The 72,089-nt window shown below is 37.1% G+C and overlaps 3 protein-coding genes across 3 annotated transcripts; 2 read left to right on the top strand and 1 right to left on the bottom strand.

Moving 5' to 3' along the window:
* Positions 1-24,243: 24,243 nt before the first annotated feature.
* On the bottom strand, positions 24,244-26,119 carry LOC138912372 (threonine-rich protein-like). The gene is made up of 5 exons (XM_070213093.1): positions 25,742-26,119; positions 25,585-25,659; positions 25,268-25,498; positions 24,732-24,780; positions 24,244-24,661 (listed from the first exon to the last, which is right to left on the bottom strand). Exons 2-4 carry the CDS (start codon positions 25,646-25,648, stop codon positions 24,773-24,775), a joined length of 303 nt encoding a protein of 100 aa, XP_070069194.1. The 5' UTR covers positions 25,649-25,659; positions 25,742-26,119; the 3' UTR covers positions 24,244-24,661; positions 24,732-24,772.
* Positions 26,120-37,253: 11,134 nt separating this feature from the next.
* On the top strand, positions 37,254-52,209 carry LOC138912079 (uncharacterized). Its single transcript, XM_070211936.1, has 4 exons — positions 37,254-37,317; positions 37,396-37,605; positions 49,852-50,331; positions 50,429-52,209. Exons 1-4 carry the CDS (start codon positions 37,254-37,256, stop codon positions 52,207-52,209), a joined length of 2,535 nt encoding a protein of 844 aa, XP_070068037.1.
* A 306-nt stretch (positions 52,210-52,515) lies between these two features.
* Positions 52,516-54,003, top strand: LOC138912078 (uncharacterized). Its single transcript, XM_070211935.1, has one exon. The coding sequence runs from the start codon at positions 52,516-52,518 to the stop codon at positions 54,001-54,003; it is 1,488 nt and encodes a 495-aa protein (XP_070068036.1).
* Positions 54,004-72,089: the final 18,086 nt, after the last annotated feature.

The following is a 72,089-nucleotide window of genomic DNA, read 5'->3' as shown; positions in this document are numbered from 1 at the left end:
ACATCATCAAGAAACATCTATATCATCAAGAAAGAACTACATCATCAAGAAACAACTATATCATCAAGATACAACGACATCATCAAGATACAGCAGTTAAACAACAAAACATCATGAATAACAACCACGTGTGTTTCCTCAAAGAAAATGGTGATTTCGTTTTTGAGGATCATCGGCAGTCCCTGGAGATGATTTTCTCCAAACTTCAAAGGATGGATCGAGTCGGTGATAGAGAAACTAGGTATGGTGTACATATGCTAACATGTCCCTGGGCCGACGATGACGTAAGATAGGGCCCGGATACTTGTCAATGTCACCAGCCACCATACATTAGAATTAATGCTATTAATTTAATAAAGAAATACAAAACTCGTAACCTTAAATTTACAAATAAAAAATAAATAAAACAATAAAAATATATTTGAAATTAAAATTAACATATTCTTTTGTTTAGTGGGGGGGGGGGGATGGGTGTTTGTTTTCAGATATTTTTTTCAGGTCAAAAAGTTAAAAAAATATAAATATACAAATTTTTTACTAACCCTCTGACCGTTTTTTATTTATATTCTGTTAACTACATCTTTATACTATTTTTATGAATAGATACATTTATAAGAAATTGTTCTTCTTATTTCCGACTGTGTCAAACTGTTGTTGACAATCTTGACATTGGGATTATTATACACTTGACCTCTTTGTTATTCTTAGACCTTGTAATGTTGTTAATAACTGTGGTTATGGGATACACGGCTAGCAAGTGGCGATAGTGAAAAATGTATGATGGAATCCGCGATACGAACCGAGATATATAGGAAGGAAGAATGAAAATAATAAATATCTAAAATAATAATAGCTGATATAATACACTTGTGGAATGAGATTATATGTTACTTTTTAATCTTGTTGGGAGATATTTGCAAATAATCGGAATGGAAAGATTTAATGGTATTTATGATAAAATTATAGGCGTGATATACTTAACTTTCTTGTTTTTGTTTCGTTACAACAATGTAATGAGTATTAAGTAGGTGTAGGTAAAATAGTATTTTATATTGATATTCTATCTATATTTTGCATCCATTATTTATTTATTAGTTTTCTATATTTAAGCAGGTTTGAATAATAAGAATAATATCTCAAATATTAGTATTATTCTGTGTGTTAAAAATTTTGATGTTAAGTTTTATGATAATTGTTAGCTAATCAATGACGAGAAAATGTGTTATGTTTAACAGGTCTAAGGAAACCGGTTTCCATATTGTGTACACATTTTAAGGGCGGTTTTTCTTCTCTTAGCATTGGTTTTTAAGTAATTAAATGTCAGGAAGTTAATGTTATATACATCATTATAAATTTGAGACCAGATATGATAAGAAATATAACTATGAAATTGATTAATATGTTCAAGAATTATTTTAACTGATGCCTTGTTACTATTAGCTGTTATTAGCTAGTTTTTAGTTCTTACTATCTGTTTTATTTGTTGTGAGATGCTAAAGATATTTTATAGAGAAAGAGAATAGAGAAAGAAGATTAGCTTCAATAAATTAATTAATAAGTAAAATAATTGAAATTAATAAACAATTAAATATTAATAAATTAATTAAAATTAAATAACAAAATTATCTAAAAAATACGACAAAATTTCTACAAGCTCTATGCGAGTCTTTTTTATGAAATCTTTATTAGCCATTTGTTGAAAGGAAATAACCTTAGAATCAATTTAACACGTTCTGGGGCGGAAAGAAAAATCTGTATTTGAAAATATTTTCCCACATCTGAGAATCATTAACTTGTGAGATTTGTTTCATTGGACGTTGTTTTAATTTCTTTACTAGCTTTACAATCATAGGATACATATTTCCCTAAAATGATCGGACATGTTTGTCTTAGTTAACAATCTTTAAATACTTTGGGTGTATGACCTTTCTCACGTACATAGGAATCACAGTTGAGTATTAATTGCTCATAATGAGGAATAAAGTCACGAGATCAATATTGTTGCATGGGGGATGTCGAGGATGGACGAAAGGTGAGCTACATTTTCTCACGTGGGTGTGCGACCTTTCTCACGTATGTACATAGAAAGTCCAGTTTAATATTAATTGCTCATAATGAGGAAAAGGTCACGTGATCAGCACAAAATGAATATAAATTGAAAGCCCCTTATCATTGTTATTGATCTTTAAAATCAAAACGAATCAATAAAAACTGTTTCTATTGATGTGAGAATTTCAACAGAACTGAGGATACCAAGTCATGAAAATACCCAAGCTTTTTGTCTCCTCATACATGATCGTTTAGAATAACCCTTTAAACGGACTTGCACAACGAGTTGTTTAACATTAGGATAATGATGAAAGATATTGTTTCAGTTGATGTACTAGGCTTCTTTGATAATATTACTAATTTCATTCTATAGGAAATAAGAATAGTATTTGAACAAGATCCTAACTTGAATAATAGTTTTGTAATGAAACAACCATAGGATTTCACTTTACTAAATACAAAATCTCGAAAGACTGCAATTTGGTTAAGCAATAAACATCGTCAACATCGTCAGCTCATTAATATTGAGGAAATTGATTGTCCGTCCCTATACAGGTTTAAGGGAAACCGGTTTCCATATTATGAAACACATATTAAGGGCGGGGTTTGTGCTCAAAACAATGCATACATTATTTTAAAATTTATTCAAGATTTTAAGGAGGACTTTCAATTCCTCTTAAACACAAAAACGATGTTTATGAATCAAGGTGGATATGATCTTAAAACTATGTAATATGGTGAACACTTTACATTCTGTAATCCCGAGTTGACACCAGCAACATGCGCCTGCCACTTCTATGCAAATCGTCGGGATGGAGCCAGAAAATGAATTTCAATATATAATGAAATATGTTTAGAATCCCAAAATAAATGAATAAATATATTATTGTGTTACAAATTAATCAAAGTCTTTTTGGAGAATGGAGAATGGACTAATTGCGGGATCGTGATCTCAACCCCTATTATGGCACGTGTTAGATGATCTTAATGATCTAATTAATGATCTTATCAATGAGCGCGCGCCTTGAGGCTTGTGTCTTTTATTGCGGTCGGGAACTGTAACAGGTGCGCAGGTTTGGGTACCCCTTGTGCGAGTCCCTTTTCTGACATCTTGTGATCAATATTGCTACATGGGGATGTGGTGGATGGGTGGAAGGTGAGCGACATTTTCTCACGTGGGTGTGTGGCCTGCATAGAAAGCCTAGCTGAATATTAATTACTCATAATGAGGAAAAAGTTTCTAGCAAATTTAGCATTTGTCTAAAACTTCTTAAAGGGGATGATTGCGAGGAAGGGATGGTCGTGGAATAGCATGATCCCCCATATGAAGGGGGGATTTCTGTGAGAAGTTGCTGTGAAGGAACTTTAGTTCGAACTGAAAGACCACTGGATCAGCAACATCATCAACAAACAAACATCAATAATCCACCAAACAACAAACAATAAAACAGCTATACAGTTAAACAACTAGAAACCAGCTAATAGCAACTAATCAGATAAACAACAAAAAACAGCTATACAACAACTAATCAGTTAAACAACAAGCAAAAAACAACACTTAAACAGCTAAACAACAAACACCTAATATCAACTAACCAGCTAAACAACAATCAGCTAATAACAAGTAATCAGTTAAACAACAAGGAACAAAAAACAGTTAAACATCAAGAAACATCAGTTAAACAGCAATAACAACATCAAGAAACAACTATATCATCAAGTAACAACTACATCATCAAGAAGCAGCTATATCATCAAGAAAGAACTACATCATCAAGAAACAACTATATCATCAAGAAACAACTACATCATCAAGATACAGCAGTTAAACAACAAAACATCATGAATAACAACCACGTGTGTTTCCTCAAAGAAAATGGTGATTTCGTTTTTGAGGATCATCGGCAGTCCCTGGAGATGATTTTCTCCAAACTTCAAAGGATGGATCGAGTCGGTGAGAGAGAAACTAGGTATGGTGTACATATGCTAACATGTCCCTGGGCCGACGATGACGTAAGATAGGGCCCGGATACTTGTCAATGTCACCAGCCACCATACATTAGAATTAAAGCTATTAATTTAATAAAGAAATACAAAACTCGTAACCTTAAATTTACAAATAAAAAATAAATAAAACAATAAAAATATATTTGAAATTAAAATTAACATATTCTTTTGTTTGGGAGGGGGGATGGGTGTTTGTTTTCAGATATTTTTTTCAGGTCAAAAAGTTAAAAAAATATAAATATACAAATTTTTTACTAACCCTCTGACCGTTTTTTATTTATATTCTGTTAACTACATCTTTATACTATTTTTATGAATAGATACATTCATAAGAAATTGTTCTTCTTATTTCCGACTGTGTCAAACTGTTGTTGACAATCTTGACATTGGGATTATTATACACTTGACCTCTTTGTTATTCTTAGACCTTGTAATGTTGTTAATAACTGTAGTTATGGGATACAAGGCTAGCAAAAGGCGATAGTGAAAAATGTATAATGGAATCCGCGATACGAACCGAGATATATAGGAAGGAAGAATGGAAATAATAAATATCTAAAATAATAATAGCTGAATGTGGAATGAGATTATATGTTACTTTTTAATCTTGTTGGGAGATATTTGCAAATAATCGGAATGGAAAGATTTAATGGTATTTATGATCAAATTATAGGCGTGATATACTTAACTTTCTTGTTTTTGTTTCGTTACAACAATGTAATGAGTATTGAGTAGGTGTAGGTAAAATAGTATTTTATATTGATATTCTATCTATATTTTGCATCCATTATTTATTTATTAGTTTTCTATGTTTAAGCAGGTTTGAATAATAAGAATAATATCTCAAATATTAGTATTATTCTGTGTGTTAAAAATTTTGATGTTAAGTTTTATGATAATTGTTAGCTAATCAATGACGAGAAAATGTGTTATGTTTAACAGGTCTAAGGAAACCGGTTTCCATATTGTGTACACATTTTAAGGGCGGTTTTTCTTCTCTAAGCATTGGTTTTTAAGTAATTAAATGTCAGGAAGTTAATGTTATATACATCATTATAAATTTGAGACCAGATATGATAAGAAATATAACTATGAAATTGATTAATATGTTCAAGAATTATTTTAACTGATGCCTTGTTACTATTAGCTGTTATTAGCTGGTTTTTAGTTCTTACTATCTGTTTTATTTGTTGTGAGATGCTAAAGATATTTTATAGAGAAAGAGAATAGAGAAAGAAGATTAGCTTTAATAAATTAATTAATAAGTAAAATAATTGAAATTAATAAACAATTAAATATTAATAAATTAATTAAAATTAAAAAACAAAATTATCTAAAAAATACGACAAAATTTCTACAAGCTCTATGCGAGTCTTTTTTATGAAATCTTTATTAGCCATTTGTTGAAAGGAAATAACCTTAGAATCAATTTAACACGTTCTGGGGCGGAAAGAAAAATCTGTATTTGAAAATATTTTCCCACATCTGAGAATCATTAACTTGTGAGATTTGTTTCATTGGACGTTGTTTTAATTTCTAAAAATGATGGACATGTTTGTCTTAGTTAACAATCTTTAAATACTTTGGGTGTATGACCTTTCTCACGTACATAGGAATCACAGTTGAGTATTAATTGCTTATAATGAGGAAAAAAGTCACGTGATCAATATTGTTGCATGGGGGATGTCGAGGATGGACGAAAGGTGAGCTACATTTTCTCACGTGGGTGTGCGACCTTTCTCACGTATGTACATAGAAAGCCCAGTTTAATATTAATTGCTCATAATGAGGAAAAGGTCACGTGAGTAGTATGAAAATGGGGATTCTGAATCGTACTTAATGCGGGTTCTGGATCTGAAGTGGAGGGGGAGGTAATTAATTATGCAAATTAGGGTAATAAATCAGGACAATGTGACAGGTGTGGGGGGTAATTAAAGTTAATGGGTGCGTGACGAGTGATCGTTAATTAGGGTCCACAATAGTTATATCCAGCTTTTGTATCTAGGATTTGTATTCAGGAATCAGGAATCCCGAAATTCGGTCCAGAAATCGGGGGAGATATTACTGGGGTGTGTCGGGTGATCGTAAATTAGGGTGATAAGTTGCTTATATCTAGGAATTGTATTCAGGAATTCGCTCCCCCGAATTTCGTTTAAGAAATCGGGACCCTAATTAAGCGGGTGAGAAGTTACTGGGGTGTGACGGGTGATCGTAAATTAGGGTGATAAGTTGCTTATATCTAGGATTTGTATTCAGGAATTCGCTCCCCGAATTTCGTTTAAGAAATCGGGACTCTTATTAAGCGGGAAGAAGTTACTGGGGTGTGACGGGTGATCGTAAATTAGGGTCCACAATAGTTATATCCAGCTTTTGTATCTAGGAAATGGGGTGAAAGAGGGGAGGCATTCTGCTTAAGTGGTTGACGAGTAGGTTGACGGGATCGAACGTGGGAGAAGTTAGAAAAATAGGGTGAAACGAGGGGAGGGAATCTAGTTAAGCGGGTGAGAAGTTACTGGGGTGTGTCAGGTGATCATAGCGATATATTTGGGTTATCCTAGTTAATGGGGGAGAAATTACTGGGGTGTGCCGGGTGTCCTTTGCTTAGATTAAGAAAGTGTGGGGCTCACACGGGTACGTGTTAGAATGTCACGGGCTGTTGTCACGTCCAAAAGAAACAGCTGAAAGCAACCACCCTTGAAAAGGGATCCCTTTGCTTGCCACTGAGAAACAAACTCCCAAAGAAACAGCTGAAAGCAAGCACCCTTGAAAAGGGATCCCTTTGCTTGCCACTGATAAACAAACTCCCACCCCAATGACAAAAAGAATATGTAAATTTTAAATTCAAGTATATTTATTTTTTTAACTTTTTGACCTGAAAGAAATAGCTGAAAAAAATCACCCATCCCCCAAACAAAAGAATATGTTAATTTGAATTCAAGTATGGGAGTATGGGAGTTTTTTAACTTTTTGACCTGAAAGAAATAGCTGAAAAAAATCACCCATCCCCCAAACAAAAGAATATGTTAATTTTTTGAGCTGAAAGAAATAGCTGAAAAATCACCCATCCCCCAAACAAAAGAATATGGTAATTTTAATTTCAAATATATTTTTATTGTTTTATTTATTTTTATACCCGTTACTCGTAGAGTAAAAGGGTATACTAGATTCGTGCAAAAGTATGTAACAGCTAGAAGGAAGCGTTTCCGACCCCATAAAGTATATATATTCTTGATCAGGGTCACTAGCCGAGTCGATCTAGCCATGTCCGTCTGTCCGTCTGTCTGTCTGTCTGTCTGTCTGTCTGTCTGTCTGTCTGTCTGTCCGTCTGTCCGTCCGTATGAACGCTGAGATCTCAGAAACTACAAAAGCTAGAAGGTTGAGATTTCCCACACATATTCTTTGGCTTCCTACGCAGCGCAAGTTTATTTTAGCCGAGCGCCACGCCCCCTCTAACGCCCACAATCGCCCACTAACGATTTTAAAATGGGTCCTGCGCCCATCTTTAAAGATTTCCGAGAAGTATAAATGCAATTTTGTTGTGTATATTTATACCTATCGAAATGTAGAAGACATTTTTCAAATCGGACCATTCATTAAAAAGTTATACGCAATCAAAAATTATATATCTATCTCCCTCGCACTCCCTTTAGCTGAGTTACGATTATTAGTCGGGACACCAACCCGACACAGCGTTCGCACTCCCTTTAGCTGAGTGACGGGTATTAGATAGTCGGGACAACAACCCGACTATAGCGTTCTCTCTTGTTTATTTGTAAATTTAAGGTTAAGATTTTTGTATTTGTTAATTAAAGCAATAGCTTTAATTCTAATGTATGGTGCCTGGTGACATTGACATGTATCCGGGCCCTCTCTTACGTCATCGTCGGCCCAGGGACATGTTAGCATATGTACACCATAACTAGATTCTCTCTCACCGACTCGATCCATCTGTTGAAGATTGGAGAAGTCCATCTCCAGGGACTCCCGATGATCCTCAAAAATGAAGTCACCAAATTCTTCGAGGAAATTGGTGATTTCATTACACACGTGGTTGTTATTCATTCTGCTGCTGTTTCTTGTTGTTTCTTGATGTTGTTGGCGCTGTTTCTTGTTGTTTCTTGATGTTGCTGGCGCTGTTTCTTGTTGTTTCTTGATGTTGTTGGCGCTGTTTGTCTGTTGATGATGTTGTTGTTTGTTGTTTTTTGGTTGTTGATTAGTTGTTTGTTGTATGGTTGATTTTTGGTTGTTGTATAGTTGTTTTTGTTGGTTTGGTTTGTTGATTTTTGGTTGTAGTTTTGTTGTTATTCCAAACTTATGTTGCTGCTGCTGATATTATTAATCCAGACTTGTAATTCGAACTGAAGGTTCTTCCCAGTAACTTCTTACTTTTATCCCCTCTTCATATGGGGAGCAAAAATTTTCCACCATCATCCCTTCCCTCGCGATCATCCCTTTGAGAAAATTAGTTAGATAAATGCAAATGTGACTAGAAACCGAGTAGTCAACAACCTGGTTGCTAGGACACGGTTCACTTTCACCCCTCCCTCGCCATCAAATATTCGATGGAATCAACCAATGAAAATAATGCAAGTCTAATTTCTTATATTAAATTTAAGGAAAATATTTTCAACAACCAATCAATTCGTTGCAATTCTAATTTCTTATATTAAATTTAAGGAAAATATTTTTATCAACCAATCAAAACATTGAATTTTTTAATTTTCAAACTAAAGTTTAAGTTCATACTAATAACACAGGCCGACAAAATGTGACATGGGTCGGTGTCCAGGCCTGCCACCATTTTATTTCGATAAATGAGGCTTTTCTAAGCATAAGTTGCCACTACGCCTATAGTCCATCAGCTCTGGTATTTGCGGTATCTTTTATTTAAGAAAATCACAAATTTTCTTCGGCTTTTGGGATATATCTTCAAGAGTGGTCAACCAATTTTGGTAATCTTTTCGGAATTAAATAGTTACATGTCTCTTTTATACGGTCGTTTTGGAAAATTCAATCTAACTCAACCACAAGAAGAGGTGGGCGCATTCAAAATTTTAAAGTCACAGCAAAGTTTAAAAATCTTCATTTGTGAACAGCGTTTAAGAACTAAATAAAAATATTTTCTTCTACAATGCATTTTTGATCCAAAGACAGCTTATGTTTTTACTGTTTAGGACACTCATCAGGTTTTTGTGAATTGTTTTGGAATTTTTAAAATTGTTTTTCTTACTTCCTTCACAGTGACGATTCACAAACAGTGCCCGAACCTGTCACTATTTTACGTAACGCATAACTATTTTTGAGCACAAGTGACCTTTGCTTTAATAATATTTATACATGGGCGTAAGTTAAAAGCTGGAGGGGGATTACACTTCAGGCATTTCAGCCCCCAAAGATTAGTAGGCTACGCTCATGTGCTTATATTCAAAGCAAAACTACTTAGATCGTTTAGAAATATGTGATTTAAAAATGTGACAGGTTTGGGCACTGTTTGTGAATCGTCACTGTGAAGGAAGTAAGAAAAACAATTTTAAAAATTCCAAAACAATTCACAAAAACCTGATGAGTGTCCTAAACAGTAAGGACATAAGGTGTCTTTGGTTCAAAAATGCATTGTTGAAGAAAATATTTTTATTTAATTTTTAAACGCTGTTCACAAATGATGATTTTTAAACTTTGCTGGGACTTTAAAATTTTGAATGCGCCCACATCCTCTTGTGGTTGAGTTAGATTGAATTTTCCAAAACGACCGTATAAAACAGACATGTAACTATTTAATTCCGAAAAGATTTCCAAAATTGGTTGACCACTCTTGAAGATATATCCCAAAAGACGAAGAAAATTTGTGATTTTCTTAAATTAAAGATACCGCAAATACCAGAGCTGATGGACTATAGGCGTAGTGGCAACTTATGCTTAGAAAAGCCTCATTTATCGAAATAAAATGGTGGCAGACCTGGACACCGACCCATGTCACATTTTGTCGGCCTGTGTAATCTATCCTCAAAGTTATATTTAAGCTAGAATTTAACTAAGTTCAGATCAGTGTTTTCAAATTTCTTGAAGTGACCTACTCTTTTTACTAGTTTCGAAAAACAGTAAAGTGATCTTATCAACGTGTGTACCTCAATTGAAAGTGGCTTTGTGAGAACAATTAAATTACAATTACAAATTAACTACATTACAAGTGACTTTGTGAAAAGAAAATAAAAATTTAAAACAATCTACAAATTAACTACATTACAAGTGACTTTGTGAAAAGAAAATAAAAATTTAAAACAATCTACAAATTAATTACAATTGTAATTCTTTCCAAAATAAAAAATTAAAATGAATAACCAAACCCAAAAATATTGTGAGTCATGCCGTCGTTTCATCCCGGTGGGAGTTCAATGGAATCACCATGCACGAACCGCGAACCACAAGATGAATGCTATGGTACCTTTGGATGGAAGAATCAAAAAGATTTCGGATGGATTCAAGGGTCGAATCCTTCATTATATGTTTGTTAATGAAGGAGAGGAATTAAGATACCCGGAAGAGTTCCTCTTCGAAGCAGGAGAGGCTTTAAAATCGCATATATTTAATGTGCTTCAAAGCTACATGTCCGGTAAAGTTAATTTTGAGCTTTTTGCGGAATATATGCTCGTGAAAGATGACGATTTAAAAACGGAGACTAAACAATTCCAAAGCAAAATGGAAGTTGTTACAAGCCACTCGGATTTAGAACGCATATTCACCAATCACTCAAACCATCTGAAAATAAAAATGGAAGAGTTTCAGGAAAGGGATAGCGGGTGGACCCTACTCCGCATAATTCGATTGGAAATGAATTTCAATCAATTTAAACCGCTTTCTGGTTCCTCATTTATCCCAACACCACCCAAGCTTTTTTCGAAAAAAGCAATAATTAATGTCCAAAATAAGAATGACTCATACTGTTTTAAATGGACTTTAATTTCGTCACTTACAAAGGTAGCAAGTAACCCTAGTATGTGCTACACATATAAAGTTGATATAAGGGCCGAAAGATTTGTTTTAACATCTGGAATAAATTTGGACTTCAGTGGGTTAACATTCCCGCTCAAAATAAAGGACATAGACATTTTCATTCAAAAAAACGTTACATTGAGTATTAACGTTTTTGGATATGATGAGGAAAGTGAAACTATAATTGGACCTCTTTATCAATCTGGAGTTAAAAAGCCGACGCACATAAATATACTTTTCCTGGAAGGAAACGGATTCGGTCACTACACATGGATAACAAATATTTCAAAGTATGAATTTTACTCGTTATAGACCTACTTTTACTTATTATGTTACATTACTTGTTTTATTTTTCTTTTATTTAACAGACTAATGTCTGCACAAAAAAGTCTACATAAGGAACGGACATGGTTTTGCAATACCTGCTTAAATTTTTCATCAACTGCAAGTCACGCACTTCGCCACAAGGAGCTTTGCAGTGGAAAGGTTGTCACTCTCCCAAACCCATATAATTCGACATTGAAGTATACGGCACATCGTCATCAACTAAAAGTTCCGTTCGCAGTGTATGCAGATTTCGAGTGTATACTTCGACGTAAAAATATTGATGTAAGTCCTAAACTGTTTAATGTAAATGAACATGTACCAATTTCATATGCTTACTTTATAAAGTGTGCATATGATTCTAGCTTAGATAAATTTGTAATGGAAACGGGAGGTAATTCAGCCATAAATTTTGTCAATTCCCTTGTAAATAACTTAAAAACTATTCATACAAATTATTTGAGTAAAATTGTTCCGATAATAATGAATCCAGAGGACGAATATGATTTTGAGTTTACCCTCAATTGTCATATTTGTTCGAGATCACTGTCATTATACAGGTAGATACAGGGGTGCAGCTCATTCGAAATGTAATTTAGATTTGAAAAGGTCTAATTTTATCCCAGTTTTCTTCCACAATTTCTCCAAGTATGATTTTCACTTGTTTATCAAAGAATTAACATTAATACCTGGAGAAATTAAAGTTATTCCCATAAACAAGGAGCACTTCATTTCAGTAATGAAAAAAATTGAAAATGAATGTGGAAACAGTTTTGAGATAAGGTTTCTAGACACATTTAGATTTATGTCATCTAGTCTAGATGCCTTAGCGTCCAATTCAGAAGATGATCAACTTAAATCAGTAAGATCACATTTTAATTGTGAAAATGAATTTAGGCTTATGCGGAAGAAGGGTGTATTCCCATATGAATATCTTGATTCAGAGCATAGACTAGAGGAAACTAGTTTACCATCAAGAGACCAATTTTATAATCAGTTTACTGAAAAGCATTGTTCTCAAGAGGAATATAGTCATACTGTTAAAGTTTGGACACAATTTTCCTGTAAATCTCTAAAGGACTATCTAGAGATTTATTTAAAAACTGATGTATTATTATTAACTGACGTTTTTGAAAATTTCCGTTTAATTTGCATGAAAATTTATTCTCTTGACCCAGCTCATTTTTATACAACACCAGGTTTATCTTGGCAGGCAATGCTGAAAACCACTCAAATTGAGTTACAGTTAATAACTGATATTGATATGTATAAATTTATACAAAGTGGAATTCGGGGTGGTTTGGTACAATGCTGTCACAGATATAGTAAAGCAAATAATAAATATTTAAGTAATTATGATGCTAGTAAAGAGTCATCATTTTTAATGTATTTAGATGCAAATAATTTGTATGGTTGGGCAATGTCTCAACCTTTACCTTACCAAGGGTTTAAGTGGTTGTCTCCCATAGACATAGAAAATAACAAACAGTGCCCAAACCTGTCACAATTTTAAATAACATATTTCTAAACGATCTAAGTAGTTTTGCTTTGAATAAAGCACATGAGCGTAGCCTACTAATCTTTGGTGGCTGAAATGACTGATGTGTAATCCCCCTCCAGCTTTTAAATTACGCCCATGTATAAATATTTTTAAAGCAAGGGTCACTTGTGCTCAAAAATAGTTATTCGTTACGTAAAATTATGACAGGTTTGGGCACTGTTTGTGAATCGTCACTGTGAAGGAAGTAAGAAAAACAATTTTAAAAATTCCAAAACAATTCACAAAAACCTGATGAGTGTCCTAATAATTAAGGACATAAGGTGTCATTGGATCAAAAATGCATTGTAGAAGAAATAATTTTTATTTAGTTCTTAAACGCTGTTCACAAATGAAGATTTTTAAACTTTGCTGGGACTTTAAAATTTTGAATGCGCCCACATCCTCTTGTGGTTGAGTTAGATTGAATTTTCCAAAACGACCGTATAAAACAGACATGTAACTATTTAATTCCGAAAAGATTTCCAAAATTGGTTGACCACTCTTGAAGATATATCCCAAAAGACGAAGAAAATTTGTGATTTTCTTAAATTAAAGATACCGCAAATACCAGAGCTGATGGACTATAGGCGTAGTGGCAACTTATGCTTAGAAAAGCCTCATTTATCGAAATAAAATGGTGGCAGACCTGGACACCGACCCATGTCACATTTTGTCGGCCTGTGTAATCTATCCTCAAAGTTATATTTAAGCTAGAATTTAACTAAGTTCAGATCAGTGTTTTCAAATTTCTTGAAGTGACCTACTCTTTTTACTAGTTTCGAAAAACAGTAAAGTGATCTTATCAACGTGTGTACCTCAATTGAAAGTGGCTTTGTGAGAACAATTAAATTACAATTACAAATTAACTACATTACAAGTGACTTTGTGAAAAGAAAATAAAAATTTAAAACAATCTACAAATTAACTACATTACAAGTGACTTTGTGAAAAGAAAATAAAAATTTAAAACAATCTACAAATTAATTACAATTGTAATTCTTTCCAAAATAAAAAATTAAAATGAATAACCAAACCCAAAAATATTGTGAGTCATGCCGTCGTTTCATCCCGGTGGGAGTTCAATGGAATCACCATGCACGAACCGCGAACCACAAGATGAATGCTATGGTACCTTTGGATGGAAGAATCAAAAAGATTTCGGATGGATTCAAGGGTCGAATCCTTCATTATATGTTTGTTAATGAAGGAGAGGAATTAAGATACCCGGAAGAGTTCCTCTTCGAAGCAGGAGAGGCTTTAAAATCGCATATATTTAATGTGCTTCAAAGCTACATGTCCGGTAAAGTTAATTTTGAGCTTTTTGCGGAATATATGCTCGTGAAAGATGACGATTTAAAAACGGAGACTAAACAATTCCAAAGCAAAATGGAAGTTGTTACAAGCCACTCGGATTTAGAACGCATATTCACCAATCACTCAAACCATCTGAAAATAAAAATGGAAGAGTTTCAGGAAAGGGATAGCGGGTGGACCCTACTCCGCATAATTCGATTGGAAATGAATTTCAATCAATTTAAACCGCTTTCTGGTTCCTCATTTATCCCAACACCACCCAAGCTTTTTTCGAAAAAAGCAATAATTAATGTCCAAAATAAGAATGACTCATACTGTTTTAAATGGACTTTAATTTCGTCACTTACAAAGGTAGCAAGTAACCCTAGTATGTGCTACACATATAAAGTTGATATAAGGGCCGAAAGATTTGTTTTAACATCTGGAATAAATTTGGACTTCAGTGGGTTAACATTCCCGCTCAAAATAAAGGACATAGACATTTTCATTCAAAAAAACGTTACATTGAGTATTAACGTTTTTGGATATGATGAGGAAAGTGAAACTATAATTGGACCTCTTTATCAATCTGGAGTTAAAAAGCCGACGCACATAAATATACTTTTCCTGGAAGGAAACGGATTCGGTCACTACACATGGATAACAAATATTTCAAAGTATGAATTTTACTCGTTATAGACCTACTTTTACTTATTATGTTACATTACTTGTTTTATTTTTCTTTTATTTAACAGACTAATGTCTGCACAAAAAAGTCTACATAAGGAACGGACATGGTTTTGCAATACCTGCTTAAATTTTTCATCAACTGCAAGTCACGCACTTCGCCACAAGGAGCTTTGCAGTGGAAAGGTTGTCACTCTCCCAAACCCATATAATTCGACATTGAAGTATACGGCACATCGTCATCAACTAAAAGTTCCGTTCGCAGTGTATGCAGATTTCGAGTGTATACTTCGACGTAAAAATATTGATGTAAGTCCTAAACTGTTTAATGTAAATGAACATGTACCAATTTCATATGCTTACTTTATAAAGTGTGCATATGATTCTAGCTTAGATAAATTTGTAATGGAAACGGGAGGTAATTCAGCCATAAATTTTGTCAATTCCCTTGTAAATAACTTTAAAACTATTCATACAAATTATTTGAGTAAAATTGTTCCGATAATAATGAATCCAGAGGACGAATATGATTTTGAGTTTACCCTCAATTGTCATATTTGTTCGAGATCACTGTCATTATACAGGTAGATACAGGGGTGCAGCTCATTCGAAATGTAATTTAGATTTGAAAAGGTCTAATTTTATCCCAGTTTTCTTCCACAATTTCTCCAAGTATGATTTTCACTTGTTTATCAAAGAATTAACATTAATACCTGGAGAAATTAAAGTTATTCCCATAAACAAGGAGCACTTCATTTCAGTAATGAAAAAAATTGAAAATGAATGTGGAAACAGTTTTGAGATAAGGTTTCTAGACACATTTAGATTTATGTCATCTAGTCTAGATGCCTTAGCGTCCAATTCAGAAGATGATCAACTTAAATCAGTAAGATCACATTTTAATTGTGAAAATGAATTTAGGCTTATGCGGAAGAAGGGTGTATTCCCATATGAATATCTTGATTCAGAGCATAGACTAGAGGAAACTAGTTTACCATCAAGAGACCAATTTTATAATCAGTTTACTGAAAAGCATTGTTCTCAAGAGGAATATAGTCATACTGTTAAAGTTTGGACACAATTTTCCTGTAAATCTCTAAAGGACTATCTAGAGATTTATTTAAAAACTGATGTATTATTATTAACTGACGTTTTTGAAAATTTCCGTTTAATTTGCATGAAAATTTATTCTCTTGACCCAGCTCATTTTTATACAACACCAGGTTTATCTTGGCAGGCAATGCTGAAAACCACTCAAATTGAGTTACAGTTAATAACTGATATTGATATGTATAAATTTATACAAAGTGGAATTCGGGGTGGTTTGGTACAATGCTGTCACAGATATAGTAAAGCAAATAATAAATATTTAAGTAATTATGATGCTAGTAAAGAGTCATCATTTTTAATGTATTTAGATGCAAATAATTTGTATGGTTGGGCAATGTCTCAACCTTTACCTTACCAAGGGTTTAAGTGGTTGTCTCCCATAGACATAGAAAATAACAAACAGTGCCCAAACCTGTCACAATTTTAAATAACATATTTCTAAACGATCTAAGTAGTTTTGCTTTGAATATAAGCACATGAGCGTAGCCTACTAATCTTTGGTGGCTGAAATGACTGATGTGTAATCCCCCTCCAGCTTTTAAATTACGCCCATGTATAAATATTTTTAAAGCAAGGGTCACTTGTGCTCAAAAATAGTTATTCGTTACGTAAAATTATGACAGGTTTGGGCACTGTTTGTGAATCGTCACTGTGAAGGAAGTAAGAAAAACAATTTTAAAAATTCCAAAACAATTCACAAAAACCTGATGAGTGTCCTAATAATTAAGGACATAAGGTGTCATTGGATCAAAAATGCATTGTAGAAGAAATAATTTTTATTTAGTTCTTAAACGCTGTTCACAAATGAAGATTTTTAAACTTTGCTGTGACTTTAAAATTTTAAATGCGCCAACCTCCTCGTGTGGTTGAGATAGATTGAATTTTCCAAAACGACCATATAAAAAAGACATGTAACTATTTAATTCCGAAAAGATTACTAAAATTTGTTGACCACTCTTGAAGATATATCCCAAAAGACGAAGAAAATTTGTGATTTTCTTAAATTAAAGATACCGCAAATACCAGAGCTGATGGACTATAGGCGTAGTGGCAACTTATGCTTAGAAAAGCCTAATTTATCAAAATAAAATGGTGGCAGGCCTGGACATCGACCCATGTCACATTTTGTCGGCCTGTGTTATCAGTATATGAAACCAAAATTTCAAGATAATATAAGATTAAATTACATGGATACAGATTCCTTCATCTATACAATTAAAACTGATGATTTTTATAGAGATATTCGGAATGATATAGAATTCAAATTTGATACATCTGGTTATTCCGAAGAAAAAGCCAACTTATATAATTTTAAAATATGCAATAAAGCGGTATTAGGTGCTAGGTCAGCAATTTCGGCCGGAGCTTATTTTCGAAGTAACTGCGGTCAACGATCTTGATCGGGTTGACCACAGTTAACTGCTCCCCCTTCTAAGTTAAGGCCGCCCTCGGCCGTTTGTAATTCAGCGATAACCTGTCTAATTTGGTCTGCGGATTTTCTTGCCCTAATAAGTCGCTTAAAAGTGAGCCCGATGCAGATGAGTGCACAGCATATTGCTCCTGCAATAATTGCTGCGAGACTTGTCTGGTTGTTGTCGATCTCTTCTCTGAACTCCTTGATGAACTCCAAGTTTCGTTCACTTAGGCGGTGAAGATACGGGAGGCTGAGGACATCTCTGCTAGCGGTGATGTTCAACAAGGGGAGACTTGCTGTCCCTGGAGCTCTCTTCCGGGTGTTATCGTGGTTGATGAAGAGTGTGTCATTTATCGTGGCTTGTTTGTCAAAGGTTATGAGGTGTGTGCCATGAGTCCAGGTCTCTGTGCCGTTGTCAACTCGAACTTTGGCCGATCCGTCATTGATGATTATAATTCCCTCGTCCACATAGGTTATCGGGTGCAGATCACTCTCTTGGACTCGGCAGTGTGCTACCCCACCGGCATGCAATTCCTTGGCGCATGAACTCTCTGAAGCCAGGCGGCAGAACGTGGCCCCCGGTGATACGGAGCAGTTTTTGATGGCGTAAATTTCTCCGCTGCATTCGGCAATGACGTTGTCTATTATCTGCAACATTGTCTCACCATGGGCGACTGGAAAAACTGTAATCTTTTTGCAGGCTAGTTTAATTTTCGGAAATTTTATGATAAAATGTAAAATGTTAGTGGACTGCAGAATTTTTACAGACGAGACGGACAAAATATCTCCTATAGGTGTGTTGGTGGGTTCCTCAAGCCAAACTGTTTTTAAGTCTTCGTGATCTAAAATGTTCGGACTAACAATATTAATTTTAGCAAGGGTTACGGCAAGCATCAAATTTTGTAGCTCCGTCATCAGCATTCGGTTTCTAGCAAGCAGTGTCTCGTATAAATGTCCGGTGTCTACTTGTGAGTTTTTGGCTGATTTCAAAATTGAATTGACGGTAGAGGTTAACTGATTAATTTGGTTTTGGATTTTAGTGTTAATTTGAATTTGTCTATTGCTTGACTCGACTAACTTCATTTCGGTAAATCTGATTTTCTCTAAGTCACCGGCATCCGGTGTCCCTGCCACGACCTTTAGCATTGATCCCAAGAAATCCAAACTCCTAGCTACTCTGTGATGAACGCCCAACGACTCTAACAAGTCTTGGAGATGAGCGGTATCCACGCTTAGAAGCTTCTGCATGTGGGATAGTGGAAACATATCAATCATGTTGTTTGTCTCCTCTATTACACGCCCATATTCTGAGAGGTTCGCTGTATGTGTAACGTAAGCGAACTCCTCCCATACTAGGATTTCACCATCCACGATGGGAATGTATTTGGCCTGCGAGTAATCGGTAATGTGGGCCGACGTCAAGGACAGGAATATGCAAAGTATGGGTCCCAACCTGTGAAATTAAACTTTAGCTATTTCTATGCTTATAGAGGGTTTTCCCACCACCGAAAAAATGAACTTAAAGTTAGGCAAAATATGCGCCAAGTGGCTTGAATCTTAAAGTTAGAAAAAATATGCGGCAAGTGGCTTGAATCTTAAAGTTAGAAAAAATATGCGCCAAGTGGCTTGAAAGTGTAAAAAATAAAAAAAAACATGGAGGACATCGTTGGTGATATTACTTGAGATTGTCCTTGTGGACCACCCTCCACTTAATGAGGACCGTGGTCCCCAGGTCCGCTTCTACGGCTTTCTCCTCACACAGGGGTGTGAGTTTATTTCCTAGCCTTCTGTTGGATTTTACCAATACGTTTTCCCCAACCTCGAAGACCCTATTCTGCCGGGATGTGTTTTCCCGTTTTCTTAACGCGTCCTGGGCGCTTTTTATTTTTTCTTGGATTTCCATCTGTAAATCTTCCGAGTTCGTCTGTACAACATCAGCTGGTCTTTTGTTAATGACCGAGTGAATTGATTTGTTGTATTTGGCGGTGGCTAATAAAATCAACTCTATGGTATCAGTTATACCTTTGTCAATTTTAATGCATCTAGCGAGTTCTATCAGGGTGCTGTGAAAGCGTTCAACCTGTCCGTTAGATACACTGTGTAAGGGTGGTGCGTTTGCGATGCCAACCCCGAAGTGGTTAGTCAGCATGGCCGAGATCGTATGCGAATTTAGTGAAGGCTCATTGTCGCAATAGATCGTTTTGGCCTTTGGAAAATAGTTCATTAGCTGTAGCACCGCTGGTTTTAGGTTCTCAATTGTTCTAGAGGGAATGGGTTGCACGGCTGCGAACTTTGAAAATTTGTCAATGCACGTCAGGAAGTATTTCCTATCTGTTGAGAAAATATCAATGTGTAATATTTCCCCTGCGTGGGATGGAATCGGTGACTCGCCGATTTCCTGTTTTTTAGGGTGCCTATCATACTTGGCCCTTGCGCAGGTTTTGCAATATTGGACAACTTCGTTGGCCAATTTAGTCATTTTAGGAAAATAATATTCGGAGAGCACCTGTTTGACATTCTCCTGTGCCGATCTGTGTGCCCTATTGTGCTCGGCAGTAATGATTTCCCGTCGCTCCTCGACTGCAAAAATGTCTGTCACTCGGTTTTTGCAATACCAGAATTTGGTGGCTGGGAATTGCCGGACCAATTTATCCTGTACCATTGCTAGCGTATGCAGATCACAATGAATGGCATTTACGCCCCTGGGGACTATGGTGTCCGCGAGCTCTTCTAGCAGCGACTCCGTGCTTGTAAAGTTAATGTTGTGCCGTCTTTTGTTTCCAAAGAGCACGAAGGTGCGTTTAGACGGGAAGCGTGCTTCCTCCAGAGTTATCTGGTTCTGAAAGCAATTTAGTGGCTTCTCTGTTGCTTCGATGGTGTGTGTGAGCGACACTTCACTGTGGATAGTAGCCGCACACGAATGAGCTTCTTCCGCCTCCACAACGTTAAGTTTCTGTCTGGAGAGGGCATCCGCGACGAGATTCTCTTTGCCGGGCTTATAAAACATTTTAGCGCCGGACTCGTTGATGCGAGCTTTCCATCGTTTGATTTTCGCGTTCGGATTGGATTCCGATACTGCGAATGTCAATGGCTGATGATCAGTGTATATGTTTATATCTTTTACTGCATACAAATAGTGCCGCAGCTTGGCCAGTGCCCAAACTATGGCTAGGAGCTCCCTCTCGTTTGTGGCGTAATTAACCTCCCTGTCTTTCAACGTCCTTGAGATCATTGTTATTGGGCGTCCCTCCTGGGACAATACTGCGCCAATGCCATAGGCCGAGGCATCTGTCGTTAGATCAAATGCCTTTTTGTAGTCGGGGTATCTTAGCATCACGTCGTCGGATGCCAGAATGTTTCGTAGTTTCTGGAACGCTTGTTGTTGCGCCTCAGAGAACTGAACCGGAATGTTTCGTGACCTGTGTCTACTAACTGTTCCGTTTTCCCCTTTCAGGATGTCCGATATAGGTCTTGCTATTGCTGCGAAGTCCTTAATGAAACATCTTTAGTAGCTGGCTAGGCCTAGAAATGACCGTACCTCGAAAACACTTTTAGGTTCCGGAAATTCTTTTATGGCCTTTACCTTCTCTGGGTCTGTTGTAGCACCGTTACAAGTGACTATAAACCCAAGGAAGTTCACGCTTTTCTTAAAAAAGCTGGATTTTTCTGCCGATACTCTCATGTTCGCATCGTACAGGCTCTTCAGAACCCAATCAACGTGCTTGACGTGAGAGTTTTCATCTTCCGAAAAGATGATTACGTCGTCAACGTAAACATAGCAGAACTTGCCGATTTGTTCCCGTAGGATGTCGTCAATGGTCCTCTGAAAAATGCTGCCTGCATTCTTGAGGCCGAACGGCAGTCTGCGGAACTCATATTTCCCGCCATTCACTGAGAAGGAAGTTTTTTCTCTATCGCGTTCTGCGAGTATTATTTGATGATAACCGGACTTGAGGTCCAGCGTTGAGAAATATTTAGCATTACCCAGGTTGCCTAATATCATGTTTATGTTTGGCATGGGATACTTGTCGGACACGGTTCTTTCGTTTAATTTGCGGAAGTCAATAACTAGTCGCATTTTCCGATTTCCGAGCTCATCGGTCCCTTTTTTATCCACCACCCATATCGGATTGTTGTAAGGGGATACCGACTTTTGAATTATCCCGTTTCTGAGCAGATCCTCAATCTCTTTGTTGACGAAATCCTCTGCTCCCATGGGGTATGGGTATAATTTCGCGTATATGGGCTCCTCACTAACCGTTCTGATGGTAGCTACCACCGACGTGTTGTAAGGTAAAGCCTCATTGGGGTCCGGAAAGGCCCTTTTCCTGGTCTTTAGCATTTCTAAAAACGCGTTTCTTGCCAATGGCGGTGCATCTGAGCAATTCACGTTAGTGTAGTTTACATCAGCGCATGTATGGAAATCAATCTGCTCTACCTCGGTGCCCCATTTTAGGTGGCCGGAAGCTAAACAGAGTGATGCCCCTGCCTGTTTTAACAGGTCAAGGCCGATTATTCCATCGAATGTATTTAAGTCTGGTAGTATGAAAAAGGTAGCCTTAATGTTAAATATCGAGACAAAACATTTATTTGTGATAGTTGTACCCCCATGGATTGAATGAATGGTGAATGGGGAGTCTACTGGGCGAACGCCTTTCAATCCTTTGTGGGGTCGGATGAAATTTTTTGACGCGCCCGTGTCGATTAGGAATCTCATATAGGTCCCCGCTACTCTTCGTCTGATGACGGGTAGCAGGGATCTTCCCCTAAAAAATTTATTGCATCTGAGTCGTACTCTAAGATGGCGTCATCATCAATTTTGGCCGCTGCACTGGAAGCTGCGGTGGTGTATTCTTCGTCAGTTTCGCCCGCGCTCTGCGTGACGTGGTTGACCCTCTGCCTTTTTTGCGGGCCCGATCGATCGGATGCGGACGGCTTTCTGTTTTGGTAAGCCGGTGCCTGAGAAGGCTTGAGTATTTTGGAAAACGAAGGGTCAATTTCCATGGGTTCGGCAGTATTTTCACGAGACGAGCCACTGCGTGGGGCAGGGTGAACTTGAGCTTTGTGCTGCTTCGTGAAATAGGGATTTTTGGCAGCACCTGATTGGGTATTATTTTGAGGAGGGGTTTGTTGACGCTCTTGCGCCTTTGGATATTGTTTTTTATCCTTTTCCTCCTGGCTCCTTGCAAAAGAGGCCGCGAAAGAATATTTCTCGTGATTTGCCTCCACCTCCTGAGCCAAAGCAAGTGCTGTTGGCATGTCCTTGGGCTTCGCCGAAAAGAGGACATCTGTGAGGCTGCGTTTTAATCCCGAGATGAACACTCGAAGTGCATCATCCCGGAATTTTACGCACAGGACTTCGGCCGCCGAAGCGTCGTGCGACATGGTGGCCTTGTTTGTGAGAAGGGTCAGTTTCTTTTCAACCTCATCATAATACTGTAACAGTGAGAGATTTCCCTGCCTTAGGGTGCCCATTTCCTGTTCTATGACATGACATGGCGGAACGTTGATTGCCGTTACTCGCCTGGCCAATTCCTCAATTTGTTGCATAAGCGCTTGCTCCCTTGCTTGGCTTTGAGCGGTCTGTTCTGCAAGGGCATTTGCAACGACAGCCTGTATAACATTCCGGAGCTGATCGGGGTCCATTTCTGTAGGGGGGGCTGGGGGTCTGAGTATCGGAGTTGAATTGTGGATCCGCCCTGCACTCTCAGACTCTGAGTCGCTGGAGTCTTGCCTATTGTTCCTATACTCGAGAAACGGATTACTCATGTGCAGCTGTGCACAGAAATTCGCGCGCGTAAGCAAAGCTCTACACACACAAAGACACAAAGACGAAGACAAAAAGCTTGGGGATCATATTTCTTTGCGATAAGTGGAGCAACAAAACTGAATGCCTGTGCCAATTAATATCTTTTATATGGGTCACAAAATTTAATTTTAGACGTCCGAACTTACAATTTTTTTGGAAGACGTAAAAAATAGTTTTGGCCGAAGGGCCCACTTACATTTTATGTTAGCTCCCACTAATGTAAATCTCCTGGTCGTTGGGCGCCAATTAATATCTTTGGTGACTGGCCCGGCGGCGGTGCCGCTCCTGGACGGGCCAGTGGCAGACGGGGCACCGGCGGGGTGCTGGTTGTAAGTAAGGGTTATAGCTGTCTGCTAGACAACTATGATCGCTGATGTGCTGGACGAAGAGTAACCACTGCGTGGCTGTCGTTCAGGTGGTTGGGAGCTGGCTGCTGGCAACTATAATCGCTGACGTACTGGATAGGGGCAGCCGCTGCGTAACTCTCTTCCGAGTGGTTGGGGGTTGGCTGCTGGCAACTATAATCGCTGACGTACTGGATGGGGGCAGCCGCTGCGTAACTCCTTCCGAGGGGTTGGGGGTTGGCTGCTGAGCAACTATGGCCACCGATGAGTCAACTGAAGATTATGGTGAGGGGATGACTGTCCCCCTATGCCCCTGGCCTAAAGCTCAGTGGACGAATGTAAATAAGTTTGACGGCGATGCCGGAGTAAAGTCAACGAGCAGCGTGCTCTTTATTTAAGACATGAAACAGTACTGTTCTTAAAGACAAAACTTAGAGCTAACAAAAGCTCACAGCGGCCACGCAAATATGCAGTGTCTGCCGCTGTGCACGAGCTTCCGGCCCATTGCTAGGTCAGCAATTTCGGCCGGAGCTTATTTTCAAAGTAACTGCGGTCAACGATCTTGATCGGGTTGACCACAGTTAACTTATATATATAAATGTTTATATTTTGTTAGTATAACATTAAATTGAACGAATAACAAATACATTTCAATAAATTGAGTATTAAATATAAAATATTTGGGTGTGTTTGTAAATTTTTTTTTTTTGAAATTTTTTATAAATTGGGTGAGTATATTTTATTTGATTGGTTTTGTACCCGTTGCCTATATAGGAAATTCAACAGTTCTAATTCATGTGGGTTCATTTTAGCTTCAGGTTCAGAATCCCTGTCTTGAACAGGTTCATCTTCTTCTTCAGCTGATTTTTCTTCCTCGTTTTTTTTCCCTATCTGTTTTAGATAATAACCCAACTCTACTTGTTCAGGAGTAATATCATTATTTTCATTACTCTCATCGCTATTGCTTAAGTTAATGTTTATATTTTGGTGATAAAGTTGTGTGATGTCATCATCAGTTAAATTAAAACTAGAAATATTATTAGAAATTGAATTTACTGAAACTACGTTAGATCCTAAAAGGTGAACATATTCAACTGAAATGAGAAAAAAAAAAAAAACGAATTAATGAAATGAAATAATATATACTAAAGTAAATTAACTTACCTTTTGTTTTGTTTATTATTTTATTTCCTTGAGGAATTTTTTTATCCTTCTGAAATAAATAAGTAATATGTTATCCCTAATTCATATAAAAGTTGTTGCGGTTCAACAACTCGCTACACTCTAATAGACATAATTTTCCCCCATCAGAGTCTATACCACTCAAGTCTAGTTCCTCAATTGTTATAACCTCTCTTTTACTTATCTTGGGTGGAGGTGGTAAATCTATTGTTCTTCAATTTCTACACAGTTTATTTGAATCTTATACATATCTAGATGAGAATGTTTTTTTAACCTTTTTGAAACGTAATGGCATTGGATTCTTAAAGTGAAAAGGTCCTTATAACAGAGTTTATAATATCTATCGAAACCTCTGTTTCCTGTTACAATAGTTCCGCCCTCTCTATTTTCCCTTTCAAGCAAGTCTGATTTAAACTTCTCTAACAATTCCTTTTTAAGAAAAGAATATTTTTTTTCTACACTACGCTTCTCTGTTTTATTTAAAATTTTTGACTCTTCACTTAAATTATCATTATTACCATCTTCTTCATTTAATGGCGTAAATGATTGTTTGGAGGGTGACGACAAATCATCGTACTCATCATAGATTTGGAAATTAGCTGGTGGGGGTGTTGATGATGATGATTCTTCTGTTGCTTCTGTTGATGATGATGCTTCTGTTGAGGATGATGATGCTTCTGTTGATGATGATGATGCTTCTGTTGTTGTTGTTTCTGTTGTTGTTGTTTCTGTTGTTGTTGTTGTTGTTTCTGAAATTAAATATCATAACAAAAGTTAACAAAAATCGAAAAAGGAAAAAAAGTAATTTGTGATTGTTATTTATATTGGTATTTACCTTGTGGTGCTTCGTCGTCTTCATCTTTTTTTAGTTTCCTCTCTTCTGTAATATAGCTTGCCATTGTTGTTGCTTCTGAAATTAAATATCATAACAAAGTTAACAAATCAAAAAAAATTGTTATTGTTTATTGTTATTATTGTTTTGATGTTCTTACCTTTGAGGTTTTTAGTTTACTCTCTAACTCATCAATGTTATTTTTATTCGCTAGTGAACTGTTCTTAAATAGATACAATTTCAGCTGAATACTCAAAACATCATTGTTAGGGAGTAAAATTTGAATAATTGTGGTTTCCATTGTCTCGTTGTATGTCGTTAGATGTGAAGTGGGTATTACACCCATTTCCACTACTCCTATTACAGAAACTATTATCAAAAATAGTTTTATTATTTTATTATTATTCATTTTCACACACACATACACACAATTATTAATAAAGTTTGAGTTTTTAGCTTTTACTTTCACTTTTATATGAGCAATTTGAGCTCCAATTTTCACCGTCTTGTCTTGCTTGCGATCGCTACTGAAAAAATCATAAGCGCCCCAGTGGTATTTATTTAGAATTTTCAGTATATAACTCTTATGTAAACGAATAAAGGGATGGGGCAATCATTCCTAAATATGCTGGCGAACCAGTCCAACAAACAGAAACAATATATACAAACCTTGAGTAAACATTCTTATAGCCCTCCACACGCCCTCCACAGAAAGCAGAACATTCTTATCGCCCTCCACAGAAAGCCGAACATTCTATCAGACTTTGCGTGTGCGTATGTGGAAACTATTTTTGACTTTGTATACGTAGGGTGCGGCCTTTCGATGCGGGCGATTGTGTCTGGAAACTATTTTTGATGATGTGTACGTACATGAGCATGCGAGTCTGAACATAATTATAGAAACCACTTGTAATGATTGATCTTCGAAGTCTTTGCGTGTGCGTATGTGGAAACTATTTTGACTTTGTATACGTAGGGTGGTGGGGGATTTTGGCTGGAGACTATTTTTGAACTTGTACATAAGCTGTTACATGAGCATGCCGGTCTGAACATATTTATTTTTCTGTTGCTGAGTTGATTAGTATATGGAGTATATATTCTTTTATTTTCATTGCGAATAAAAGTTGCTCTATAAAATATTATCTTTAGATTCCCAGCTATCATATTTTTTTGAAAACCCCAACCAACGTACACGGACTTTATTCCCGTCTCTCTTTATTATTTTTTCCACTAAATATTTGTCTGGGAAACGAGTTTTTTTCAGTTCTTCTTTGTAAAATCCACCTTGTATTGGAGTACCTTCAAAGTCTTCCAACAAGTATGTGGTAGGGTATGTGTTTTTCACACTTATTATTTTAAAAATTTCTGTAGTCCAATTTGGTGTATACCCCTTTTCAAACACATGTTTATATTTACTGATGCGTACATAATCTCCATTACGCAATTTCCCCACACTAAACATTTTGAGGTGATTGTAGGCTGTTTTCAAAACGTGTTTTTCATTGGTAGAATTGACGTCAATTGGGGTGACCTTAATTGTTCTATGTGGTCTTTTGTTGTATATATCAATTAATTTTTTATACATATCAACCCACTTGTGTGTTCCGCTAAAACTAAATTCACGCCACATAAGTTCCTTCAAACTTCTGTTGAAGCGTTCCACAATTGAAGCTTTTACAATTGAATAGGTAGAATAATGGTTTATTCCATATTGTTTCATTAACGCGTTAAATTGTTTGTTAAAAAATTCAGTTCCATCATCCGTTTGTAAATTTTTTGGTGTTCCACGTCCAGATTTGAAAATTTTTTCCATTGCCATTGAGACATCTTTAGCGCTTTTTGATTTTAATGCTTCTCCCCAGGTATATTTGCTAAAAAAATCCACAACAGTCAAAATATAAAAATATCCTCCGTTAAGCCTTGAATACTTTCCCATTTCCACTAAATCTGCTTGCCAGAGATCATTTATACCCTTTGTCACTACCCTTCGACGCTTAAAATTACATAGACACGGAGCATGAATTTCTTTAACAATACCCAATTTATCACTCTTTTTTTTTTTTTTTTTTTTTGGTACTAGAAATTTCTTACTATTGGAGTTGTAGTACCTTCTATTTCAACTGTCTGTGATTTTAAAGCTGATTTCGGTTGAGTAACATATTTATAAACATAGCTCTCAATACAATTAATCTTTGTTAACATATTGGATAGGATTTTATCAACATTATCAACCCTCCCATTATTAACTTGAACTAAATTTTCCAAAGAAGTTATTTTAGAAAGTCTTCGATTAAGGGATGTATTTATTTTCGTATTAAGGTATCTCTTTAACGTCTCCAAGTTTTCATCGACATATTTTTTCGTCGTTGCATCCGAATAATCTATTGGGTTCCCACAATTTTTAATTCGTTTCTGTTGGGTATTCAGGTTTTCGTCGCCATCTATGTACAACCCCACAACAGTTCTAATATCCCTTTTTAAAATATCTGTGTGCTCTTTTTCGTCTGAAAAGTGACCAAACTTGTCGACAGACATTTTGTTTATAAGGTAATTTAAAGTTTGTGAACCTTATTTATTCAATTAATATATAATTATAGCCTCTCGCAGTTCTTCTATTATAGACATGATCTTGTTATTGTGATTAGTGTTGCCAGCGGCCTTTGAAGCTATTAAAAGCTGCAATCTTTCAACTAATTCATTGACGTCATCGCAATAAATATAATTGGGTTTTGCTCTTTGTAGGGACATGTATCCAAATCCCTTTTTATTTGTTTTTTTTTTGTTTTGATTGAATTGGGGTGGATATAGCTGAAGGAAGTATATTTTCTTTGCTCATGAACTTTTTAATAATGTTTGTATACTTGTATCCTCTAGTTCCTTTTATTCGCTTATTTGGATCAAAATCTATTCTATGTAAAATGGTTCTGCTGGGCGGTTGTAATAACTCTTTTGAAACATTGCATACATATCATAAAGGTGAGCATATTTATCATTTTCAAAGTTTACATTTAAGTCATCATATGGATACGTTTCTGAATTCAAGTGGACTTTCAGGTTGGATAAATTATTTGTAATTAGTTCTCCATTCAACATGAAGGCCATAATAGCAAATCTCGGTCGCTCTCTATTACTTCCTATCTTTAGGCTCCAGACGTGTTGATTTCCCTGAATCAGTTTTGGGTTAATGTATGTATCCCAACTACGGAAAGCTATCGGTAAGTTTACGCCGCTCTTTATTATATCGTACATTTTAATTTTTGCAGCATCACTGGGTGTTACATGAGGGATTTTCCAGCTAATATTAGTCATTTCCAAAACATATGTATGGTTTGATTTGTTTTTAATATATACATCATCCAGATTTTTTGTCAGCAAAAGTACAAGTTCATGCTTACAAATCAGTAAAACTTTTCTATAATCCTCAGCAAACCCCATTACATTTTTTAAGGGTAGCGAGAAATTAAAATTACCTTTTGTAATAATATCATTTCCACCACTCCATCCAGCATTTAAAAGTTGGCGACTCTCCTGACGACTTTCCGATAGATAACACTAGTTTACAAAATAATATTCTTGGTGTGCTCCCCAGCAATTGATGGCAAATTCTGTTAGTGTTGGACCCCTAGATCACAAAAATAGCAATTATTTTTTTTTCGATGGCACAGTTTTTTTTTAAAGATTTTTTAAAGTTCGAAATGTTAAATTTCGGACTTTTTTCGAATTTCTTCTTATATCTCGGCAGATATCCACTTGGTTGAGCCAGTTTTAGTTTTATTTTAAAGTCAATAGATCAGAGCTTAACTTTGCCATAAAGATCAATATGATTGGATGAGTAATGGCAGCGCAGAAGCTTGACAAAGATGAAAAATGTGTTTTTTGGTCGTCTGTAAGTCGGCTGTATATATCGTAAAAACTCGAAATAAATCCGTTGAAAAATCATAATGGGTACAAACTTAAAGTGTACATCCTACCGAATAGAACAAGCTGGATATGGCCAAAATCCATGGAAAACTGGATTTATGGTAGATTTTTAAAGTTCGGATTTTTCCACTTTTTTCGGTTGACAGAGTCCAAATTTAGGATTTATCATAGGCGGCGTCATGTAAACAAAAATGAGTGGTGACGGCAGCCGGATCAAAAAATAGCTAAATTTAAAAGCTAGAAAATTATAAAATAAATTTAATTTCTGAAAATTCCTTTAAAAATATAAAATTGCTTGCGTTATGACTGAGTATTTTTAATTAAGTACTATCCATTTGGATAGTTCATTCTTATGAAAAAAGTAACCTTAATTTCAAAAATTAAATTCACTTTAATAATTTTCTAGCTTTTAAATATCTGATTTAGCTATTTAGTGACCCGGCTGCCAACACCAATTATTTTTGTTTACATGTCGCCGCCTATGATAAATCTTAAATTTGGACTCTGTCAACCGAAAAAAGTGGAAAAATCCGAACTTTAAAAATCCACCATAAATCCAGTTTTCCATGGATTTGGGCCATATCCAGCTTGTTCTATTCGGTAGGATGTAAACTTTAAGCTTGTACCCATTATGATTTTTCAACGGATTTATTTCGAGTTTTTACGATATATACAGCCGACTTACAGACGACCAAAAAACACATTTTTCATCTTTGTCAAGCCTCTGCGCTGCCATTACTCATCCAATCATATTAATCTGTATAGCAAAGTTAAGCTCTGATCTATTGACTTTAAAATAAAACTAAAACTGGCTCAACCAAGTGGATATCTGCCGAGATATAAGAAGAAATTCGAAAAAAGTCCGAAATTTAACATTTCAAACTTTAAAAAATCTTTTAAAAAAAACTGTGCCATCGAAAAAAAAATTAGTGCTATTTTCGTGATCTAGGGGTCTAAAACTAACAGAATTTGCCATCAATTGCTGGGGAGCATTTCGGCTGTAAACTAGTGTAATTTTTAAGGGTGCTGCTCATGCCAACAAACCGTGTTCTATCAATTTCGTATCCATTTATTTCATATCTAATTTATTCAATAAAATTTGCCATACAATTATTGCGAAACGTAACATCGATATTATCAGTGGTGCTTGTACCATCGACTGCTACTGTCTTAACAACTCCTTGAAAATTAAGATAGCATTCGTGAGGAAGTACATACAAGTCCTGATTTTGAATACAAATACGTATTTCATCATTTGCTTTAAATGATTGATGATATGAGGAATATGTATGATATTCCATTTCGAAATACTTTCATCTGAAAACGGTCTCTCACGAACATTTAAAATTTCATTCATTTTAAATGCTTCTTATTATTATTATTATCAGATTTGAATTTTGAAGCCCAGTGATTTTAAAAACAATTTGTTTTTTAATGTAAGACCCTTTCGATTTAATCCTGTTATTAAAGTATATATCTTCTTTACTGCTAATTATTTCCACTTGAAGTGTATTATTATTGCTTACAATTTTCACTGTATTTTCCAGATTATAATCCTTTAACTTGTTGTAAATAAATTGAGAAATATCGTTGAGTTCATAGGAGCCGGTGGGAATAATTATAACTTTATCACCAATATGAAAGAGGTTGTTATTTCCACGTTGGGAATTGAGTTGTACATGTTAAACTCAACTAGCGCACACTCATATTCCCCGATTAATTCAATTGGTGGAAAATAAACTGTGTTTCTAACGGAACTATTTCCATTCACTGATAGAGTCAATGATCTAACCATTTTGAAATCTGTTGTTCAACTGGGTGTCATACAACCCCGCCCCAAACTTATATTAAAATTAAAGAAGAATAAATTGGTCAAATCCTTTTCTATATCGTCCCTTATCAATATTGTCATCCTTACTTATAAATAAAAATCCATATTTATCCTCCCAACATTTTTGACAAATTTTCGTAAATGTATCATAATTCATGTCAGGGATGATATGATCCCGAAATATGTGTCGCATATTTAAATCATCCTGTTTAAACATAATAATTACATTTGCATTGTCCCGTATAAGATGTTTTGGTATCCGTGTATATGTTTGACATAAATAAAAAGAATCAATATTTTTGTGACGACCCATACAGAAATATGATCGAATATTATCTTGTTTCTCACAAGCCACATCGTCGAAAATCATGATTGAATTATTTTTTGCTTCGGCGGGTGGTAAAACAGTTTTGTTCTGAGAGAATGTATGATATCCCATACCTTTAATCGGTTTTAATAGCTTTTCCAAGTAATCATATTTCGGTTGGTATAGACTCTTTGAAAACACGTATATATTTTCAAATCTCAATCCATTTGGACCAGCGGTCGTCACACACATACGTTGACATTTTGTTTTATATTTGTGTGAGTAATTTGCACTGGGCAATTAGGCTGATCATTACATTAGTTTTCCCGCAGTTGGATGGACCAACCACAAGAGCTCTAATTGTGTTTGGTAATAATTCACTGTGACGTGGTGGTTGTTTAACATTATTCACGTTCTCAATGTTACGAACAAGAATGTTATTTTTTTTGCTTTATTAATCGCATCCTATTATAAATATGTTTATTCCGCGATAAATCTTCAATGAAACGTTTTTATAATCACATCAGTCATTATTTACACCGTAAACGTGGAAGTGGTCTTATTAATAAGTTAATAGATTCTCTTCCGATTGAGTTTCACATTCCTGGATATAACTATTGTGGACACGGTACAAAGCTTGCAGAGCGATTACAGCGTGGAGACCACGGAATTAATCAGTTGGATGAAGCTTGCAAGGTTCACGATATTGCCTATTCACAAAACAAGGATCTAAGCAATCGACATAAGGCAGATTCTGAATTAATTAACAAGGCTTGGAAGCGAGTAAAGGCGAAGGATAGTTCTCTTAAGGAGCGAGCAGCAGCATATTTTGTAACTAATATTATGAAAGCAAAGAAACATTTTGGAATGTTTGTTCGGAAGCGAAATAAGAAAAAACAGAAGAAGAGGAAGCGTAGGAGAATGAAAATAAATAGACTATCATCTGTTGTAAGAGAAGCTAGTCGGGAATGGAAAAAACGAAAACCCCTAAACACCTAAAAATAATGAGAGGGGAGTGATTAACTTGGGTGACTCGAAATCAAGGGGTACACATTGGGTAGCTTACCACAAAAACAAAAACAGCATATTCTATTTTGATAGTTTTGGAAATTTACAACCACCAAAAGAAGTTGTGAAATACTTAGGGGATAAAATCAAATATAACTATGAACAGGTACAACGTTTTGGAACATACAATTGTGGACACCTGTGCATTAAATTCCTGCTTTCATTCAAATAAAGTAACTGATTTAACGACTTTTAAACAACAAGGGTGGAAAAACAACAAGGGTGGAAGACAACCTATGGAAATCTCGGTCTGAGAACTGGTATAAAATGAGCTCGGAAATCGTTTAGTCCTTACAGTCAGAACTTTAACATTAACTTGTCAAGTCGATCAGCTTGCTTCTCACTTAAACCACCTTCTTCGAGGACAAACTTTAAACCAACAACAACATCATGAATCAACCAATTCCATCAGAAAGTGAGCTGGACGCCATTATGGAGGAGGAAATTCTTCGAGGCGGGGTTTTAAAGGAGTTCAACACGCGAGCATTGAAGCCCTTGCTATCACTAAACAAGATAGGTATAAACCAGCTACCCAATTACACCAGTTTACAAAAAAAAATCAATGAAATATACCATGAATGAAACCTTTGTTTTCCGGTAAGGTACGTCTTCCTGATTAAGGAAATGGCACTTAAATTTTTTTTTATGGATAAAGTTTTTTTTAAAGTGTAAAAAACGTTTTTGACACTTTTTTAATTTCTAACTTGAGTTGTGGTTAACCACATTCAACCATTAATGACTCATTTTACAGGTAATAGATTGCCCTCCAACTTGAGATCCATTCATTAGTTTAGAAGCTACACTTCGTCAAAGTTGTAAAAGTGAGAAAAAATTCAAAAATGCTGGCATAAATGGCATCGTTAAAAATATACGCCTAAAAACCGAAATTAGTTTTATGACCCACACAATTCAGTGCCACAGCCTTGAAAAATTATAAAGATATCATTACTGAGACAAGTGCACATAGAATAGATTTTGATCCAAATAAGCGAATAAAAGGAACAAGAGGATACAAGTATACAAACAATATTAAAAAGTTCATGAGCAATGAAAATATACTTCCTTCAGCTATATCCACCCCAATTCAATCAAAACAAAAAAAATCAAATAAAAAGGGATTCGGATACATGTCCCTACAAAACGCAAAACCCAATTATATTTATTGGGATGACGTCAATGAATTAGTTGAAAGATTGCAGCTTTTAATAGCTTCAAAGGCCGCTGGCAACACTAATCACAATAACGAGATCATGTCTATAATAGAAGAAGATTAAATAAGGTTCACAAACTTTAAATTACTTTATAAACAAAATGTCTATCGACAAGTTTGGTCACTTTTCAGACGAAAAAGAGCACACAGATATATTAAAAAGGGATATTAAAACTGTTGTGGGGTTGTACATTGATGGCGACGAAAACCTGAATACCCAACAGAAACGAATTAAAAATTGTGGGAACCCAATAGATTATTCGGATGCAACGACGAAAAAATATGTCGATGAAAACTTGGAGACGTTAAAGAGAGACCTTAAGATATATAAATACATCCCTTAATCGAAGACTTTCTAAAATAACTTCTTTGGAAAATTTAGTTCAAGTTAATAATGGGAGGGTTGATAATGTTGATAAAATTCTATCCAATATGTTAACAAAGATTAATAGTATTGAGAGCTATGTTTATAAATATGTTACTCAACCGAAATCAGTTTTAAAATCACAGACAGTTGAAATAGAAGGTACTGCAACTCCAATAGTAAGAAATTTCTAGTACCAAAAAAAAAAAAAAAAAAAAAGAGTGATAAATTGGGTATTGTTAAAGAAATTCATGCTCCGTGTCTATGTAATTTTAAGCGTCGAAGGGTAGTGACAAAGGGTATAAATGATCTCTGGCAAGCAGATTTAGTGGAAATGGGAAAGTATTCAAGGCTTAACGGAGGATATTTTTATATTTTGACTGTTGTGGATTTTTTTAGCAAATATACCTGGGGAGAAGCATTAAAATCAAAAAGCGCTAAAGATGTCTCAATGGCAATGGAAAAAATTTTCAAATCTGGACGTGGAACACACAAAAAAAATTTACAAACGGATGATGGAACTGAATTTTTTAACAAACAATTTAACGCGTTAATGAAACAATATGGAATATACCATTATTCTACCTATTCAATTGTAAAAGCTTCGATTGTGGAACGCGTCAACAGAAGTTTGAAGGAACTTATGTGGCGTGAATTTAGTTTTAGAGGAACATTTAAGTGGGTTGATATGTATAAAAAATTAATTGATATATACAACAAAAGACCACATAGAACAATTAAGGTCGCCCCAATTGACGTCAATTCTTCCAATGAAAAACACATTTTGAAAACAGCCTACAATCATCCCAAAATGTTTAGTGTGGGGAAATTGCGTAATGGAGATTATGTACGCATCAGTAGATATAAACATGTGTTTGAAAAGGGGTATACACCGAATTGGACTACAGAAATTTTTAAAAAAATAAGTGTGACTAACACATACCCTACCACATACTTGTTGGAAGACTTTGAAGGTACTCCAATACAAGGTGGATTTTACAAAGAAGAACTGAAAAAAACTCGTTTCCCAGACAAATATTTAGTGGAAAAAATAATAAAGAGAGACGGGAATAAAGTCCGTGTACGTTGGTTGGGGTTTTCAAAAAAATATGATAGCTGGGAATCTAAAGATAATATTTAATAGAGCAACTCTTATTCGCAATGAAAATAAATGAATATATACTCCATATACTAATCAACTCAGCAACAGAAAAATAAATATATTCAGACCCGCGCACAAAAATAGTCTCCAGCCAAAATCCCTCACCACCCTACGTATACAAAGTCAAAATACATAGTTTCCACATACGCACACGCAAAGACTTTGAAGGTCATCCAATACAAGTGGTTTCTATAATTATGTTCAGACTCGCATGCTCATGTACGTAGGGGAGAGTGGGGGAATTTCGTCACAGGGGCAATTTCGTCACCTGCAATATCTCGGAATCCATAAGTCGTAAAAATATATAAATTTTTTGTTTTAGTCCTTCAAGACGGCCAGACACAACCAATGCATTTGTTTTGCACAGAAGGCCAAGATAATTAAGCTATAATATCAAATGTGTTTTAACAGTAGCTACATTTAGTTCTCGACGAAATTTTTTCTGTATGCCACAATTCAAAAGGAATAAGATACACCATTTTTTATATAATACACAGTGCTATAATGTGCATTTCTGCGTCAGTGATTTTTAACTTCGCGCCTAATTTCGCAAGAAAAATAATTATTTCTAAAAAAGTACGGTCTGGGGAAATTTCGCCACCCTACGCTAAGGGTAAATTCGCACCTATTTTAAATACATATTTTTATATTTGACGAGCTGGCTAACGAACAGACTACCAGCAGCGGCAACAAATATAGGACGTCATCAAAAATGGTACGCTTGATCAGTGTAGCATATTTTCAGGCGTTAAACTCCCTACATTTTTCAGGTGACGAAATTTCCCCAGTTGTGTGGTGATTTTACCCCCCTGTGTTGTGAGATTGCCCCAGTATATTGGTTTTACATTTTATTTTTTTATAAATCACCAAGCTAATTAAAAAAATAGGAGAATGTCACATTTTAAAGCTTGGTGCTAACCGCATTCAACAATAAAAATAGAAATATGATAACGTGTCTCAAGATGGACAAAAAATAGCTTTGAAAAAATGCTGACGAAATTCCCCCACTCTCCCCTACACATCAAAATAGTTTCCAGACACAATCGCCCGCATCGAAAGGCCGCACCCTACGTATACAAAGTCAAAAAATAGATTCCACATACGCACACGCAAAGTCTGATAGAATGTTCTGCTTTCTGTGGAGGGCGATAAGAATGTTCTGCTTTCTGTGGAGGGCGTGTGGAGGGCTATAAGAATGTTTACTCAAGGTTTGTATATATTGTTTCTGTTTTGTTGGACTGGTTGGCCAGCATATTTATGAATGATTGCCCCATCCCTTTATTCGTTTACATAAGAGTTATATACTGAAAATTCTAAATAAATACCACTGGGGCGCCTTTGATTTTTTCAGTAGCGATCGCAAGCAAGACAAGACGGTGAAAAATTGCAGCTCAAATTGCTCGTATAAAAGTGAAAACTATAAAAATTTAAAACTCAAACTTGATTTAATAACTGTGTGTGTGAAAATGGAAAGTAATAAAATAATAAAACTATTTTTGATAACAGTTTGTGTATTAGGAGTAGTGGAAATGGTTGTAATACCCACTACACATCTAACGACTTACAACGAGACAATGAATACCACAATTATTCAAATTTTACTGCCTAACAATGATGTTTTGAATATTCAGCTGAAATTGTATCTATTTAAGAACAGTTCACTAGCTAATATAAATAACATTGAGGAATTAGAGAGTAAACTAAAAACCTCACAAGGTAAGAATATCAAAACAATAAAAAATGAAAAAAAAAAAAATTTTTTTGTTTTATTACTTTTCTATATGTAATTTAATTTCAGAAGCAACAACAATGGCAAACAATATTACAGAAGAGAGGAAACTAAAAAAAGATAAAGACGACGAAGCACCACAAGGTAAATACCAATATCAATAACAATCACAAAATACTTTTTTTTTCCTTTTTCGATTCTTGTTAACTTTTGTTATTTCAGAAACAACAACAACAGAAGCAACATCATTATCAACAGAAGCAACAACATCATCAACAGAAGCATCATCATCATCAACAGAAGCAAAATCCTCATCAACAGAATCAACATCATCATCAACACCCCCACCAGCTAATTTTCAAATTTATGATGAGTACGATGATTTGTCGTCACCCTCCAAGCAATCATTTATGCCACTAAATGAAGAAGATGGTAATAATGATAATGTAAGTGAAGAGTCAACAATTTTAAATAAAACAGAAAATATTCTTTTCTTAAAAATGAATTGTTAGAGAAGTTTAAATCAGACTTGCTTGAAAGGGAAAATAGATAGGGCGGAACTAGATATTATAAGCTCGGTTATAAGGACCTTTTCACTTTAAGAATCCAGTGCCATTACGTCTCAAAAAGGTTAAAAAACATTCCCATCTACAGATGTATAAGATTCAAATAAACTGTGTAGAAATTGATGAAGAATTATTTTACTATCCACTTCTACCAAAAACAATAGATTTACCACCTCCACCCAAGATAAGTAAAAGAGAGGTTATAACAATTGAGGAACTAGACTTGAGTGGTATAGACTCTGATGGGGGAAAATTATGTCTATTAGAGTGTAGCGAGTTGTTGAACCGCAACAACTTTTATATGAATTAGGGATAACATATTACTTATTTATTTCAGAAGGATATAAAAATTCCTCAAGGAAATAATATATTAAACAAAACAAAAGGCGAGTTAATTTACTTTAGTATATAATATTTAATTTCATTAATTCGTTTTTATACCCTTGCAGAGGGTATTATAATTTTTTTCAGAAGTTTGTAACGCAGTGAAGGAGACGTTTCCGACCCCATAAAGTATATATATTCTTGATCAGGATCAATAGGGGAGTCGATATAGCTATGTCCGTCTGTCCGTCTGTCCGTCTGTTTCAATACTGTTTGCGAGCTCAGTTTAAAAGCTAGCGCCTTGAAATTTTCACAGTCGTCCTAAAACATGTGTACGCAGATCAAGTTTGAAAGCCGACCCGATCGGACGTCTATATCCTATAGCTCCCATAGGAACAATCGGATATAGCTTTCACAAAATGAAGATATTTCGCTCAGTGTAAGAGCTTTTGACATGAATCTTATTCTTTTACGCATACCTTGATCAGGGTAAAAGCGCGTGCCGATCGGACGTCTATATCTTATAGCTCCCATAGGAACAATAGGGTGAAATCGGTCAAAATTTGACGTTTTTCAGGATATTTCGCGCAAAATATAAGCTATTCCCATGAAACTTTCCAAATCGTATTATTTTGTGCGTACCTTGATCAGGGTAAAAGCGCGTGCCGATCGGACGTCTATATCCTATAGCTCCCATAGGAACAATCGGATATAGCTTTTACAAAATGAAGATATTTCGCTCAGTGTAAGAGCTATTGACAAGAATCTTTCTAAATCATATTATTTTACGCATACCTTGATCAGGGTAAAAGCGCGTGCCGATCGGACGTCTATATCTTATAGCTCCCATAGGAACAATAGGGGGAAATCGGTTCAAATTTGTCGTTTTTCAGGATATTTCGCGCAGAATATAAGCTATTCCCATGAAACTTTACAAATCGTATTTTTTTGTGCGTACCTTGATCAGGGTAAAAGCGCGTGCCGATCGAACGTCTATATCTCATACTTTCCATATTAACAATAGTTAAATGCTGTAAAAATATCCTTTTTTTTATATTTTTACATGACATTTTTGCAGTACTAAAGCTACTGATATGAAACTATGCAAATCTAATTTATTTATGTATACCTTGCTCAGGGTAATAGTTCTTGCCAATCTGACAACTGTATACTAAAGCTGCCGTTTAATAATTAAATTGGTTACATATAGGAAATATTTTTAATAGTACAGCGCTGTCCTCCTCGATTCTCATAATTTTTGACCATGAACTTTTTTGATGCTGCAGGTGCTCTCCTCCTCGATTCTCATAAAAGCGTTGTGTATGGGCCATGCATTTAAAACCTGAAGGAATTGTCCAATTTTTTACCATCATAATTGAACTTGTTTTAAAAACGCTCTGATCTCGGAAGCTAGAGGCTTGTACTTTTAGATTTATATTCCATTACTTTCTATTCGGCGCAATTTTGTTATGCGTATGTGCCACGCCCACTCCAACGCCCACACTCGCTATAAGATCAAGTTTTTATATATTATTAGGTTAAGTTTTTTATACCCTTGCAGAGGGTATTATAATTTTGGTCAGAAGTTTGTAACGCAGTGAAGGAGACGTTTCCGACCCCATAAAGTATATATATTCTTGATCAGGATCAATAGGGGAGTCGATATAGCTATGTCCGTCTGTCCGTCTGTCCGTCTGTCCGTCTGTTTCAATACCGTTTGCGAGCTCAGTTTAAAAGCTAGCGCCTTGAAATTTTCACAGTCGTCCTAAAACATGTGTACGCAGATCAAGTTTGAAAGCCGACCCGATCGGACGTCTATATCCTATAGCTCCCATAGGAACAATCGGATATAGCTTTCACAAAATGAAGATATTTCGCTCAGTGTAAGAGCTTTTGACATGAATCTTATTCTTTTACGCATACCTTGATCAGGGTAAAAGCGCGTGCCGATCGGACGTCTATATCTTATAGCTCCCAAAGGAACAATAGGGTGAAATCGGTCAAAATTTGACGTTTTTCAGGATATTTCGCGCAAAATATAAGCTATTCCCATGAAACTTTCCAAATCGTATTATTTTGTGCGTACCTTGATCAGGGTAAAAGCGCGTGCCGATCGGACGTCTATATCCTATAGCTCCCATAGGAACAATCGGATATAGCTTTTACAAAATGAAGATATTTCGCTCAGTGTAAGAGCTATTGACAAGAATCTTTCTAAATCATATTATTTTACGCATACCTTGATCAGGGTAAAAGCGCGTGCCGATCGGACGTCTATATCTTATAGCTCCCATAGGAACAATAGGGGGAAATCGGTTCAAATTTGTCGTTTTTCAGGATATTTCGCGCAGAATATAAGCTATTCCCATGAAACTTTACAAATCGTATTTTTTTGTGCGTACCTTGATCAGGGTAAAAGCGCGTGCCGATCGAACGTCTATATCTCATACTTTCCATATTAACAATAGTTAAATGCTGTAAAAATATGGGCACTTCCAAAAAAAAGTCCACCAAGCCAAAAACCTTGATACTTGAATAAAACATATTTTCACATGATTTTGCCCCGATATTAGTTTCTAATTAGTTGGATACTGAGCTTTACTACAAATTTGGAGTATAGTTTGATTATTTTTATGACAAACCCCACCAATATACGCAAAAATCAGTTTTTGGCTATTTTTTTGTTATTTTTTGGACCTGTCTTCTTTTGTTAATTTATCCTATAGGAATGCTAATATGTGACATTTTTCTGTACTGAATGCTTCATTCACATACTAAACTATTAAGTTAAAAGCAAAACATCCAGCAATTGAGAGATAGAGGTAAAGAAATCCGCTTTACAAAACAGTCGGAAAAAATGTCCCGAGCGACATGTCCCGAGCGAATGTGGTTGAAACGGCAAAAAAAAAAAAAACGGCAAGAATTTTTGAGTAAAACCAAAAGCATTTCACAGCGACATGTTTGAACAACATTCTAAAAAAAATCGCATTGAAATATTCCATCAGAATTCGCTAATTTCTGGTGTTGTATGAACTTCCCCGAAATCCACTTCTATTTTTGTCCCGAGCGAATACGGCAGTTTTTTACCGATATCTTAAAAACTAAAAGTGGTACAAAATCAAGATTTTTACCAAAAATAGAGCTTGGGAAGAGTGAAAAGAAAAGCCCATAATTAAAATTAAAATCCATTGTTTTACAATTTTTTTTCAACTTTAAAGGTGTGCAAATGTCCCGAGCGACATTTTGGAAGTGCCCATATCCTTTTTTTTATATTTTTACATGACATTTTTGCAGTACTAAAGCTACTGATATGAAACTATGCAAATCTAATTTATTTATGTATACCTTGCTCAGGGTAATAGTTCTTGCCAATCAGACAACTGTATACTAAAGCTGCCGTTTAATAATTAAATTGGTTACATATAGGAAATATTTTTAATAGTACAGCGCTGTCCTCCTCGATTCCCATAATTTTTGACCATGAACTTTTTTGATGCTGCAGGTGCTCTCCTCCTCGATTCTCATAAAAGCGTTGTGTATGGGCCATGCATTTAAAACCTGAAGGAATTGTCCAATTTTTTACCATCATAATTGAACTTGTTTTAAAAACGCTCTGATCTCGGAAGCTAGAGGCTTGTACTTTTAGATTTATATTCCATTACTTTCTATTCGGCGCAATTTTGTTATGCGTATGTGCCACGCCCACTCCAACGCCCACACTCGCTATAAGATCTAGTTTTTATATATTATTAGGTTAAGTTTTTTATACCCTTGCAGAGGGTATTATAATTTTGGTCAGAAGTTTGTAACGCAGTGAAGGAGACGTTTCCGACCCCATAAAGTATATATATTCTTGATCAGGATCAATAGGGGAGTCGATATAGCCATGTCCGTCTGTCCGTCTGTCCGTCTGTCCGTCTGTTTCAATACCGTTTGCGAGATCAGTTTAAAAGCTAGCGCCTTGAAACTTTCACAGTCGTCCTAAAACATGTGTACGCAGATCAAGTTTGAAAGCCGACCCGATCGGACGTCTATATCCTATAGCTCCCATAGGAACAATCGGATATAGCTTTCACAAAATGAAGATATTTCGCTCAGTGTAAGAGCTTTTGACATGAATCTTATTCTTTTACGCATACCTTGATCAGGGTAAAAGCGCGTGCCGATCGGACGTCTATATCTTATAGCTCCCATAGGAACAATAGGGTGAAATCGGTCAAAATTTGACGTTTTTCAGGATATTTCGCTCAAAATATAAGCTATTCCCATGAAACTTTCCAAATCGTATTTTTTTGTGCGTACCTTGATCAGGGTAAAAGCGCGTGCCGATCGGACGTCTATATCATATAGCTCCCATAGGAACAATAGGGTGAAAAATTTTAAATTTTTGTTTTTTTCAATTTGGAATATTTTGTTGTTTATTAATTCATGTTGCTATTTTAGTCAAGTTTTCATTAGTCAAATCTGCAAGGGTATTAAAACTTCGGCTTGCCGAAGTTAGCTTCCGTCCTCGTTTTTTTCTAATTTCAGTTGAATATGTTCACCTTTTAGGATCTAACGTAGTTTCAGTAAATTCAAATTCTAATAATATTTCTAGTTTTAATTTAACTGATGATGACATCACACAACTTTATCACCAAAATATAAACATTAACTTAAGCAATAGCGATGAGAGTAATGAAAATAATGAAATTACTCCTGAACAAGTACAGTTGGGTTATTATCTAAACCAGATAGGGAAAAAAAACGAGGAAGAAAAATCAGCTGAAGAAGAAGATGAACCTGTCCAAGACATGGATTCTGAACCTGAAGCTAAAATGAACCCACATGAATTAGAACTGTGGAATTATCTATATAGGCAACGGGTACAAAACCAATCAAATAAAATATACTCACCCAATTTATAAAAAATTTCCAAAAAAATTTCCCAACACACCCAAATATTTTATATTTAATACTCAATTTATTTGAAATGTATTTGTTATTCGTTCAACTTAATGTTATACTAACAAAATATAAACATTTATATATATATATTGCTTAAGATTTATATATATTTTGTTAATTTTTATTGCATTTCCTAGTTACAAAAGCTTGATATAACTATTGTGGACCCTAATTTACGATCACCCGTCACACCCCAGTAACTTCTTCCCGCTTAATAAGAGTCCCGATTTCTTAAACGAAATTCGGGGGGAGCGAATTCCTGAATACAATTCCTAGATATATGCAACTTATCACCCTAATTAACGATCACCCGTCACACCCCAGTAATATCTCCCTCGATTAATTAGAGTCCCGATTTCTGGACCGAATTTCGGGATTCATGATTCCTGAATACAAATCCTAGATACAAAAGCTGGATATAACTATTGTGGACCCTAATTAACGATCACTCGTCACGCACCCATTAACTTTAATTACCCCCCACACCTGTCACATTGTCCTGATTTATTACCCTAATTAGCATAATAAATTACCTCCCCCTCCACTTTTGTATCCAGCCTTTGTATCCAGAACCCCCATTTATACACTACTGAGTTGAAGAGGGAGAGCGAAGGGCAGTGCGAGCAAGCGAGATGTGGACATCTGGAGAAAACTGCCGCTCGACACTGCCTCCAGAAATTAAACGCCTTTTTGGCGTGAACATTCTCCCATCCCTTGCGAGGACATCCGTAGCAAGAACTTCAGGATTGTAGACTCAGGAAAACGTCCAAAGATAAGATCGGTCGTCCTTATGTAGTAAAGTGTGGTGGTCCTTCCCACACTTGTGGCATCTATGGTCGCTACGGCAAGATCCTTCTGAATGATGGTGGGCCAAACAATTTTTGCAATATTGATGCAGTTGTACTGCCTGGATCCGTTGTTCGGCAGTTAGCGTCAGAAATCGGTGGCACTTCCGTAAAGGATGGATTTTTTAGCAAACTCGGCATTGGTAGGATTTAATACTTTGTGAACGCCTGCCATCCAAGGCGGTATATGGAACCCAATAGTCGGATGTAATATTGGTAGGAGGTACTTCTTGTATATGGTTTAGTGTGGACAATTTCCGAGTTTCACGAGTGTTGAAAATTTGCGCTGAGTAGGACGAAATTTGGTGTGGGATTGAGGCGGACACTGGCCTGGAACGAATTGTAGAATTGTTGCTTGGATGAAACAGCGTCATACGCTGAAACAGCGTCATACGCTGAAACAGCATCATATGCCGACTTTGGCAAGTGAAGCAGTTTTGGGCGCTTGTACAATCACCTAGAGGATGACTGGTTGCAAAGCAATTTGAGCACAACTGTTTATCGCGGATGTAGGCTGAACGATCATTCACCGTCATTTTTAGGAAGCGTGGACATATACGCACGGGATGGTTCTTCTTTGAACACAGATCGAAAACTTTGGGTATCGGAACTACCCTCGTAGTGAATGAATTTATTCTTGGCAATTCTGCCATTCGATATGTCTTTTTGGGCTGGACGTTGAGTGAATTATCAGACCGGATACTATCGACGGCCTCTAGTGTTCGATGGCGCTCAGTTAAAAAGGAATTTAGCTCTAGCCAAGTAGGAATTTCAACCTTATTACGTAAAGATTGCTTCTATTAGGAGAGCGTAAGCTTCGGAAGCTTTGTAGAGCAAACGTAGACTAATATAGGGTCCCAATTCTCAATTTAATTCCGGAGAGTTGTAAGGCAGTTAAACAACCCAGAATGGTGTTTTGTAGTTCCTTCAAGGCATCTCCAGACTCTTGTGCTATGGATTGCACATTGAACAATGTTTTTAAGGTGCTGTTCACCTGAAATCGCTTGTTTTCGAAACGCTCAGTTAGATTTGTCCAAGCTGAGCGGAAGCCATTATTGGTGAGTGGGGACTTGGAAACTATCTCATGAGCTTCGCCACTGGTTTTGGCATTTAAATGGTACAGCTTTTCAACAGGCGTAAGACTCGGATTGTCTATGTAGATCGTCTATGTAGATTGTCTATGTAGATCGCCTGAGAAAATCTCCGTATCGATCGGAGGAAGCTGACAGCCAAACGAAATTTGATTTTGGGGAGAAGATGCTCGAGGTTGAGATGATTGGGAGGAGCCCTGTTCGATTTGTTCGAGGATCTGAACAGCCAACTTTTCGTATATATCGTACTTTTGAAAGTATTTAATTTTGAGGTCCGATATGGAGTCTGCGGCACTTTCGCCTGCCGCCACAATGCACTTTAAACATACGTCGTATGCGTCCTCCACCTTACGCCATAAAGCTTGGACTTGGTCGCGACGGACCTTGCAGGCTGATACGGATGGAATCGAACCATATGGACTGCTGACGCTGGCCTGGAAATGGCTCAAGCGGTCAGCTGTGGCACTAAATAGGTTTAAAGCTGCGGTTGCCATTACGGATATAATTTAAATTGAAATTAATGACTCAAAAATTAATTAAAAAATAAATAATTTTTCGGAAGCGAATTGGAATTTTATGAACCAATCGAAAGTGCGTAAGGATATAGGGTCACCCTGAGGAAGGTTTACGGAAATGAATTTTATAATTCGGAATAATTCCGAAAATAAATAATAACGTGCGTGAGCCCAAAATAAACAATAATTAAATTATGTAAAGAAAATAAGGTCACACTGGCACACGGATAGGGAAAAAAGATTACTTGCTTAATAATATTAAAATTCGGATTGTATTATATCTTTATGGATTTAATTATTGTTTGCACTTGACCCACTGTGCGCTGCAGAATGCGTAAAGAGTACGTAGCTGTTTGTATGTATGTATGTATGTGTATATCAGCTTGGTAGCGGATGAGCATCGATTGCGGTAATTGTAGAGACTTGGATTACGAATAGCGGAATAGCTTCGAAATGCAAAATATATTTTCGGGAATTTATTGAAACAATTAGCTCTAAAATGTATGTGGATGGAGTGGACTGTATTTTGATATTTATGTACAAAATATATGCACGCAGCAGGAACACAGTAAAAACACAAAGCTGCCAATTTCGGCGGATCACTTTGAATTTGAAATATTTACTGTGGCTGGATTATATATTTTTAAAAGACACTCGGAAAATGTAGTTTATAGACCACGAATATATATTAGGGTCTTGGAATTGATTTATACACGCAGAGTAGTAGAAGTGGACTGTATTAGAATATTTATGTATAAATTGTAACGAACTGTTTTCAACTGTTTGATCGCTACGTAAACGCCGCGACTAGCTCAGAGATATTGCGTGTTCGTCCCACCAAATTTGTATTGCGTGACTGCCCGTGACCCAAGAAAATGCAGAGATATCCGATTGGGACAAATCGGAAAACTTTATTAAGTTTTTCTTTTCGCTGGAATTGGTTTCTTCGTCAGCTGGCTGTTGCGGCTTGCCGGGTCGGCGACGTGCCTTCCTCGGCTCAAGATTCACTTCGTGCGTTTCTCGGCGGCGCTCCTCGACGGAGTCGCTGCTCTCGTCTCCCTTCGTGGTGCTTGTGGACTCCTGCGGCATCGTTATCCAGTTCCACCCGGCTTGTAGGACTCAAAAGTCTGTACAACCTTCCTTTCGGGTCCGACCAGAATGTTCCTGGGATCACCTGTTCCGTCGTGTTCCCTGAGGTCGGTCTGGCTCTAGCCTGAGAAACAAATGTCCCGACAGGTCAAATCCGAGGATTCAGCCTTATCGTCAGTCCACCGTATCCCCGACGCCTGGCACAAACTCTTGATCCGCGCTTACCCTGCCGGTAGCTCGTCCTTTTCTCGACTCTGCTCCTGTCCTGCACTCGCCTCCACTCCAATCTCTGTGTCCTGCAGATCTCACCGTTGCAGTCTCAGCCTTAACCTAGCGTCTTGACTCTGGTATCTTGATCTGGGCGTTGAGCACTCGGTTTCTACGGTACTCTCACGGCCACGCACTCGATTGAATCCTCGCACTTGTATTCTTGATTTCTGGTTCACTTGTTGCACTTGTACTTCCGCTCGCGTATCTTGGTTGTCTCTCCTGTACTCCGGCTGCCAATTTTAAAAATCGTAAACTTTTACTGTGGCTGGGTTATATATTTAACATATATTTATTGTAATTTAAATAAATTGTCACTGAGGATTTGCAAACTTGTGGATAGACACGGAATTGTTTCGAGTGCACGTAATTTGGTCACAAAGGATTTGCGATATATTGGAATATATATATTAAATGCCGTTGCGTCGGATTAAATCTCTTTTGGATTTAGGCAAGAAATCATACACCAAGTTGCACGAAATGGGGTTCGAACAACTGGCTGTATGACCGGCAAATAATATTAATAAGTAGCACTTATCTGGAGCGGTTCAAGCCACCGTAGCTGCTGGTGAACGCTGGTACTAGTGGAACTTCTGGAAATATCCGGTCGATGGATCAAATGTTTGGGAGGGAGTGGCTTGATTGAAGAAATGATGACGTCCCAGCAAAAGCGGTGGAAATCCGCGTAGAATGGTAACGAAAAACACGGTGGAAAAACTTTGGGGTTTTGCGCGACGTGCGGCTGTTTATTAGTGCACTTGAAAATAGGAACTCCCTAAGCCTAACTTAGCTTAAGGGCTCCAGAGAGGAGCGGAGACTTGCGGGAGAGTTGGAGTCGGAAAGCGAAGGGCAGTGCGAGCAAGCGAGATGTGGACATCTGGAGAAAACTGCCGCTCGACACTGCGTCCAGAAATTAAACGCCTTTTTGGCGTGAACAACGCCAAAGTGGAAAACCCAAAATTTTCAAGATTTCTCTGACGAAAAAAGAAATCTGAGAATTAAATCTTAAATGGAACTAATTTTAACTATTTCTTGAATCTATTGTTTATTGTATGCTTTAATTCGGTTTAAAGCGTTTTCATGAGGACATTTTGTTGGATTTATTAAACGAATAAAACCGCTTTTTTGATTTTATTATCTGCTCCTAAATGCTGTCAAATCTTAATAAAATCAAGGCATCCTATAGAATGCGAGTAAACATGTATGTTTCTCTATGTATGTTCAGTGTTCGCGCCAAAGCGGCGCCTCTGTAGTTTTAAGTTAGTTCTAATTTACCAGTGTAAACGAACCGTCCGCAAGTGAAGTCAATAAATCGTGGAGTATTATTATAAAGTGAAACGAAAACATTTCGGCCGTCTTAAATTGACTTCTCGGGATCGGTATCACCACAAGCACCCCCGATTGGAAAAGCCCGCCCCCCGACATTACATGGTCCTTCGAGCCGGATAATTTCTAGAAGAGGAGACGAAGTTCCAGCACCAGCGTTCAACCAGGCGGATTTTTCCCTGATTTCCTTTCCATCAATTTAAGATAAGTACGACCGTTCTTATATCTACGTATTTCTGCCGACCAGCCAGATATTTCCAATTTTTCCAATCCAATTTCGTATATCTGTCTGATCGGCCATTCCATTGTGCATATGATCGCCATATTCCGGCTTCTTTTTTCGTATTGCTATTTCCATTTTCATACGACCGCCATTTTCCGGCTTCTTTTTTCGTATTGCTATTTCCATTTTCATACGACCGCCATTTTCCGGCTTCTTTTTTTCGTATTTCCTGATTTCCATATTCGGGCTCATACGGACATACAGTGGCTCACAGCTTATTTCAACCAGTCTACACCAAAAACTTTAACAGCCCATAAAAACTAAACAAAACATGTTATCAAAATAATTTAAACGCAGAATACATCTATGATGATACACATTAGTGTATAATAATGTTATGATTTTTTAAATAATTTACAAATATTTTTTATGAATTAATTACAAAAAAAGCCCAAAAAAAAAGGCCACAGCTTATTTCAACCAGTTAACAAAAAAATCGAATAAATTAACATAGTGGCCAATAACTTTTTTTTTTTAATTTGGCATGACTACCCTTTTGTTTACCAACAATTTAAAGTTAACTTTACATGGATACAATGCCTTTTGTTGTTGTTTTCAAGTAAAAACTTCTCTCGACCCTTGGGAAGGACTTTTGGCATAGTTTCGTCTAAAAATATTGTGTTTTCTAACATTTTTTCGTTAAGTGGACTTCCAATTTTGTTTTGTGGTAATGTTAAGACACATTTAATTCATAATCATTAGCATTCGACAGCTCTGGATGAGCTGAATCTGCGAAAAAATATGCACTTCCCATGGGTCATTTCTTTAGTTAAATCAAAAATTAATTTATATTTAAAAATCCTTGCAGTTTTTAATTCATTTATCCTTTTGAATGTGAAGATGAACTCAAATCTTAATCGCGGAGTAAAAAAATAGAAATTATGGAAGGACCTGTTTGACACTTATAGGCCCAAAACAATTAGCGTTCGCCGTTAGACTTTAAAATAGCAATTTGACTTCCCAATTTAGGCTCGTCATTGGGATTTTCTCCGCTTAGATATATTTTTCCGACTCAAATGTATCAAAATTCAAGTATTTCTTTCAAATACATTTTTTCAAACATAAAAAGGACACTAATAAGTGAGTTTCTCGTGTGTATCCAAATGAGCCCTACGCCTGGGTGCCGGTTACCGCCATGCGACACTGAAGTATTCGAGGGAGATTATCTAAAGTGGCCAACATTTAGGGACCTTTTTATAGCAGTCTATGTCAACAATCCTAGGTTGACACCGGTCGAGAAACTTTTTCATCTCAACGCTAAAACTAGCGGCGAGGCTAAGGCAATCGTAGCCAAGTCCCCTCTCACAAATGAGGGTTTCGGTTCAGCATGGGCAGCGCTTCAAGACCGTTTCGAAAATAAAAGACTGCTGGTAAACAGCCAACTCAAACTCCTTTTTAATTTGGGGTCCGTCACTTCCGAATCAGGCCAGGCCCTAAAAGATCTTCAGAGCACAATCCAAGGGTGTTTGACCGCTCTGGCTCATTCCAAAATTTCCACAGAGAACTGGGACTGTCTCCTGGTATTCCTGTGCTCCAGTAGATTACCAAAACTGACCCTCTCTCTATGGGAGGAGTCCCTTTCATCCAAATCCGACATTCCAACTTGGGATGAGATGAACACCTTTCTTGGTGACCGATACCGAACGCTAGAGGCGATTGAGGATATGAAACCAAGCCACAGCAATAACTCTACCATTAAGAGTCAACCCGTCTCCAGGAAGCTCAACTCCTTCGAAGCTAAGGTGGTCACGAAACCAAAAAATTGCGATCTGTGCTCAAAAGAGAGTCATCCAGTACGCTTATGCCAGCGGTTTCTCCAGATGTCCGTGGATGCGCGGGCGAATTACATAAAGAAAAAACAGCTTTGCCTGAATTGTTTCGCGAGAGGCCACCAGCTACGTGAATGTACTAGCACTCACAGATGTTTCACATGTCGAGCGCGGCATCATACGTTGCTGCATAAAGGCAACCCCAATTCCAGTGGGTTAACTGCCGGAAATAGTTCAAAATCCAGCGGTACAGGGGGCCGCCAACGGTTCAGAAAATCTGCACGGTGTGCAGAATTATTTCGCAACCTGTGCTCGAGCGGTTTTGCTAGGCACGGCTATTATTGACATATGCCACTTGGGCACGAACTACAGGGCTCGCGCATTAATAGACTCGGGTTCTGAGGCTACGTTTATTACGGAACGCCTGTTCAACCTAATTAAGCTGCCATTCCGCCTCATCCAAGCCCAAGTTTCGGGCTTAAATCAGACCGTTTCCGCTCAGGCGACCAGGCTCTGCCATTTTTCCATTCGAGCCCCGAATAAGCCAGGTCTTCAGCTAGAGACTGCAGCTTACGTTTTGCCTGAATTGGCCGGGAAGCTACCATCGTACCCAATCCCACGAGATTCGCTGACTGATTTACCCGCTATTCCCCTGCCAGATTCAACATTTTTAGAGAGCTCCCAGATAGATGTTCTGATAGGAGCCGACATTTTACCATCCGTTTTGCTGAGCGGCACGCGCACAAACATTTGTGGTTCTCTCCTAGGTCAGGAAACTATTTTTGGCTGGGTGCTTACCGGCCCAGTTTCTAGTACATCTAGTCAAAATCGGGTCGTGAAAGCTGATACGACCCAGATAACCGAAACGAGTGACAGGGGCTTAGAAAAACTTCTCACAAAGTTTTGGGAGGTGGAAGATCTACCATCAAAAATGGTAAAAGAGTCCGATTCCGTCTGCGAAAGTAATTTTCTACGAACCACAACTAGAGACGCGAGCGGGAAGTACGTAGTGACGTTAACGTTCTGCGACCCCGATCATTGTGGATCTAAATTGGGTTACTCAAGGTCTATAGCACTTGCTCAGTTTCTGAGAAACGAGAATCGTTTACGAAGAGACACTCCATTAAATGAGCAGTACAACTCCGTGATTCAAGAATATTTGGATTTAGGCCATATGAGAGAGGTTTCGCCCACTCACAATTCTCCAATCTACTACCTCCCACACCATGCGGTTATAAAACCCGAAAGCACGACCACGAAACTCCGGGTGGTATTCAACGCTTCCAGCCCTTCAGCAAATGGGACTAGCTTGAACGATGTGCTTCATGCTGGTCCAGTCCTCCAATCTGACTTAACAATTCAGATTTTAAAGTGGCGCTATTTCAAGTATGTTTTTAGTGCAGACATCACGAAAATGTATAGGCAGATCTGGGTCGATCCAAAGCACACGCCCTTTCAAAGGATTCTTTTCCGAAACAAGGAAGGTGACATTCGAGATTACGAGCTGAAAACCGTAACATTCGGTGTCAATTGCGCGCCCTATCTCGCCATCCGAGTGCTGAAACAACTGGCTGATGACGTCGATCAGCAGTTTCCAAAAGCCAGTCACATAATCCGCAACTTCATGTATGTTAATGACGTTTTAGCAGGATCGAATTCTCAACAAGAAGCTCAACTTGCCATCCAGGATTTAGTAACCGCTTTAAATTCGGCCGGTTTTCCGCTTAGAAAGTGGACTTCCAACCACAAGGGGGTTTTAAAGGACATTCCAAATGAGCATCTTCTCCATTCTGAGTTCCTAAATATTGATGCCGAAAGCACAGCCAAAACCCTCGGCATTCGTTGGAGAGCAACCACCGACGAGTTCTACTTCGTGCCGCCAGAAATATCCGTCAAGTCCTCCTATAGTAAAAGAGAAGTTCTCTCCCATATCGCAAAGCTATTCGATCCCGCTGGATGGCTTGTTCCGTTCATCGTCCGGGCCAAAATTTTTATGCAGGAGATCTGGCTGTAAGAGTTAGGCTGGGATGACAACCTTCCCGACGAAATGAGCCATAGATGGCAAGTGTTCCTGCAAAGTTATTCCGATCTTGATCAAATCCGTATTCCGAGATGGGTCGGTTACCAGCCCCAGGTAAAAATCGAGCTTCACGGTTTCTGTGACGCTTCCCAAAAAGCCTATGGGGCTGCGCTGAATGTCAGGGTTGAAGTCGGTCAGCAGATATTGACTAATCTGCTAACGGCAAAGACCCGGGTTGCCCCTGTGAAAACTGTATCTCTCCCCCGACTCGAGCTATGTGGTGCCCTATTGCTGGCAGATATGGCATCTACCATCCTTCCAAATATGCTGTCAAAAAGCTCTGGGATTTTCTGCTGGACAGATTCTACCATTGTCCTGGCATGGTTAAAGAAACCAGCCTGCTCCTGGACCACATTCGTAGCCAACCGCGTAACCAAAATAGCTCAAGCTACAAAGATTGAGAATTGGTCACATGTGCGGTCAGAACACAATTCTGCCGACCTAGCTAGTCGCGGCGTGTCCCTGCAAGAGCTGGGCGATAGCAACCTCTGGTGGCATGAGCCCCAGTGGTTACAATTGCCCAAACTTCAATGGCCAGAAACTTCGGATCCACACCCAGTCACTGAATTAGAGCAGCGCGCGGTGAAGGTTCATTTCGTAAAGCTCCCCGCTGATGATTTCCTTGACCGTTTTTCCAGACTAGACAAGGCTTTACGAGTCCTAGCTTACGTCCAAAGGTTCCTAAATCGCTGTCGTAAGGCTCCGGTAAGTCCGGATAACCAGCTCAGTAATCGGGAGATCCGGGAGGCTGAGAGGACCTACATAATACTGGCCCAGCGTGAAGAGTACGCGCTCGAGCTTCGATTGTTACGAAGCAAAAGATCCATACCCGCATCAAGCCCAATTGCTAATTTGTTTCCATTTATAGACCAACATGGACTCTTAAGAGCATGTGGTCGCTTAACTGCCTCCAATGTCCTGCAGTATGACGAGCGCCATCCTGTATTACTCCCGTACAGCTGTCGGTTATCTCGTCTTCTTGTCCAATTCACGCACCAGATTACGCTTCATGGCGGCAACCAATTGATAGTGCGCCTGATGCGATCCAAATATTGGATTCCTAAAGTCAAGAATCTGGTAAAGGGCGTGGTGAATTCATGCAAGGTGTGCACCATTTATAAAAAAAGACTGCAGACCCAATTGATGGGCGATTTTCCGACTGATCGAGCCTCTTTTTCCCGGCCATTTACTTATACCGGCGTCGATTACGCCGGCCCCTTTGAGGTAAAAAACTATACAGGGAAAGCTTGTCTCATCACTAAGGGATATGTTTGTGTGTTTGTGTGCTTTTCTACAAAGGCCATCCATTTGGAACCCACCTCCGACCTTACAACTGAGAAGTTTCTAGCAGCGTTTGCGCGTTTTGTAGCTAGAAGAGGTTGTCCTCAGCGGGTCCATTCCGACAACGGCAAAACCTTTGTTGGCGCCTCAAGTCTTATTTCCCCTGACTTTACGCAAGCACTAAAGGAGTCAGTGACCGATGCGTATAGCCATCAGGGACTCGTGTGGCGTTTTATACCCCCAGGAGCTCCTCATATGGGAGGCCTGTGGGAGGCAGGAGTAAAGAGTTTTAAAACGCTGTTTTACAAATCCACGTCCGCTCGCAAGTATACATTCGAAGAGCTTTCCACGCTTCTGGCAAAGATTGAAGCCTGCCTTAATTCCAGACCACTCTCTCCAATGTCAGAGGACCCGACAGACTTGCTGGCACTGACGGCCATTTTCTGATCGGGGGTCCGTTGCTTTCCACGGCGGAGCCTGAAATTAAAGGCGAAGCCAAGTCAATTATAAATCGACGGCAACATCTCAAGGCCCAGCATCAACAATTTAGTTCGCGATGGAAAGAAGAGTATCTAAAGGAACTCCACAAGCGCAACAAGTGGCTGATTCCATCCAGAAATCTGCAAGTCGACGATATGGTAGTCATCAAGGACGATAATTTGCCATCAAATGACTGGCGGCTCGGCAGGATCGTAGCTGCTATCCCAGGAGCTGATACTAGAGTACGCGTCGTAAATATTCTTACTTCTCGTGGAACCATCCAACGTCGGGTCCACAAACTAGTACTTCTTCCTATGGAGGACAAGGCAATCTCCGCACTTCCGCAATAATAACTTCTGTCCTCATTCTAGTACTTTTTCTTATGGAGGCCAAGGCCACCTCCGCTTTCCAAAAATAGTGCCTTCTCTCCTTATTTTTTCAAAATCCGTTCACAAATTGATACTAAATTTGCTCATCATTTTTATTAAAGCATCAAAACCATGGCTCCACGTTCTCGCAGCGCCCAAACTTTGGACGACAGACGTTCACGATCCTCGATCCTACCGTTGCCGAGTCTGTCGGGGAATCCATCCTCTACGGAAGTGCACCCGCTTCCTTAGGCTCAGCACGGAGAAGCGGCTCCGCGCCGTCCTCATAAATAAATATTGTGCGAATTGCCTGGCCCATCAACACTCAGGGGGGCAATGTCGCAGTGGCGACACGTGCAAAAAGTGCGGGCAGAACCATCACACGCTGCTGCACCTGCACGAGATGTCCGGGACTACTCGTCAACCCATCCAGCAGCGTCGTCAATCGCCATCCCCGCCACGTCGCCAATCGCCGTCCTCGCAACATCGCGGATCGACCACTCGGCTGTCAAGGGCAGTCTCGCGGTCTCCATCGCCAGCGGCACGGGAAGCACGGACACCGGTCCGACGTCCAGCGTCAGCAGCAACTCCATCAGTGGCGGCTCTCCTGCAGCATCAGAGCCTCCACATTCTTCCGACGGCCATCGTGGGGCCACCACCTTCGAGACGGCCGCGTTAATCGACCCTTGCACGCCCGTCAGCACTATCGACAGCTCCCTGGCAACTGCGTTCAAGTTGCCCACGACGACAGTGAGAGGCGAAGAAGTCTGCTCGACGACAATCCGATCGAGGACGAGCGATTTCCAGATCGACGTGCTGCTGAAGATCAGTCAGAGTCTACGTATCCGCACCCCGATCCGCGCGCTAAGCGATTCTATGCGAGCCCAATTTGATGACATCCGTCTGGCCGATGAGCAGTTCGCCCAGCAACAGTCTCGCTGGTGTTGGGCTCGTACGTATACCCCTACGTAATCAGGCCCGGGTTCCTAAATATACGAGATGGGCTGCCCGTCGCACAGGGCACGGTCTTTGGATGGGTCGTGTCTGGAGCATGCAGACACGCCTAAGGATTAATCCTTTGCTACGTTCGCCCTCGCAAGGGGGGGAGAATGTTTGCGCCAAAGCGGCGCCCCCAACCCCGGCCAATTTTCCCTTCAAGCGCCCCTGGAGCTTTGACAGTCGAGACAGCAGTTCTTCCAGATCGCTCGCATCTCGCTCTCTCGCACTGTTAAGTGTCTCCACTCCGCTCTCCAAGCGGCTCTTGGAGCTTCCACTCTGTAGTTTTAAGTTAGTTCTAATTTACCAGTGTAAACGAACCGTCCGCAAGTGAAGTCAATAAATCGTGGAGTATTATTATAAAGTGAAACGAAAACATTTCGGCCGTCTTAAATTGACTTCTCGGGATCGGTATCACCACAAGCACCCCCAATTGGAAAAGCCCGCCCCCCGACATTACATTCAGTAAACGTCTTTAATTTCTGAGTTGTAGAGGTTGTGTATTTAAAAGTTTGTTGTTCGAATTGATCTTTTCCTGGTAATATTGTATTGATAATAATTTTATTATTAGACTAATTGGATTAAAAAAGTTACAACATCAAACTTTTAAAAACACAGGGCGGCAACACTACTACTATTTTGACCGCAGCTGTATGTTTTTAAGTTTTTTGACTATGTTTTCTAAAATTTATTTCTGCCATAAAAAAAATCTTAAAATTATTCTAGGTATGGGGTTTGAAAGATAAAGAGTGTATCATTTAGAAAACTTTAACATCGAATCAAACCATGCATCCAATTGCCTCTGAGAGCTCCGCAAAGTTGGTCAATCTCAGCATTTTTCGAGCTTTGAGGTCCTTTTGCTAAGAATCCTTGCGTCGGTGAACTTTTTGGAAAACGCAGTTTAACTTGGGAATTCGTAACGAATCCAAAAATATAGCATCCATCGAGGTAAATTTTTGATTCTGCATAGTGTTATTGTTGATTTTTTTTTTATCAAAAATAAAACTCATTTGTACCCCACCGGTTTTCTATGCCGATTTTGGGCGTTATTTTTACAAAGTCCTATGAAACGAATGCAGACCTCTGACAAAAAGAAGCTTCAACTTGGCCTTTGCAACCCGATTTTAGTCAGTAAAAGAGACTGGTTTCATCGGGAAGGCTGTTCCTTTGGCTATAACTTTTTGTGCCCTTGCAGAGGGTATTATAATTTCAGTCAAAAGTTTGCAACGCACTGAAGGAGACGTTTCCGACCACATAAAGTATATATATTCTTGATCAGCACCTATAGTCGAGTCCATCTAGTCGTGTCCGTCTCCTCATGTTTCTGGGCGAACTAGTCTCTCAGTTTTAAAGCTATTGCGATGATACTTTCGAAAAAGTCTTCCGTCTATGGCAGTTAGTACATATGTCGGATCGAGCCGGATCGGACCAATATAGGAATAGGAATAATCAAACAAATATAAGAAAATTAATTGTAACTTTGTAGGAAGTAGGCGTTTTGATTTTTGACAACATAAAAACAATATTTTAAATAGGCACGCAGAATCTATAGGTATTTATTTTATGTGCAAGGGTATATAAGCTTCGGCTGGCCGAAGTTACCTTCCTTTTTTGTTTCATATCTGGTATGTTTTAGCAACATACTGTGCGCTGTGAATTTCAAATCAGCAGCCTATGATGTTCTCTTCGATTAAAATTTGAATCAAATAAAAAAACCTCTTAACGGGGTAAAAAACTAGTGACGATCGCACCTTCATCATACAAAAGTTCTGATATCAACATTTGTGACGAAAAATTATTATACCCTTGCAGAGGGTATTATGATTTCAGTCAGAAGTTTGCAAAGCAGTGAAAGAGACGTTTCCGACCCCATAAAGTATATATATTCTTGATCAGCATCACTAGACGAGTCGATCTAGCCATGTCCGTCTGTCCGTCTGTCCGTCCGTCTGTCCGTCTGTCCGTCCGTTTCTACGCAAACTAGTCTCTCAGTTTTCAAGCTATCGGGATAAAACTTTCTTAAAAGTCTTCTTTCTATTGCAGGTAGTATATAAGTCGGAACGAGCCGGATCGGACAACTATATCATATAGCTCTCATAGGAACAATCGGGAAATGTAAAAAAATTATATCTTGGTTGTTTTTGAACCTATAACATCCTACTTTTGGAAATGTCATTTTTTATCTAATTCTGAATTTCGAATACAATTTTTTCAAAATCGGACGACTATATTATATAGCTGCCATTAAAACGATCGGAAAATTAATGGGAATATAATAGGAAATAAATTATTGCTTCGTTGGTTTTTATTGTATTCTCTTCTACTCTAGGATATAACTCTTTTTAAATATTTTCGAATTTCGATTTTATTTGTATCAAAGTCGAACTACTATATCATATAGCTGCCATTGAAACGAACGCAAAATTAATGAGAAATAATAGGAAAATTAACATTTTTGCGATTTGTAAATTAATAGGAATTATCTGCAAGGGTATATAAGCTTTGGCTGGCCGAAGCTAGCTTCCTTTCTTGTTACACTTGTCATTAAATAGACTTTCTAATATTTTCTCATTCGGGCCGCCCTAGCAAACTATTCCAGCCTTTTTCCCTTCACAGGCATTTTAAATTAAAACCTTTATTTTAAACCAATATTTCTACACAAGTACAACAGATTTGTCGGAGCTGCATTACACTTTTACCCTTTACAACTTTTACAACGAAATTGAATACCCTAAATATACCCTTTTACTCTACGAGTAACGGGTATAAAAATGTTTAATGTTATAAAATAAAATTCATTTAAATGTTAAAACGCAATAATTGCAAAATTATAATTAACACATACACCTAATCTTATCGGCCCTTGCAAAAATGTTCAGACGAACACTAATAAAAACAAGAGAGAACGCTATAGTCGGGTTCGTGTCCAGACTACACTCGGCTAAAGGAAGTGCGAGGGAGATGGATATATAACATTTTTTTGATTTTTTTCTTCTACATTTCGATAGGTATAAATATACATAACCAAATTGCACTTCTCGGAAATCTTTAAAGGTGTGGGCGCCAGACACATTTTAAAATCGTTAGTGGGCGATTGTGGGCTTTAAAGGGGCGTGGCGCTCGGCTGAAATAAACTTGCGGTGCGTAGGAAGCCTAAGAATATGTGTGGAAAAACTCAACCTTCTAGCTTTTGTAGTTTCCGATATCTCAGCGTTCATCCGGACGGACAGACAGACAGACGGACAGACAGACATGGCTAGATCGAATCGGATAGTGACCCTGATCAAGAATAAATATACTTTATGGGGTCGGAAACGCTTCCTTCTAGCTGTTACATACTTTTGCACGAATACAATATACCCTTTAACGGGTATAATAAAATATAATACTTTATGAGCTCTGTGCATGTCATATGACAATTGTAAATCGACCCAGAGCCATAAACTAAGGGCCGTTTTCTCGTCCGTCCTGCAAAGTAAAATTTAGCTAATGGAAGGATTAATTTATCCCGGTGGCAAATCGGTTTTCGTTTTCTCGTCCGTCATTTAAAACTCCGAATAAAAGGCGCACTAATTTGAGACTAGGTGGCACCCCCACAACAGAAGAGTTAACTAATTTTCAAAAATTAATCAAAAAACTATCGAAAAATACCATAAAACAGTCATACTAACAGCTAATGATATAAACAAAATTTCAAACTAATAAAAAACAATGTCGGCAGAAAGAAAGTTTCGCGGTAAAAATTATACCGATGAACAGAAGAGCGTGCAATCTATGGCTCCAATGACTTTCGGAAACTTGGCTATTGAAGATCTTCAATACGCAGGTACTTCATAAATTGTTTTGAAAAAGACGTTATAGCAAAAGAAACTTCTTTAACAATCGCCAACAGAAGAAAAACAAACTGTCACTTGCGTAGAATCTAAGAGTTATTAGAAAATTAACCCATGAGTAGTGTATAAATGGGGGTTCTGGATACAAAGGCTGGATACAAAAGTGGAGGGGGAGGTAATTAATTATGCTAATTAGGGTAATGAATCAGGACAATGTGACAGGTGTGGGGGGTAATTAAAGTAAATGGGTGCGTGACGAGTGATCGTTAATTAGGGTCCACAATAGTTATATCCAGCTTTTGTATCTAGGAAATGGGGTGAAAAGAGGGGAGGCATTCTGCTTAAGTGGTTGACGAGTAGGTTCACGGGATCGAACGTGGGAGAAGTTAGAAAAATAGGGTGAAACGAGGGCAGGGAATCTAGTTAAGCGGGTAAGAAGTTACTGGGGTGTGGCAGGTGATAGCGAAATATTTGGGTTATCCTAGTTAATGGGGGAGAAATTACTGGGGTGTGACGGGTGTCCTTTGCTTAGACTCAGAAAATACGAGGGAACTAAATTTAGTGGTGGAAAAAAAATTGTTCACGGGCCAAATATGTGTAATCAGAGTGGCAACAGGTTGTTAATAGCAAACGACCCTTTTAGTTGCTCAGTGGCTGTTTCACACGTGCACGGGGTCACTTAATTACCATACTAAATAATATCACAGGATGGTGGGATCAGACAGAAAAACAAGTTGTTGAGAGCAAGCGACACAAACACCCTTGAATAGGGGATCCCTTAGCTTGCCACTGAGAAGCAAACATCCACCCCGAACAAAAACAATATGTAAATTTACATTTAGCTCACGTTTGTTTGAAATTTTGTAACAGGCTTTTCTTATACACCAAATATGAAGACATTAGTTTTAAGGCTCCATCTAAAATATATGAAAGAGTTCTTAATATAGTCCCCAAATCACCAACATTAATTAGGGAAATGGTTTATGAGAGTTGGCAGGTGGTGTTTACTTACTTTCTTACTCAGATTTAAAAAATACTACGGGAGGGAAACCTATATGATAATATGGTGTGATCAGAGTGTCAACAGGTTGTTGTTAGCAAGCGCCACTACAAGAGTGACCTTTTAATTAGCATAAGCACTAGAAAATGTCACCTGCTGTTAATTAGTATAACCAAGAACAACCTTGAACAGGGATCCCCTTGCTTGGCATTGAAAACATATTTCGAATTTTTTAAACTGAAATCAGCTGAAAACAAACACCCATCCCCAAACAAAAGAAGATATAAATTTAAAATAATTTGAAATTAAAATATATTTGTATTTTATTAATTTACTAGCAGATCTGTAGCCCGCAGCTTCGCCTGCGGAAATTAAAATTGATAATTAAGCATTGCTTTATCTTTGGTACTTATTTAAAATTTAAAAAATTCATAATTTTTATTCTATAAACCGAGAAAAGATTTTATCAGAACTTTTTCCCTTAATTAAATTTACATGTTAAATATATTAAACTCTTTTTCAATTTCGGAGAGTTTTGACTATTGCTGTCCCGCTCTTACCCAGATAAATTTATGCATTTTTTTGTATGAATTATCAAAGCAGTACTTTATCGAAAACAAAGCAAAAAACTGCCAAAATATGGATTATCACGCCGCGTTAAGTATGTAATTCAATTCCAAATCGATTAGCGTTTAACTCTGGAAAAAAAACTTGTATTCTTAAAAAAAATTGCTAAAAGTTTTACATAGCTCTCCAAGAACCAATATAATATTTTTGATTAAGATTTAAAAAATTTGACGGAATATCTTTAATTTAAGTTCGCCTTGAAATGTTACAACCGCTTCAAAAGGTGATGGGATGTTTATCCTTCGACAGTTAAAAAAAAATTAATGTCTCCAATTCTTATTTTAAAAAAATGAATGCCAGAGATAGAATAATTTTAGGCTTATTTGTATTTCATCGGTCCCTTAAAACAAATCCTGTTGATATTGGCCTTGCTACCTCGTTCTACATTTTCTATTTCTATTTTTTATTTATATTTTTTGTTTTTTAAAGATGCAATTTTTAATCTATTACAAACCAAATACTCTTGGCGAATTTGCTACCGGGGGGTTTTTGGAAGGTATCCACAGTAGACAACTATTATATGGGAAACAAATATGCGGAGCAATGTTTTGCTTTATGTATTTGACTAATTTAAGAAAATACATCAAGAAAGGCAATTCCAAATTACTGCATTTTATCACTGATATTTTGTTTCAGTATTTTTGATTTCACATTAATTTTTCACCTTGATTAGAATTATATTAATAATAGGGAAGGCAGGTGGGCGGGGAAGCCGTGAATCAAATTGTTTAAACATTTGAATTTGTTTAAACAATATGAGCACGTGTAATAAAGAGCAACAGAATCAATTGGTTTGACTATTTAATGTTCTTTTAATATTATTAATGCGATTTGAATTTTAGTTTACAAAAATCGGTTACAAAATGTCTTATGTAAGTATGTTGTGGAAATGTAAATGAAATATTCTTTTGGCAAAAGGATATCAGTATTATCTTGAATTTGAGCGAATCTCAATTCCTTAGTCAGCTGCAATGCACACACACAAACGTACACACGCATATACATATGTATCTAATGGCTGTGTGTGTAAAATACGCATTTTTTTTATATATTTATTTTGTGCGTGTGTGTGTACATAGCAGAGCAAATCATTGTTTGTTTTTGTTTTATACAAATCCAAAGTTTGTCGATAACTCAACATTTGAAAACTAATAAATAGTTTGCTGACCGGTCTTTTGCATTAAAAACAAGAGAGAACGCTATAGTCGGGTTGGTGACCCGACTATCTAATACCCGTTACTCAGCTAAAGGGAGTGCGAACGCTGTGTCGGGTTGGTGTCCCGACTAATAATCGTAACTCAGCTAAAGGGAGTGCGAGGGAGATAGATATATGTTGACAATTTATAAAGCGTATAACTTTTTAATGAATGATCCGATTTGAAAAATGTCTTCTACATTTCGATAGGTATAAATATACACAACAAAATTGCATTTATACTTCTCGGAAATCTTTAAAGATGTGGGCGCAGGACCTATTTTAAAATCGTTAGTGGGCGATTGTGGGCGTTAGAGGGGGCGTGGCGCTCGGCTAAAATAAACTTGCGCTGCGTAGGAAGCCAAAGAATATGTGTGGGAAATCTCAACCTTCTAGCTTTTGTAGTTTCTGAGATCTCAGCGTTCATACAGACGGACAGACGGACAGACGGACAGACGGACATGGCTAGATCGACTCGGCTAGTGACCCTGATCAAGAATATATATACTTTATGGGGTCGGAAATGCTTCCTTCTAGCTGTTACATACTTTTGCACGAATCTAGTATACCCTTTTACTCTACGAGTAACGGGTATAAAAACAGAAGCAATTTTAAGGAAAATTTCGACTGTAAAATTCAGCTTAATGGGATTTCTGTAAGGTCTACCGATATTTTAAAATTTACGTTTACTTAAGAAAAAGGCGCAAAAGAAAAGATTTGCGATATAATCGATTTTTTTTGGCTGCGGTATTTTTATTTTCCCCTTGCGCGGTCACACTTAAATTGCGACAGCAGGACATACATATGTACATACATACATGCGCCAGCAGAACATACATACACACATATGGGGACACATCAGGTTAGCCAAATTTGAAAATATTGGGGACTTGGTTAAGGATGCTGAATCTCCAAGAAATTTAAATGCAGTTATTTGCGTGTATGCCATAAGATTATGAACATCACATTTTTAAACCTTTTTAACAACATTTGTAACAGAGAAATGGCAAAAGAAAGAATTAAACAAAAAAACAAATCGAATTTTGGGGCACTTTGGGGTCGTTTTTTGTTATAAAAATTACCCCTTACGCGGCTCCTAATTATTTTAGTAATTACTGTGATTTTTCTAGATTTTTAGGTCAATCCGTTCTGGGTGGAATTTGCTACTGACCGTTTTTTAGGGGTCGAATTTTATAGTAGTTTAGATAGGGAAGGCAGGTGGGCGGGGAAGCCGTGAATCAAATTGTTTAAACATTTGAATTTGTTTAAACAATATGAGCACGTGTAATAAAGAGCAAGAGAATCAATTGGTTTAAATATTTAATGTTCTTTTAATATTATCAATGCGATTTGAATTTTAGTTCACAAAAATCGGTTACAAAATGTCTTATGTAAGTATGTTGTGGAAATGTAAATGAAATATTCTTTTAGCAAAAGGATATCAGTATTATCTTGAATTTGAATTTGAGCGAATCTCAATTCCTTAGTCAGCTGCAATGCACACACACAAACGTACACACGCATATGGGCACTTCCAAAATGTCGCTCGGGACATTTGCACTCCTTTAAAGTTGAAAAAAAATTGTAAAACAATGGATTTTAATTTTAATTATGGGCTTTTCTTTTCACTCTTCCCAAGCTCTAATCTTGATTTTGTACCACTTTTAGTTTTTAAGATATCGGTAAAAAACTGCCGTATTCGCTCGGGACAAAAATAGAAGTGGATTTCGGGGAAGTTCATACAACACCAGAAATTAGCGAATTCTGATGGAATATTTTAATGCGATTTTTTTAGAATGTTGTTCAAACATGTCGCTGTGAAATGCTCAAAAATTCTTTGCCGTTTTTTTTTTATGCAGTTTCAACCACATTCGCTCGGGACATGTCGCTCGGGACATTTTTTCCGACTGTTTTGTAAAGCGGATTTCTTTACCTCTATCTCTCAATTTCTGGATGTTTTGCTTTTAACTTAATAGTTTAAGTGGGGGTTCTGGATACAAAGGCTGGATACAAAAGTGGAGGGGGAGGTAATTAATTATGCTAATTAGGGTAATTAGGGTAATAAATCAGGACAATGTGACAGGTGTGGGGGGTAATTAAAGTTAATGGGTGCGTGACGAGTGATCGTTAATTAGAGTCCACAATAGTTATATCCAGCTTTTGTATCTAGGAATTGTATTCAGGAATCAGGAATCCCGAAATTCGGTCCAGAAATCGGGACCCTAATTAATCGGGGGAGATATTACTGGGGTGTGACGGGTGATCGTAAATTAGGGTGATAAGTTGCTTATATCTAGGAATTGTATTCAGGAATTCGCTCCCCCGAATTTCGTTAAGAAATCGGGACTCTTATTAAGCAGGAAGAAGTTACTGGGGTGTGACGGGTGATCGTAAATTAGGGTCCACAATAGTTATATCCAGCTTTTGTATCTAGGAAATGGGGTGAAAGAGGGGAGGCATTCTGCTTAAGTGGTTGACGAGTAGGTTGACGGGATCGAACGTGGGAGAAGTTAGAAAAATAGGGTGAAACGAGGGGAGGGAATCTAGTTAAGCGGGTGAGAAGTTACTGGGGTGTGTCAGGTGATCATAGCGATATATTTGGGTTATCCTAGTTAATGGGGGAGAAATTACTGGGGTGTGCCGGGTGTCCTTTGCTTAGATTAAGAAAGTGTGGTGCTCACACGGGTACGTGATAGAATGTCACGGGCTGTTGTCACGTCCAAAAGAAACATCTGAAAGCAAGCACCCTTGAAAAGGGATCCCTTTGCTTGCCACTGAGAAACAAACTCCCAAAGAAACAGCTGAAAGCAAGCACCCTTGAAAGGGGATCCCTTTGCTTGCCACTGAGAAACAAACTCACACCCCAATAACAAAAAGAATATGTAAATTTTAAATTCAAGTATATTTTTTTTATTTTTTTAACTTTTTGACCTGAAAGAAATAGCTGAAAAAATCACCCATCCCTCAAACAAAAGATGATACAAATTTGAATTTAGGTCATGAATTTAGCTCATGTTTATTTGGAAATTTGTAACAGGCTTTTCTTATACACTAAATATGATGACATTAGTTTTAAGGCTCCGTCTCGATGATTTTTATAGAAAAAGCAGGCACACGCGTCTTCGCCGAATCCATTATTACAAAACGTAAAATGATTACCATATACCGTTTTGTTAAGATCGTCTTCTCCTTTATCCATGAACATGTTCCTCGTATCAATGAGATATTTTAAATCTTCTTTAAAAATTTCCTCACCAAATTGGGATGTGAAATTATTAATTCGGTTTATTAATCCACTTTGTCTGTTATCCATTGTATATATATAAGTGTTAGACCACAGTTCCATTGCAAAAATTTATAATATTGTGCGCATTATTCAGAGCACAAATACCGCTTTTAATATGTATTGAGCAAAATGGGAATTGGTTTATGTTTACGGTGTTTAATGGTGGGCAACCCAATTCCTCAACATCTCTTATGTGCGGTGAACTGAGAAAGATTTCTAGAAAACGTTTCTTTTCAATTCCCTTGCATAAAACCACCTTTCCCGAAGTGATTTGTTTTTTTATATATATATTCTTGTTTGCTTAAAATTGTTTATTCCATCGTTCCAAAAAATTTTATGATGGTTTTTGGTAAGCCAGAGAGCAGTTTTTCGGGACTTGTTATTAAGACGAGTGAAATCAAATGGAGGTTGTATAACGAAATTATTGTTAAACTTATTTTCTTTGCTAAATACAACTCCAATTTCCTTTAGAATGAACTTGTCGTTGTTATCAAAAAATCCTTGTTCATCAATTGCAACTAGATCTTTCTCCATTTTATGTGATTGATATATTGTTAGACAATTCTTTGAACTAACCCACTTAAAGGACTATACTCAACTAAACGATCGTGAATAAGGAGACAATATGCTTGAGTGTTTTCATTGTTTGCATTTTTCAAATCGATTGAAATTCTCACGTCGATAGGTCCCGATTTAACTGTTTCATTTTACTTTTAAATTCTGTCGGTGATAAAAATGGTTCTGCTGGGCGGTTGTAATAACTCTTTTGAAACATTGCATTGTTTGCTTTTTTCAAATCGATTGAAATTCTCACGTCGATAGGTCCCGATTTAACTGTTTCTTTTTGATATGAAAGGTCAACTACAATAATAGGTTTACTTTTAAATTCTGTCGGTGATAAAAATGGTTCTGCTGGGCGGTTGTAATAACTCTTTTGAAACATTGCATACATATCATAAAGGTGAGCATATTTATCATTTTCAAAGTTTACATTTAACTCATCATATGGATACGTTTCTGAATTCAAGTGGACTTTCAGGTTGGATTATTATAAAGGTATCCACAGTAGACAACCATTATAAGGGAAACAAATATGCGGAGCGGAGCAATGTTTTGCTTTATGTATTTGACTAATTTAAGAAAATACATCAAGAAAGGCAATTCCAAATTACTGCATTTTATCATTGATATTTTGTTTCAGTATTTTTGATTTCACATTAATTTTTCACCTTGATTAGAATTATATTAATAATAGGGAAGGCAGGTGGGCGGGGAAGCCGTGAATCAAATTGTTTAAACATTTGAATTTGTTTAAACAATATGAGCACGTGTAATAAAGAGCAACAGAATAAATTGGTTTGACTATTTAATGTTCTTTTAATATTATTAATGCGATTTGAATTTTAGTTTACAAAAATCGGTTACAAAATGTCTTATGTAAGTATGTTGTGGAAATGTAAATGAAATATTCTTTTGGCAAAAGGATATCAGTATTATCTTGAATTTGAGCGAATCTCAATTCCTTAGTCAGCTGCAATGCACACACACAAACGTACACACGCATATACATATGTATCTAATGGCTGTGTGTGTAAAATACGCATTTTTTTTATATATTTATTTTGTGCGTGTGTGTGTACATAGCAGAGCAAATCATTGTTTGTTTTTGTTTTATACAAATCCAAAGTTTGTCGATAACTCAACATTTGAAAACTAATAAATAGTTTGCTGACCGGTCTTTTGCATTAAAAAAAACAGAAGCAATTTTAAGGAAAATTTCGACTGTAAAATTCAGCTTAATGGGATTTCTGTAAGGTCTACCGATATTTTAAAATTTACGTTTATCGATTTTTTTTGGCTGCGGTATTTTTATTTTCCCCTTGCGCGGTCACACTTAAATTGCGACAGCAGGACATACATATGTACATACATACATGCGCCAGCAGAACATACATACACACATATGGGGACACATCAGGTTAGCCAAATTTGAAAATATTGGGGACTTGGTTAAGGATGCTGAATCTCCAAGAAATTTAAATGCAGTTATTTGCGTGTATGCCATAAGATTATGAACATCACATTTTTAAACCTTTTTAACAACATTTGTAACAGAGAAATGGCAAAAGAAAGAATTAAACAAAAAAACAAATCGAATTTTGGGGCACTTTGGGGTCGTTTTTTGTTATAAAAATTACCCCTTACGCGGCTCCTAATTATTTTAGTAATTACTGTGATTTTTCTAGATTTTTAGGTCAATCCGTTCTGGGTGGAATTTGCTACTGACCGTTCTTTATGGATTTTAATTTTAATTATGGGCTTTTCTTTTCACTCTTCCCAAGCTCTATTTTTGGTAAAAATCTTGATTTTGTACCACTTTTAGTTTTTAAGATATCGGTAAAAAACTGCCGTATTCGCTCGGGACAAAAATAGAAGTGGATTTCGGGGAAGTTCATACAACACCAGAAATTAGCGAATTCTGATGGAATATTTTAATGCGATTTTTTTAGAATGTTGTTCAAACATGTCGCTGTGAAATGCTCAAAAATTCTTTGCCGTTTTTTTTTTATGCAGTTTCAACCACATTCGCTCGGGACATGTCGCTCGGGACATTTTTTCCGACTGTTTTGTAAAGCGGATTTCTTTACCTCTATCTCTCAATTTCTGGATGTTTTGCTTTTAACTTAATAGTTTAAGTGGGGGTTCTGGATACAAAGGCTGGATACAAAAGTGGAGGGGGAGGTAATTAATTATGCTAATTAGGGTAATTAGGGTAATAAATCAGGACAATGTGACAGGTGTGGGGGGTAATTAAAGTTAATGGGTGCGTGACGAGTGATCGTTAATTAGAGTCCACAATAGTTATATCCAGCTTTTGTATCTAGGAATTGTATTCAGGAATCAGGAATCCCGAAATTCGGTCCAGAAATCGGGACCCTAATTAATCGGGGGAGATATTACTGGGGTGTGACGGGTGATCGTAAATTAGGGTGATAAGTTGCTTATATCTAGGAATTGTATTCAGGAATTCGCTCCCCCGAATTTCGTTAAGAAATCGGGACTCTTATTAAGCAGGAAGAAGTTACTGGGGTGTAACGGGTGATCGTAAATTAGGGTCCACAATAGTTATATCCAGCTTTTGTATCTAGGAAATGGGGTGAAAGAGGGGAGGCATTCTGCTTAAGTGGTTGACGAGTAGGTTGACGGGATCGAACGTGGGAGAAGTTAGAAAAATAGGGTGAAACGAGGGGAGGGAATCTAGTTAAGCGGGTGAGAAGTTACTGGGGTGTGTCAGGTGATCATAGCGATATATTTGGGTTATCCTAGTTAATGGGGGAGAAATTACTGGGGTGTGCCGGGTGTCCTTTGCTTAGATTAAGAAAGTGTGGTGCTCACACGGGTACGTGATAGAATGTCACGGGCTGTTGTCACGTCCAAAAGAAACATCTGAAAGCAAGCACCCTTGAAAAGGGATCCCTTTGCTTGCCACTGAGAAACAAACTCCCAAAGAAACAGCTGAAAGCAAGCACCCTTGAAAGGGGATCCCTTTGCTTGCCACTGAGAAACAAACTCACACCCCAATAACAAAAAGAATATGTAAATTTTAAATTCAAGTATATTTTTTTTATTTTTTTAACTTTTTGACCTGAAAGAAATAGCTGAAAAAATCACCCATCCCTCAAACAAAAGATGATACAAATTTGAATTTAGGTCATGAATTTAGCTCATGTTTATTTGGAAATTTGTAACAGGCTTTTCTTATACACTAAATATGATGACATTAGTTTTAAGGCTCCGTCTCGATGATTTTTATAGAAAAAGCAGGCACACGCGTCTTCGCCGAATCCATTATTACAAAACGTAAAATGATTACCATATACCGTTTTGTTAAGATCGTCTTCTCCTTTATCCATGAACATGTTCCTCGTATCAATGAGATATTTTAAATCTTCTTTAAAAATTTCCTCACCAAATTGGGATGTGAAATTATTAATTCGGTTTATTAATCCACTTTGTCTGTTATCCATTGTATATATATAAGTGTTAGACCACAGTTCCATTGCAAAAATTTATAATATTGTGCGCATTATTCAGAGCACAAATACCGCTTTTAATATGTATTGAGCAAAATGGGAATTGGTTTATGTTTACGGTGTTTAATGGTGGGCAACCCAATTCCTCAACATCTCTTATGTGCGGTGAACTGAGAAAGATTTCTAGAAAACGTTTCTTTTCAATTCCCTTGCATAAAACCACCTTTCCCGAAGTGATTTGTTTTTTTATATATATATTCTTGTTTGCTTAAAATTGTTTATTCCATCGTTCCAAAAAATTTTATGATGGTTTTTGGTAAGCCAGAGAGCAGTTTTTCGGGACTTGTTATTAAGACGAGTGAAATCAAATGGAGGTTGTAAAACGAAATTATTGTTAAACTTATTTTCTTTGCTAAATACAACTCCAATTTCCTTTAGAATGAACTTGTCGTTGTTATCAAAAAATCCTTGTTCATCAATTGCAACTAGATCTTTCTCCATTTTATGTGATTGATATATTGTTAGACAATTCTTTGAACTAACCCACTTAAAGGACTATACTCAACTAAACGATCGTGAATAAGGAGACAATATGCTTGAGTGTTTTCATTGTTTGCATTTTTCAAATCGATTGAAATTCTCACGTCGATAGGTCCCGATTTAACTGTTTCATTTTACTTTTAAATTCTGTCGGTGATAAAAATGGTTCTGCTGGGCGGTTGTAATAACTCTTTTGAAACATTGCATTGTTTGCTTTTTTCAAATCGATTGAAATTCTCACGTCGATAGGTCCCGATTTAACTGTTTCTTTTTGATATGAAAGGTCAACTACAATAATAGGTTTACTTTTAAGTTCTGCCGGTGATAAAAATGGTTCAGCTGGGCGGTTGTAATAACTCTTTTGAAACATTGCATACATATCATAAAGGTGAGCATATTTATCATTTTCAAAGTTTACATTTAACTCATCATATGGATACGTTTCTGAATTCAAGTGGACTTTCAGGTTGGATAAATTATTTGTAATTAGTTCTCCATTCAACATGAAGGCTATAATAGCAAATCTCGGTCGCTCTCTATTACTTCCTATCTTTAGGCTCCAGACGTGTTGATTTCCCTGTATCAGTTTTGGGTTAATGTATGTATCCCAACTACGGAAAGCTATCAGTAAATTTACGCCACTCTTTATTATATCGTACATTTTAATTTTTGCAGCATCACTGGGTGTTACATGAGGGATTTTCCAGCTAATATTAGTCATTTCCAAAACATATGTATGGTTTCATTTGTTTTTAACATATACATCATCCAGATTTTTTGTGAGCAAAAGTATAAGTTCATGCTTACAATTCAGTAAAACTTTTCTATAATCCTCAGCAAACCCCATTACATTTTTTAAGGGTAGCGAGAAATTAAAATTACCTTTTGTAATAATATCATTTCCACCACTCCATCCAGCATTTAAAAGTTTGCGACTCTCCTGACGACTTTCCGATAGATAATTTTTAAGGGTGCTGCTCATGCCAACAAACCGTGTTCTATCAATTTCGTATCCATTTATTTCATATCTAATTTCATCAATAAAATTTGCCATACAATTATTGCGAAACGTAACCTCGATATTATCAGTGGTGCTTGTAGCATCGGCTGCTACTCTCTTAACAACTTCTTGAAAATTAAGAAAGCTTTCGTGAGGGAGTACATACAAGTCCTGATTTTGAATACAAATACGTATTTCATCATTTGCTTTAAATGATTGATGATACGAGGAATATGTATGATATTCCTTTTTCGAAATACTTTCATCTGAAAACGGTCTCTCACGAACATTTAAAATTTCATTCATTTTTAATGCTTCTTATTATTATTATTATCAGATTTGAATTTTGAAGCCCAGTGATTTTAAAAACAATTTGTTTTTTAATGTAAGACCCTTTCGATTTAGTCCTGTTCCTTTAGCTTTACAACTGCTAGTGCGCGGTTGATGAAGTATACCGTTGCTTTTATTGTAAATTATCATTCTATTGCGCGAATATGTATGCGAATTGATACGTTTTCACCACGCAAGTTCAATAAATCTCCGTTCTGATCAACGATATGTATTGAGAGAGTACTTATTTCTCTGCAGTTAATAGGTAAATAGATGAGATTGTGTGGTGTCACAGTCATTTTATAGCCCGGTGGAACCGAAATTGCAAACTCATGTAATACGTGATTTGGTATATTATCAACGTAAGAGCCACTCACAATATTACATTCCAAACGAATGGAATTAATTTTTAAAATGTTGACAGCATTATCGGACAAGTGATTTTGGTTTGCCTTTAACACTCTTTGCTTACAACCAAACAAATGACCTATTGACCTCTCCTTATTAAAGTATATATCTTCTTTACTGCTAATTATTTCCACTTGAAGTGTATTATTATTGCTTACAATTTTCACTGTATTTTCCAGATTATAATCCTTTAACTTGTTGTAAATAAATTGAGAAATGTCGTTGAGTTCATAGGAGCCGGTGGGAATAATAATAACTTTATCACCAATATGAAAGAGGTTGTTATTTACATCCACGTTGGGAATTGAGTTGTACATGTTAAAATCAACTAGCGCACACTCATATTCCCCGTTTAATTCAATTGGTGGAAAATAAACTGTGTTTATAATGGAACTATTTCCATTCACTGATAGAGTCAATGATCTAACCATTTTGA

The sequence above is a fragment of the Drosophila takahashii genome, chromosome 2R (assembly GCF_030179915.1).
Source record: "Drosophila takahashii strain IR98-3 E-12201 chromosome 2R, DtakHiC1v2, whole genome shotgun sequence".
NCBI lineage: Eukaryota > Metazoa > Arthropoda > Insecta > Diptera > Drosophilidae > Drosophila > Drosophila takahashii.
Note: the sequence above shows the minus strand (reverse complement) of the source record. Positions and strands in the feature narration are given on the sequence as shown.

Excerpts from the sequence above, each read along its gene's own strand:
- LOC138912372 (XM_070213093.1), bottom strand. The coding sequence starts at position 25,648 with ATGGCAAGCTATATTACAGAAGAGAGGAAACTAAAAAAAGATGAAGAC. Across the intron at positions 25,499-25,584 it reads AGACGACGAAGCACCACAAG|AAACAACAACAACAACAACA; the intron begins GTAAATACCAAT and ends ATTTAATTTCAG.
- LOC138912078 (XM_070211935.1), top strand. The coding sequence starts at position 52,516 with ATGGCATCTACCATCCTTCCAAATATGCTGTCAAAAAGCTCTGGGATT.
- LOC138912079 (XM_070211936.1), top strand. The coding sequence starts at position 37,254 with ATGGCAAACAATATTACAGAAGAGAGGAAACTAAAAAAAGATAAAGAC. Across the intron at positions 37,318-37,395 it reads AGACGACGAAGCACCACAAG|AAACAACAACAACAGAAGCA; the intron begins GTAAATACCAAT and ends TTGTTATTTCAG. Across the intron at positions 37,606-49,851 it reads GCCACTAAATGAAGAAGATG|GCCAGGCCCTAAAAGATCTT; the intron begins GTAATAATGATA and ends CTTCCGAATCAG.